General features: G+C 37.2%; 1 protein-coding gene and 1 long non-coding RNA gene across 2 annotated transcripts; one reads left to right on the top strand and one right to left on the bottom strand.

Moving 5' to 3' along the window:
- Positions 1–20203: 20203 nt before the first annotated feature.
- On the top strand, positions 20204–69533 carry NRIP1 (nuclear receptor interacting protein 1). Its single transcript, XM_020907497.2, has 2 exons — positions 20204–20324; positions 61941–69533. Exon 2 carries the CDS (start codon positions 62296–62298, stop codon positions 65764–65766), a length of 3471 nt encoding a protein of 1156 aa, XP_020763156.2. The 5' UTR covers positions 20204–20324; positions 61941–62295; the 3' UTR covers positions 65767–69533.
- On the bottom strand, positions 33391–38724 carry LOC139031110 (uncharacterized). The gene is made up of 3 exons (XR_011483535.1): positions 38638–38724; positions 35127–35309; positions 33391–33722 (listed from the first exon to the last, which is right to left on the bottom strand). It is a non-coding gene; the product is annotated as an uncharacterized lncRNA (long non-coding RNA).
- Positions 69534–72089: the final 2556 nt, after the last annotated feature.

Here is a 72089-nt window from a genome sequence, read left to right as displayed (position 1 = left end):
TGTCGGTTCCAGAGTTTGACACAAGTGTCTGTGATAGTACCCAAACTGAATTTTGTTGAGCATGTAAATTTCTTTGTCTTAATGTGAACCATATAGAATGTTGTTCAATATTCCTTACCTGAATGACGGCAAGGTTGATTTAATGTTAGCTGATTGTGTATTCTAAGTTTCTTTACTGTTCATCTGAAACCAGAATGAAACTACAGATGCCTTTGGTGCAAGTAATGAATTAGCTTTTTAGAATGAATAGTTACAAAGATGAATGAATTTAAAAATCTTGTTAACTTTACAAAATTGGTCCTTAATTCCTCATATTGAATTACATTAGGGTTAAATACATTTTTTTGAAGGGCATCTTTTCACAGATTTCCATAAATTTCTTAAAGGTGACCCCATCTGTGTCAATTCTATTTCCTAGAAGTATTTAAAAAGCTTACCTGGCTAGTGCAGGTTTTTAACAGGACTGAATTTGGGAAAAGTTTTTTCTTTGATTGTGATATAGTTCTAGTGCTAAGAGAAGTATTTTGGAATAGCACATTTCTGTCCTTCAGAGATCTTTCACCCCTCAAAAGCAAAATCTGAGTGTTACGTGTACATGGATGATAGCTATAAATCAGTTTAAAGAAAGAGATAGGTTGACATTCAGGGGGAAATGAATTTTCACAAGACCAGCATCCTAAACCACGAAAACTGTCATCACAGGGTTTTCCAGGTGGTGCTCATGGCAAAGAACCCACCTGCCAACACAGGAGAGGTAAGAGATGCAGGTTCAATTCCTGAGTCAGGAAGATCCCCTGGAAAAGGGAATGGCTACCCACTCCAGTATTTTTGCCTGAAGAATCCCATGAACAGAGGAGCCTGGTGGGCTGCAGTCCCTCAGATTGCAAAGAGTCAGACATGACTGAGGCGACTTAGCAGGCACACGTGCACCGTCATCACACATAGACTAGGCCCTGAAAATGTGGGCCCACCATAGTCTTCCCTATGGAAGTGCTCAGATGTTGGGGACACTAGTAGTGACGGAGACTCTGTTGGGAAGGAAGAGGGGAGGATTGTGGTTTCTGAGTCTTCCTTGTTGTTGTTTAGCTGCTCAGTCATGTCCAGCTCTTTTGCGACCCCATGGCCTGTAGCCCACCGGGTTCCTCTGTCCATGGGATTTCCCAGGCAAGAGTACTGGAGTGGATTGCCATTTCCTCCTCCAGGGGATCTTCTGACCCAGATATCGAACCTGTGTCTCTGGCATTGGCAGATGGATTCTTTACCACTGAGCCACCTAGGAAGCCCAAGTCTTCTTACCCATAACAAAATATGTGCAGCTGAATAACATTCTTTGGGCAACTAAATAGGCTTGGAAGGCTAACTTTATAGGCCGCCCAGGTGTATTTAGGCAGTCAGTATAGAGGGCCCTTACTTTATTACCTAGGATATAAAGTTTAGAAAATATTAAGCACTTTCTACTTATATTATAGACAAAACTTCTTAAAGGCAATCTGTATTTATTCTAATAGAAATGGATATAACCTAAGAGTGAAAATTACTAAAGTTACATTGACAAGTATATTCAAAATATGTGCATGGAGTTATTGTATTAATGCTGAGTTCTTGCTAACTTGCCATTTTCATGGTAATTTCAGGAAGTAAGAAATGGATAACATTTTTAGTTTGTTTAAGTACTCCCATGAGTTTCTGTTAAGGGTGAAAATGTCATTACAGTATTTGTTAGAAAGTCACATACCCTTTAATGCTAGTCTGATAAGCACAGAATATTATTGTTATATTTTTGCTTAAGTCTTCTTTAATAGTATAGCTTCTCTTCCTCTTGGTTATTATATTAATGAAAGATGCAGATTATCATGCTTTTTTTCCACCAGAAAAAGTCTGAAATGAATATATGTGAACTATTTAAAACATTCAACTTTCAGCATTTAGACCTTTTTTTTTTTCTGATAGCCTGATCACACAATCACCAGTCACTAGCTTAGAAACTTGTATTTTAAAAGAAAACATTTATAAGGGATAGGATTCCCATTTTCTTGTTGGAGGAGGCAGAAGTAGTTTGTTTTCTTTCTTGCTTTTACAAACAAAATAATTAACCCAAGGGGTATATTTCTCTGTTACCTCTAATACAGACAGTTATAATAGCCACCATCATGGCCGCAGTTCAATACGTGATGAGGAAAGTGCTGGTCTTAGAACCATAAGATTTATATTTGAGCCGTAGCTCTCCACGCAGATTGTTAGCACATTGCTTAACCTGAGTCTCAGTTTTCTGACCTGGAGGAAACAGCTACCCATTCCAGCACTCTGACCTGGAGAATTCCATGGACTGTATAATCTATGGGGTTGCAAAGAGTCAGACACAACTGAGCCACTTCCACTTCACTTCAAAATGAGGATACAGTCTACATCACAGGAATATCCCAAAAGTATTGATAAATGAGGCAATAAAGTTTCATGTCACAAGTGTAACATTCTAGAAAGATAATGTGACAGTGTTGTTAATTCTGTATTTTCCAAGAGATATAAGTTTACAGAGGACCACTGTTTACTCAGTAGAACACTCTTCTAAATTAGAACTTTTTCTTCCACACATGATACATTTTTCTTTTTTTGTTGTTGTTTCTCCCCCACTTTAAGAATGTTCATAAACTCTGGTCATACTTTTGAATGCCTTTCAAGTTTGAACCAGTTAACATCTGCCACCTACTGACCCAATTCTCTCCACTTCCTCTAATCTGGCCCTCTGCAATATGCAGTTGCTTGTTTTTGCTGGGTGATTAAACTGGCCTTAATTTGATTTTTCCAAAGATCTGGATTAATATAGGGTTAGAAACAGCAGCTTCTAAATGCGTCTAACTTATAAAACAAGGTGCATAGCAGTCAGTAATAATTTTTCCCTCTAGAGAACAATTAGTAAAACCCCACATGGACTTGCTTTTTCTTTCATTGTCTAGCATTTATAGTTTTAAAAGTGATTTCTGCTCACACATTCAGGTTAAAAAACATTTTTTTTTAGTAAGTGTGAATTTGTGAAGTGACTCACCACACATGTAGGTACTTCAAAATGCATGCCTTTGACTACTATTTGAATTTTTATAGATTTGTACTTTTGCTGACTGCAAGAAAATAAAAGGCCTAGTGCCAGTTCTTACTGGGTCAAGATTTTATTTTAAAGTATCATTTCCTCAGCTTTTTTGATACTTAAAAAGTCATACAGATTTTCCTGCAAAAAGTTTTAACAAGCTTTATTCCAGTGAGGAAAATTCAGGATGCTTATGCTATGGTAATAACAAAAATGATGTACAGTGACTCTTCAAAAAGACAGGAGTTGTGGTGCTCACCGCCTACCTCCATTCATTTGAAAATTTGAATATGACTTTTGATTCCCCCCCAAACTTAACTACTAATAGCCCACAGTTGACCTTACTGCCAAAAAAGCTAATTAACATATATTTTGTACATTGTATGTATTATATACTGTATTCTTACAATAAAGTAAGCTAGGGAAAGAACACGTTATTAAAAAAAAAATCATGAGGAAGAGAAAGTGCATAAATCTGTGCTATATTCATCCATATGGTATGTTTACATCATTTCTTAAATTGAATTGTCTGTCTACATCAGTATTGTCTTGTATAACGTAAAACGCTATGGATGTTATGTGCATTAACACTAGACACCAGATTGAAAAGATAATGAGAAAAATTCATATTTATTTACAGGTATAACAATTCAGGTGTTGATAACTAAGATCAGTATGATTACTTTATGGTATCCTTGTGTAATCAATAAAGTTATTTCACAGTAGCCCAACCTATACACTAATGAATGAATCACTATAAAATTTTTATGGCATTCTCTATTAGATTTATGTTTGTGGGCATACTATATAGTAATATTCTCTGAAAGCAAAGTTGTAAGAAGTGAGAAAACTTAACACATCATTAATTTTATTTTAAATGTCACTCACCTTATGCCTATCCTGATACCAGGATAGACTGGTATCATTTTATGCATTCTTGACATACTTTTTTCTTATTTTTTTTGACATTTCTAGTTTATGTGGTTTGTCTGAAGCTTTTTCAAATTATAAAATCTCCAAACATTTTCCAATATATTTACTGAAAAAAAAAATCCATATATAAGTGGACCCATCTAGGATCAACTGTGTTTGGTGAATTTGTTAATAGAAATTGCTAAAAGCTAGACTACTTTAGAAATATATTTTTGTTTAAAGAGGCTAGTGGAGGTGGTAAGAACTAGTGTATATGTGTGTGTGTATTCAGCATAGTTCTGGGTGCAGAAAATTTGGTGATTTAAAAAATTTTCAAGAAATGATCAGACAAGTTGACCAAGGAAATTGCTTTGACCCTATGGAGACTTAATGGGTAGTGGTTTGTGGAACGCCTTATCGCAGCACACTGACCTGAATCTGAATCATGGTGCACCCTTACCTGTTGTATGACTTTGGGCAACTCCCTCCACTGCTCTGAGTCCCAGTTCCTCCATCTGTAAAAGTTGTTGTTGTTCAGTTGTGTATTTGACTCTTTGCGACCCCATAGACTGGAGCATGCCAGGTTTCTCTGTCCTTCACTGTTTCCCGGAGTTTGTTCCAACTCATGTCCATTGAATCGGTGATGCCATCCAATCATCTCATCCTCTGTCACCCTCTTCTCCTCCTGCCCTCAGTCTTTCCCAGCATCAGGGTCTTTTCCAATGAGTCAGCTCTTCGCATCAGGTGGCCAAGGTATTGGAGCTTCAGCTTTAGCATCAGTCCTTCCAGTGAATATTCAGGACTGAATTCCTTTACAATTGATCGGTTTGATCTTCTTACAGTCCAAGGAACTCTGAAAAGTCTTCTGTAGCACCACAGTGCAAAAGCATCAGTCCTTCGGTGCTCAGCCTTCTTTATGGTCCAACTCTCACATCCACACATGACTACTGGAAAAACCATAGCTTTGACTAAACGGACCTTTGTTGGCAAAGTAGTGTCTCTACTTTTTAATATGCTGTCTAGGTTGGTCATAGCTTTTCTTCCAAGGATCAAGTATATTTTAATTTCATGGTTGCAGTCACTGTCCCCAGTGATTTTGGAATCCAAGGAAAGAAAGTCTGTCACTGTTTCCATTGTTTCCCCGTCTGTTTGCCATGAAGTGATGGGACCAGATGCCATGATCTTCATTTTTTGAATGTTGAGTTTTAAGCTGGCTTTTTCACTCTCCTTTCACTTTGATCAAGAGGCTCTTTAGTTCCTCTTCATTTTCTGCCATAAGGGAGGTGTCATCTGCATATCTGAGGTTATTGATATTTTTCCTGAAAATCTTGATTCTCACTTGTGATTCATCTTGCCTGGCATTTCTCATGATTACTCTGCATTTAAGTTAAATATGCAGTTGACAACATGGTCTGTATGTTTATTTTCAATTCTTAGTTAAGATCAAAAACACTATTTATACAATTATTCTGATGAGAAAATATGACTCTCATTAGAGATCTTATTTATTGTCATATGACATATTCTCTAGGCATGCAGCATAAAAAAGAAGGAAGACACCTGACTTCCATTTTCACTTTAGTTTGACTTAACACATTTCAGGAAACTGAATATTTGAAAAACATTTCTGTATTGATTAAGATATAAGTAATACAATACTTTATTAAAATAGCTTAAATAACTAGTAGATCATCTCACCCAGCAGGAAGTTTGGAGTACTGGTGTTTAATTGTCATGATGATGTTATCAAGGACCCACAAGGTATTTTCCATATTTCTTCTCTACCATCGTGAGTGTTTTGACATTGTCACTCTTCATGGTTGCAAGAGAGCTATTTTTCTTTTTTTTTTTTCCATTTATTTTTATTAGTTGGAGGCTAATTACTTTACATCATTACAGTAGTTTTTGTCATACATTGAAATGAATTAGCCATGGATTTACATGTATTCCCCATCCCGGTCCCCCCTCCCGCCTCCCTCCCCATCCCATCCCTCTGGGTCTTCCCAGTGCACCAGCCCTGAGCACTTGTCTTATGCACCCAACCTGGGCTGGTGATCTGTTTCACCCTAGATAATATACATGTTTCAATGCTGTTCTCTTGAAACATCCCACCCTCGCCTTCTCCCAGAGTCCACAAGTCTGTTCTATACATCTGTGTCTCTTTTTCTGTTTTGCATATAGGGTTATCGTTACCATCTTTCTAAATTCCATATATATGTGTTAGTATACTGTAATGGTCTATTTTTCTATGCTAGTCTTTTTTTTTTTTTAAGTGGTGGAAAAACCTTTTTTGGTAAACTTCATTGGCCATAATTGCATCATATACCTGTGCCTACACCCCTTTTTGGCAGAATAAACATTACTTGTCTTAAGCAGCTTGACCTAATCAGTATTTACCTTCTAAGGATAAGAGAGTGAGCATTTGCCAGCAAGTAAGAAACGAGGAGGTATGTCTTTGAGAAGGCTGCCTCAGATCTGTCACAGCTAGGGAATGTCACAATTTTAATAATTGCTCCAAATTTTCGTAGGCGATTGTAAAATATAGGACACTCATGACGTGATTCATTCAATATATTTATTTTTAAGTGCTTTCTGTATTCCATTTCTTGGCCCTGAGTATAGAGAAGTGAACAAAAGGGGGAAAAAATCGCTGCCCCCTGGGAGCTTATGATGAAATAGACAAAAATATAAAGCAATTTAATTCATGATATCTTATGAACAAATGGTAAATAAAAATTATAGTAGAGAAGGGAGCATGGAAAGTCTGGGATGGGGTGTGTGTGAAGTTGCAGATTTTGTGGAAGGAAGGTCTCTCATCCAGAAAGAAGATCCCTTGAGTACAGGCTGTGTTGGTTGCAGCTCTCTGGAGAGATGAGTGTTCTTGTCAAATGCCCTGTGGCTGGAATGGGGTGACTAAGGAGGATCACAGGAAGTGAGGTCAGAGGGGGAAGCCAGGAGACAGTTGAGACTAGAGGAGTGACGCAATGTAACGTTTGTGCAGAATCACTGGCGGTTGTGTGAAGTAGACCAAAGTGGGCATTAAAAACAGAAGCAAGCAAACAACTTAGGAAGCTATTGTAATAATCGAGGCGATGTGAGCATGACTTGGGTGGGAGCAGTATGAAGTAGTTAGACTCTAGATATTTCTAAGGCAAAGCCCACAGAATGTGCTGACGAATTGGATGTGAGGTATGAGAGGAGGAGAGCAAGGATGGCAGCCAGCGTTTGGGGCCTCAACAATTCAAAGAATGGAGTTAATATTAACTGAGATTAGGAAGAACAGGGGTTCAGTTACTGACACTTTAAATTTGACCTGTCAAATAATTGTATAAATATTTCTTGAAGACAGATCAATATATATTTTTTAAAAGGATGACTTTGGCCATTAATAACAGGAAATGGCTTTTTAAAATGTATATATTTTAAAAAAAAACAACAGTAAGGAAGAAGACAGTACAAAATGTGGAACGAAAGTTTTATGGCGGGGGGGCAGAGGGATATTTTATATTCCATTGAACAAATACAGGGAAACATTGGAACTGATTTTTAAAATAGAATACTCAAAGAAGCATTTATACACTGAGCATTTATCTAGTGCCTACTATATTTTAGTTTCAAAAATTGCATGTTAAATATATTTATTTGAGTCAGTGCCTCAATTTTGAAACCCCAAATCTTGTTAAAAGCTCACATCAGAAAAAGAAATGCACCACAAAAACTAGTGATAAAACTTTAGGGTACGTCTGTTTCCTCTGAACATGGTGCAGTCAATGCTCCTTCTAAATACATGCATTGTTAACTGTCAGGTTATCTTGCCCCGACCCCAACTTCCTTGGTATCTTACAGCCTCTAGTTAATGCGCAGGCATATCATTCAGTAGTGAGAAAGTCAGAAGAGAGATCAATACATTACATCTTAAGGTGAGTTTATCAGGATGAATGGCTTTTCTTTTGAAGAGGAATTAGTCCAAGATGTCTTTTAACCATATTATTGCACCTATTTGCATTTAACAAGGATGCCACACACAGATGCCAGTTTCAAACTGCATGCATCACATAAAATGCTGAGAAGCAACTTATCAGGTACCTTTTGTATTATAGGTACTCAAGAAGTATTTAGGTGGAAACTCTTAGAACATTATCTTTTCTAATTTATTTAAAAACTTAAAATTATGGAGCATGAAGTAGACATTGCCTGATAAAATGTGCTCTATTCATATCAGGTTGTTGAGAAAACTGAATTCTAATTGTTTTTTCAGGTAAAAGTTCTGTGGAATAAATACATGAAATTATTTACTAGGCAAAGAAATGCTGCTCTTTAACTTGGATTAGGCTTTTCTTATTACGCTTTTGGCCAAGCTTGGTGAATATATGACCTTTGGCCTATATGACCAGTGAGGGGAAATGTGCATATTTAGAGGGGAAATCTGTTTGTTCAGAACATGAAGTGTACTGAATTGCTTCAGTTTACCTATTTCCCATGTTAAGTAATTTTTGCAAAATGACCAGAGAGAGTTCTGTAAATTTGCAGTGATTAATCTAGCATTTATGTTCATCTTATTTGAGACCAAATTGATGGTAGATATGAATTAGCCTCGTTCTTTGATTGACCAGGCTGTAAGTTTTTAATCTGCAAATTTACTTTCAAGTTCTTTGGATTATATTTCTTTATATACTCCTTTGTTTTTGTTTTGTTTTTTTGTTTTTGTTTTTTAAAAAGGAGAATTAGCAAAATCTGTTGTCTGGCAGTTAGCATTTGTTCATGTGTACAAGTTATTAAAATTGCTTACCTAGACAAGAATCTTGTCAAAGTAAAACTCTAATTTGCCAACCATAGCAGCTTACCTTTTATTATGTAAACATGAATGATGTAAACCCAGTATAAATTTAAATCATGGAACACAAAATCAAAGTAATGGACTGAGAATCGACCAACCAGCGTGGAATCAGGACTTCACCAACACAGTTGCTCCTATCAGCGTGTGCATCTCCTTGCCTGTGTCTTTACCCTAACTGCCCTGACCCCCAGCCACTCTTCACTTTTGTGTTCATCATTTACTTTCTTTTTAATACTACTGGTTTTTATCATGTGGTTCCGTAAATAATATGCTTGGTTTTTTTTGTTGTTGTTGTTAAGTTTTGTAAAATTGGTAACATTCTATGTGAGTGTTCTGGGACTTGGCTCTTTTTCCCCATTCACAGTGTTTCTTTGACATTTATTTATATTGTTGAATGTAATTGTAGTTCATTTATTTCACTGCTGACCAATATTCCATTGCATGGATTTATTTACTATCCTGTTGATGGGCATCTGGGTTACTGTTGGAGGGTTTTGGTTTGCTTGTTTTACTCATTTTTGATATATTTGTTTTGATGTATCTATGCATTGATACAGATGTGTGTGTTAATGTGAGATTCAGCCATCATTTGTATGTGTAGTAGTGTACATGTGCAAACTTGAGGATACGTATCTAACGGTAGAAGCATAGAGAATGTTCTACTTTATGAAGTAATGCCAAATTGTTTTCCAAAACCTTTGGGCTAACTTACATACTAAGTTACACTAAGCATACATCAGATGGCAACCCACTCCAGTACTCTTGCCTGGAAAAATCCCATGGACGGAGGAGCCTGGTGGGCTGCAGTCCATGGGGTCACTAAGAGTCGGACACAACTGAGCGACTTCACTTTCACTTTTCACTTTCATGCATTGGAGAAGGAAATGGCAACCCACTCCAGTGTTCTTGCCTGGAGGATCTCAGGGATGGGGGGAGCCTGGTGGGCTGCCGTCTATGGGGTCGCACAGAGTTGGACATGACTGAAGTGACTTAGCAGCAGCAGTCATACATCAGAACCTCCTATTGAGCCAAATCATTGCCAAAGCTCAGAATTCTCAGAATTTTTAACTTTCCCTAATGTAGTGGCATCTTACTATGGTCTTAATTTGCTTTACCGTGATTGCTAATGAGGTTGAACATCTTTTCACTTGGTATTCAACACTGGTGTTTTTCTTGCAGAAAATGCTTGTTCATGTGTTTGTCCACTATGTACTTAAAACTATGCATTAAGTGCATTTATTTTTTACATTTTAAAAGAATAAGATATAGAAAAGTTGCAAGTGCAAGAAAGATAAATTTTTCCCCTAAAGATTTGATCTGATGCTCTATCATCTGTAAATAAATTAGTGTAGATCTCTCGCAAACAAGAATATTTCATATAAACAACAATAAAACCATGAAAATCAGGAAATTAATATTGGTGCATTACTATCATCTAATCCTCAGATCTCATTCAATTTTCACAAGTGGTCCCAATAATGTCCCTTATAGTAAAATGTTCTTTATAATAAAAGGATCCAGTTTAGAATCACACCTTGCTTTTTTTTTTTCCATTTATTTTTATTAGTTGGAGGCTAATTACTTTACAATATTGTAGTGGTTTTTGCCATACACTGACATGAATCAGCCATGGATTTACACTTGCTTTTTACTTGTCACGTCTCTTTAGTCTCTTTCAATCTGAAACCATTCTTCAGCCTTTGACTTTCAGGATCTTGGCACTTGCAGGATCTTGGCACTTTGAGGACTATTTAGGCTGGTTATTTCGTAGAATGTAGGTTATGAATATTTGGCAGGAATATCATGAATGTTATACTGTGTCTTCTCTTTTTATCTTATAAGGTGGCACAAGATTTCATTTTGACCTATTACTGTTGAAGTTCACTTGGATTACTTGATTCAGAGGATCATTTTTTGTCAGGTTTCTCTACTGTGAAATTACTCATTTTTCCTCTGTAATTAATAATTATTTTGTGTGAAGGTGCTTTGAACCTGTAAATATCCCCCTCCTGATCAAACTTTTATTTAATTAATGAATTAATTTGTATCACTGTGAGTTCATGACTGTATTTTATTCAGTGATCTATAATACGTTACTGTTGTTAACTTATTTTGATGCTTATCTTACCCTGAGTGAGCCAGTGGGATCTGCTTCAAGATGGCTTCTGAGTTTTTTTGACATGTCATTCCTCGACCATATTGCTACCTCCAATTTCATTCCCACATTACAGAGATTAATTTTCTGTAGAGACACATTTTCTCCCTTTTTGGCACCTCTAACAGTGAAAAACTTGCCTATGATTATCCTAAATGTACTTACTTTTTTGGTCAGTCTCCCCGTATGTGGTCGATCTGCCATTTTCATTGACCCTCCACCATCTCACAATTCTGTTTTTAACTTCAAAACCATGTATGTGGAAGCCCTCGTCAGCCCACTTGGATTCCTACATTGCACAGCGTGGTGCATCTTTTTATAGGCCCCCTGCTCAGGAGTTGACTCCTGTTGTTGGAGCACTGCCGCAGAGAGTTCTGCTCACCTAAACCACCGTTCCAGAGCTTGGGCTCGGCCTCCACGCCACAGTGCTTCCTCCTCCTACTGTGGACACCTGCCTCATCCTGCTTGGCCTCTGATACCCCTTATTAGGAATGCCTCCTTTCTATTTTGCCCACTTTTAGTTAAAATGTTGCAAGATACACACATATTCTATACTCCAAATTTTTGGCAATGTAGTTAGTGATATTGTAGTTTATCATTTTTGTTTGTTTGTTTTTGGTTTTTTTTTGTATTTGTCAATGAATGGACATTTTTAAGTATAATACAGTTGAATTTAGTTGTCATATGCTTTATAGGTAACCATTTCTATATCTTAAGAAAACCTTCTCTACCCGGAGTTCATAAAGATATCTCTTATATTTTATTTTAAAAATATTAGAGACTTGTTTTCTCTACTTAAAACTTGACTTCCTCTGGAATTTATTTTTTATGTATTATGCAGTAGGGATCAAATTTCTTTTTCTCCCCCAAATGAATAACCAGTTGTTTCAGCACTGTTGAGTAAATTCCTCCTTACTTTAATGATCTGCAATGCAACTTTTATTAAATATCATTTTCCATATAATTAATCTCTGTATAGATAGAGCAAGTTCCCATAGTGTATGCTTTATCTGGTTAGATGGGTTGTTTCCTATGGGCTTTTGCTGTCCATTGTAAATTTTAGAATGAACTTATAAAACCTTTGGAGTTCTATTGCATTTCGTTCAGTATATTGGTTCACTTTGAGGAGAATTAGCATGTTATAGTAGTGAGTCTTTCTTCTATTAGGAACATCCCATTTATTCAGGTTATCTTCCATTATTGTTTCCATATAGAATTTGCAGTGTTTACAAGTTAATTCTTCAGGTACATTTTCATGTTGGATATTTTTTAAATGTTATTTTCTGTTTGTTACTGGTGTATAAAAACAGTTGATTTTTTTAATGTGATTTATATTTAGTTACAATGAGTTAAATACTAAAATCTGTTCGGATTAAATGTCAGACATGCTCAAAAGCAGATAAGTAAGATTAGAAGTCCAAGTTTTTCCCTAAAATTAGTTTTGATGTTTTAATAAGTACTAAGTAGATAGTCATCTTTTTTCTTTTTTTATCAGCTTTATTGAAATAATTTGCTTACCATAAAATTCACCCATTTCAAGAATCCTTTATAGCCACATAGGTGCTCAGTCAACACCACCATAGAATTTTTGAACATATTCATGACTCTAAAAAGCATCGCATGCCCATTAGCCATCACGCCGCATCCTTATCCTGCTCCATCCTCAGCCCGAGGCAATTGCTCATCTTCTTGCTGTCTCTGAATTTGCTTATTCTGGACATTTCTCATAGATGCAATCTTGTAATACGTGTTTTTTTTTGTGACTGGTTTCTTTCAGTAAGCACATAATAGCAAGATTTGTCTGTATTATAGAATATATGAGTAGTTCATTCCTTTTTATGGCTGAATAATATTTCATTGTATTGAATGTATTACATTTTGATATTCATTCATTGGTTGATAGACACATAGGTTGTTTCTGATTTCTGGCTGTTATGAATAATGTTATTGTAAGCATGTATATAGAGGTTTTTATGTGGATATAAGTTTTCGTTTCCCTTGTGTTTATAGCCTCAGAGTAAGAATTTCTGGGTTATATAGTAGTAACTCTTAACTTTTTAAGGAGTTGCCAAACTGTTTTCCAAAGAGGCTATGCTATTTTATGTCTCATCAGCAATGTATAAAGGTTTCAGTTTCTCTCTATCCTCCCTAACCTTAGAATTATTCAGTCTTTTAAATATATATATATATCTAGTGGGTATATAGTGAAATATCATAGTTTAATTTGCAGTTCTCTCATAAGCCATGATATGTGCATCTTTTGTGTGTTTACCAAACTTTCATGTATCTTTGGTGAAAAGTTCTCAAGTCTTTAGCCAATTTTTAAAAATTGATATATCATCTTCTTCCAGAGGCCTAAAAGCTTTTAATATGTTGGATACCATTTCTTTATCATGTATACTCTTTGCAAATATTTTCTCCCATCATGAGGCTCATTTTCTATCTAAGTTGTATCTTTTGAAGAATTTGATGTAGTCCAGATGCTGTTGCTGGTAAAGGTTGAAGGCAGGAGGAGAAGGGGACGACAGAGGAGGAGATGGTTGGATGGCATCACTGACTCGATGGGCATGAGTTTGAGCAGGCTCCAGGAGTTGCTGATGGACAGGGAAGCCTGGCATGCTACAATCCATGGGTTGGCAAAGAGGCGAACACAACTGAATGACTGAACTGATTTTTTTTTTTTTAATGGAACTTTATTTTTAATGAACTTTTATTGTTAATTTAGTAAATCTTTCCCCAACCTAAGGTCATGAGATTTTTTTTCCCCTTATGTTCTTTTCTAGAAGTTTTGTAGTTTCTTACAATTTGGACTATGATCTATTTTGAGTTACTAATTTTGTATGTTGTGAGGTAAATGTTTATACTTACCAGTTTATTTTTACATGTGAATATCCAGCTGTTCCTGACCATTTATTAGAAAGACTTTTTTCTCATTGAATTGCCATGGCATATTTGTTGAAAATTAAATGACCATGAATGTGACAGTTTATTTTGGGCTATCTATTCTGTTTTATTATTCAGTTGTCTATCTCTGTGCCCATGTCACACTGTATTGGTTATTATAGTTTTATTTAAGTTTTGAAACCAGGTAAAGTCCTGGCAACATTAATCTCATTTTTTATTATTGTTTGGGTATTTGAGGTTCTTTAGACTATCATATATATACTTTATGATCGATTTCTACAGAAAAAAAAAGCAGTATGAGATTTTGATAGATCACTTTGGGGAGAATTGCCATCTTAACAATACTGAGTCTTCTAATTCATGAACAAGAAAGGCATCTTCGTTTATTTAGATGTTTAATTTCTCTCAACAGTATTTTATATTTTGAGTATACAGGTTTTGCGTTTTCTTTAATAATTTCTGTTAATTTTGTATCACACCTCACGGCATTTGGGATCTTCATTCCCCAATCAGAGACTGAACTTGAGCCCCCTTGCCGTGGAAGCTCAGAGTCTCAACCACTGGACCACCAAGGAAATCCCTGCATTTTTTAAATTAGATTTATTCTTAAGTCTCTTATTCTTTTTTGCTACTATTGTGAGTGAGTGGAAATTTTTTAAATTTCATTTTTGACTTGTTTATTGCTAGTATATAAAATGCATTTAATTTTTATACATGGCTTGTATCCTACAATCTCTCAAAACGTTCTTAATTTTATTAGCTTTTTTTTTTTTTTGCTTGCTTAAGATAAGCTGCATCCAGGATCATATTGCCTACAAATAAAGAGTTTTTATCTTCTTTTCCAATCTGCATGTCTTTATGTTTCTTGTCTGATTGCTTTTAATAGAGTTACTGGTACAGTGTTGATTAGTAGTGGCTGGAGCCATCATCCTTGCCTCTTCCCCGATGTCAGAGGGGAGAAAGTATTCAGTCTTTCTCCAGTAAATATGGTATCACTTTTAGACTTTTGTCCCAGAAAGGAAGGGTTATTTGACATTGAAGCAACCAACTAATGTGATGTATTGTATTAAAATAATGTAGGACAAAACTTGATTTTCTCAATAGACACAGACAAAAAAGATAAAGGAAACAGAAAACCAAGAGTTTAAACAATGAGAGAGAGGAAGCTACTTTAGATATAGTAAAGAGGAAAATCTCTGAGATGACAAAAAGCTGATCTCTATAAACAACCTGGAGGCCTCGTCACACAAATAAAGTGAAGAGGAACCTGTTCAGCACTTGGTACTGCGATTGATTTGTTTACTTTGTAATTCCAATATCTCCCACAGCACTTGCCCCTGCAATTTGTTCAGATAGAAAATAGATAGTTTAGTACCTTGCTTTCTCGACAGTCACATTCCGATCAAGTTATGGTGACATATTCTTTTTGTTGTTCAGTCGCTCAGTCTTGTCCAACTCTTTGAGACCCTATGAACCGCACCACATCAGGCTTCCCTATCCTTCACCATCTCCTGGAGCTTGCTCAAACTCATATCCATTGAATCGGTGATGCCGTTCAACCACCTCATCATCTGTCATCCCTTTCTCCTCCTGCCTTCAGTCTTTCCCAGCATCAGGGTCTTTTCCAGTGAGTCAGTTCTTTGCATCAAGTGGCTAAAATATTGGAGCTTAAGCTTCAGCATCAGTCCTTCCAGTGAATATTCAGGACTGATTTCCTTTATAATTGATTCATTTCATCTCCTTGCGGTCTAAGGGACTCCGAGAAGTCTTCTCTAACACCACAGTGCAAAAGCATCAGTCCTTCGGTGCTCAGCCTTCTTTATGGTCCAACTCTCACATCCACACATGACTACTGGAAAAACCATAGCTTTGACTAAACAGACCTTTGTTGGCAAAGTAATGTCTCTGCTTTTTAATAAGCTGTCTAGGTTGGTCATAGCTTTTCTTCCAAGGATCAAGTATATTTTAATTTCATGGTTGCAGTCACTGTCCCGTGATTTTGGAATCCAAGGAAAGAAAGTCTGTCACTGTTTCCATTGTTTCCCCATCTGTTTGCCATGAAGTGATGGGACCAGATGCCATGATCTTCATTTTTTGAATGTTGAGTTTTAAGCTGGCTTTTTCACTCTCCTTTAACTTTGATCAAGAGGCTCTTTAGTTCCTCTTCATTTTCTGCCATAAGGGAGGTGTCATCTGCGTATCTGAGGTTATTTAATTTCTCCCACCGGTCTTGTTTCCAGCATGTGTTTTATCCAGCCCTGCCGGCACTTCTCATGATGTACTCTGCATTTAAGTTAAATAAGCAGGGTGATACTATACAGGTGATACTATACTTGACCTACTCCTTTCCCAATTTTGAACCATTCTGTTGTTTCATGTCCAGTTCTAACTGTTGCTTCTTAACCTGTATGCATGTTTCTCAGGAGGCTGGTAAGGTGGTCTGGTATTCCCATCTCTTTAAGACTTTTCCACAGTTTGCTGTGATCCACACAGTCAAAGGCTTTAGCATAGTCAATAAAGCAGAAGTAGATATTTTTCTGGAACCCTCTTGCTTTGTCTATGATCCAACGAATGTTGGCAATTTGATCTCCAGTTCCTCTGCCTTTTCTAAATCTAGCTTGAACATCTGGAAGTTCTCAGATCATGTACTATTGAAGCCTAGCTTGGAGAATTTTGAGCATTGCTTTGCTAGCATGTGAGATGAGTGCAATTGTGTGGGAATTTGAACATTCTTTGGCATTGCCTTTCTTTGGCATTGGAATGAAAACTGACCTTTCCCAGTCCTGTAGCCGCTGCTGAGTTTTCCAGATGTGCTGACATATTGCGTGCAGCGCTTTCACAGCCTCATCCTTTAGAATTTGAAATAGCTCAACTGGAATTCCATCACCTCCACTAGCTTTGTTCGTAGTGGTGCTTCCTAAGGCCCACTTGACTTTGCATTGCAGGATGTCTGGCTCTTCGTGAGTGATCATACCATCATGGTTATCTTGGTCATGAAGATCTTTTTTGTATAGTTCTTCTGTGTATTCTTGCCACCTCTTCTTAATATCTCTTCTTATCCTTTGGAAACATATTTTAACAATTACATAATACTTTACAATATAATTATAAGAAAGTCATTTGAATGTTTTATTTATTTGTTTTTTATTCATAGGCATGCTTCCTTCCTTCATGATTTATAACACATCTGGCATATTGTTTCATTGATTTGGATTTAAGGCTAATTTTTCCATTTATTAATATTCTATGATAGTTGTTGGTTTTATATTATCTTTTGCTAATTTTTAAGTATTCTTTTAACTTATTCTTCATGTGGTCATAAGTTTAGCTCAGAAAGGTTATAATAGTGCTTTAATAGATAAAACAATTCTAGTATGTGGCAAAATATCAAACGTGAATTGTGGATACTGAATATTGTTCCCTCTCTACATGGAAGAATGTAGACTCATGAACTTTATGTACCATTACCAAGTATTTTGCACTATCTGAATTGAGATTATGGGAAGTGAATAGTATTAGGAAAAAGTCCGGAATTATGTTCCAGAGAACTATCAAGGCCTTGTTTTGTTTGCAAGTAAAATATAACAAGGTTAGAATTCCGCTTTTAAGTTCTTACTAGTTTTGTAATTTGGGGTAACTTAAACTCAGTTTCCTCATCTATAAAATGAGGATTATAATCATCATCTCATAGGGTTGTATATAAAGAGTTTAGTGCAGTACTTGATGCATAGTAACTGCCGAGTAATGAGAGCTATCTTACCTTCTGTTGAGTCTCTCATAGTCCTGGGAGCGCTGGTGAGAGTGGTAGCAAAGCCTCTGAAGATGTTTACTTTTACTCTTGTCAAGAATTGGTCATATTCCTCAGTGAATATGGCTGTTTCGAGACTATTTCTTGTCTGCCCATGCGCCAAAAAAGATGTGGCCCAAAAGGTGGTATTCTAAAGTAAATTTAAGTTAGACCTTTGTCATTAACTTATAGTTACTATACTCAGAAATATAGTTGTAATTACTTTCTTTTCCAACCTGAAAGATAATACAGTTTTTTTTTCTTTTTCAAGGGAAAAAAAAGAAATGCAACTAAAAATTGAAGAGTTATAACATTGACAAGGGGCAGGATAGAGTTGTCTTGGGTGTAGCTTCTGAGTTGGTGGACTGGGAATTCAGGGAATTTGGAAGGCCTCTAGCATATTCTAGTAGGAGTACTAAATTGATTGTAAATATGGTTAAAGTTCAAGTATAAAGCACTGCCTTATAAATTATCAGAAGTGATTATTTCTGACTCTCTCAGAATTCCTATCAGAATTTATACTCAAGGCCTAATTTGAGTCCAGGATCTATCATTTGGGGCATGGCACTTAACCAGCCCTGCCCTGCACACTGTTTCTCCTCCGTAAAATGGGATAAGGCCTCCCCTACTTGTTTCACTGAGTTAGGAATATTCAATGAGGTCATATCCATGAAAGTGCTTTGTAACTGGCGTGACACCCGTTCATCCTGTCAGACCTGCCCTTTTCTCACTCTTGTTTGGTAGGTCACTGGTGAGGGTGACATGATAACCCAGAAATCTGTACTGTACACTGCCTCCTACGAGTGTTTGCTTTATACACATACAAGGGATTAGACAGTGGTAGACTGCTGATACTTCATCCTTTAACTTGTTTTATCTATTATAAAAGTAATACACTTTCACTGTGAAGAAACTAAAAAATACAGATAAGGAAAAAGAAAAAATAGAAGTAACCTGTACCTGGAAGAAGAATTACTATATTTATTTTTGTGTAATTTTAAAACAAAAATTCAGTTACACAGAACATAATGTTTCCTGTTTTATCACTTAATATATAATATTGTATATTATTCCCTGAAACTTAATTCCCTTATATAATATTTTAGTGGCTATGTAGTGTGTAATGACATGCTTATGGCTAAGTATGTGTACATATCCTCTTTTTTTTTTTTTTCTCATTAGGAAAAATTCTATACTTGGAATTGCTCCATCAAGGGGCATACAGCATTTTAAGATGTACAAGTTTTTAGCTTCATTGAAATGTAATTGACAGAAAATAAACTGCATGTTTCAGTTCAGTTAGGTCAGTCGCTCAGTCAGGTCCGACTCTTTGCGACCCCATGAATTGCAGCATGCCAGGCCTCCCTGTCCATCACCAGCTCCTGGAGTTTACTCAAACTCATGCCCATCGAGTCGATGATGCCATCCAGACATCTCATCCTCTGTTGTCGCCTTCTCCTCCTGCCCCCAATCCCTCCCAGCATCAGGGGCTTTTCCAATGAGTCAGCTCTTCTTATGAGGTGGCCAAAGTATTGGAGTTTCAGCTTCAGTATCAGTTCTTCCAATGAACACTCAGGACTGATCTCCTTTAGGATGGACTGGTTGAATCTCCTTGCAGTCCAAGGGACTCTCAAGAGTCCTCTCCAACACCACAGTTCACATATGTGTACCCCCATTAAATCAGCACCACAGTTAAGATCATGCTGTTTTGTAATCCCATCTTCTTATAACTTTTCACAGCTATTCCCAGGCAACCACTGATCTGTTTATTCTCCCTTTTGATTAATTTGCATTTACTACATTTTTATGCTTATAGAATCACACACTATGTATTCCTTTTTGTCTGGGTTCTTATACTCAGCAGTTATTTTGAAATTCATTAGTGTTGTTTATATCAACAGTATATCATTTTTTGTTGTTGAGTGCTGAGTAGTAGATGTTCCATTGTATGGATATACCATAATTCATTCACTATTGATGGGAATTTTTTGTTTCCAGTTTTTGGCTATTAAAAATAAAATTGCTTTGGACATTGGTGTAGAAGTCTTTCTATATATGTAAAATATTTGATATTTATTACCAAATTTTTTTCTGGGAAGGTTACATAGGTAATATATTGAAACGACAAAGCTTAATATGAAACTAGCAATTTTTTTTTTCTTTTTAAGAAACTTTGGAAATATATCTTTGGGAGGATTTAGAATTTTTAGATGAAACTTTATTGGATTAATTTGATAGAAATTTGAAATTAACAGGTTACTAAGTGCTTCTTCTCAACTATGAACCTTTTTCACAGTGTGTTTTCTTGAATCATCTACTTGTATCAAGTAAAGTGTAGTCTAAGAAGCAAAAATCTGTTGCTTGCCTTTAGTGGTAAATTAGTTTCATAAACAACTCATATTTCTATGTGAAACGACTCTATTGAACAAGAAAAGATAGTAAGAAAGTTTACAGAACTTCACAAAAGATACTGCAGAATCTGGTTTGGAATAGATGCCAAACTCTTTTTTTCCTCTTCCTAAGATACTCACTAGATAGAAGGAGGAGCGGGAATCTGAAGACTCCAAATGACATCAGAGTTACTTTTCAGCAGCCTTCTCAATTTCCTTTCTCAGAAAGCAGAGACTCCCAGCCTTGCAGATGGACGGTGAGAATGTTTTTCCTGAGATCTTAAGCTTAATCATTGTGACTTCAGTATATTTCAGACAGTCTTTTCTTGGTTATAAATGAGCTTATAATTACCAGATTTGTACTTTGTGCTTTATCTGTGCAAATAACTTTATTATGCAGTGTGTGTGTATGTGTGTTTTTAATTGAGTAGGATATGATCTTATAACTAAGGAACTTACAGGGAAAGAATAAATATAGGTAAATAAGTATCATCAAACAATAGGAAGAGGTTAAATGCCATAAGAAAGACACAGACAACATTCTTGAGAATTCAGAGGTGTAGATTACTTCTGGAGAGAGTGATTGAGATGCTTAACAGAAGAACAGCATTTATGTTAATGATGCTTTTGTTTTCTTACCAGAAAAAAACAAAAATTATTTGCTTTTTTAAACCCCAAACCAGGGAGAATGGACAGTTAATATAAATAGCAATCTGATTTCAGATAAAACGTTAATTATCATTTGGAGGAAAAATAGAAGTTTGGTTTTTGTGGGTTTATTATAGTATAAGTCAGTGATTACTTTTTGAATTATATAAAATGGTTACCTCTTCCAAGGCAGATAGTAGTATTTTAGCATTTCTGAGAAGTGATTTAAATATCTGATTAAATTATCATGAGTAGATGGGCAGTGCTGCAGAAAGATAAGTGAGTGGTTAATTCTACTTGGACTTACCTTCTTGTTTTCTAGTATAGCTACAACCTAAATGAATTTGTCATGTCTTAAGTTCTCGGACCTTATGCTGCTTATACATGGACAGAAGAACTAGAAGTAAGCAGGGAAAAGGCACAGTGACTGATTATTGTGGTCATAATTAGTTGTGAAGAGTTCAGCTAACTGAAAACTCTGTTTTGGAAGAGAAATAGATTATCCTAAATTCATGGCGTTTTATGGACCCTGATGTTTCAGTAGGGGGATGGCAACTTTGAGCCAGATTTGTTCTCTACCTGTAGGCATCATATGGTTGGCACAGTGATAATACTAACTCCCTTTTCTTCACTCTTCTAATTATGTTCAGAAAATCTAGTGATGAGGTTTTTCTTTCAATTATTCTACTTCTTTTTTATTTTAATTACAGTGTGTGTTCTTTCTTGTAATTTAGGCAAGGAAATCTTTAAAACATTATACTTATTAAACAAAAACACTATAAAATTATTAGTGGTTATTGGTTGCTAGTCATTTATTCACATATTCACTTATCTTTTTCCTCAACCTAACTTTTATTTATAAATATTAAAAGTTCTTTTACTCAAGTATAATTATGTGTTGATATCTGTTTGATAGTCTGAAATCTGCTCTTATATTTGTTGAAACATTGTTGATATTAAATCCTAATTCTTGACTTTTAATTTTGTTAAAATGAAAATTCTAACAATTAATATTCTTGTGACCATCAAGATATAATTATGTCTTGTTTGTTGCTCTTAATTTATCACCACCTTTGTTTTGTGGTAAGCTCCAACCACTTTTGGCAGTTGGTAAATAAATAGTTATAGCCAGATGGTAAACATACATAGCCAATAAATTGGCCTTGAAAAATGACCAAATTTAGGTCTTTATTCCAGATAGGAGATAGATTATTTAGAATACACGGTGAACAACTTTCAAAGCAATTAAATTTGAATTATTAGTGACTATCTCTGTCATTTATATATGTTTTTAAATATTTAAGATTTTAAAAGTGAATACGTTAAGTGTATTGTTTCTGTAGTATGTCTTGTTGAACAGTTTTTCCTTTTGAATGAGGAACTCATGGCCAAATAAGTTTGGGAGAAGTTGAATCATATTATAAAATACCTATTCACCAGGCCATCCATTAGCCAGTGGACTATCAGTCTCCAATAGGAAAATCTTGAATATTATCTAGTATATGACAGAATGGATTGAAGACCCTGAGCTAATGTATTAATGTTTCATAAGGTTTTACTATGGTTTGTAATACAGCTCCACTTTGAAACCAGTTATATTTTTAAGTATAGTAATATCCTGAGTAAGAAGTCAAAGAGGATGATTAGGAAAAAAGGAAAAGTATTTAATTAATAATATTGTAAAACATATGAAACATGAGTGTTTATATAGCTTCTTAATGTCTTAGACGAAGATTTCACCCTTTATTGTATTTTAAAGGGCTCCATGTATTTTCTGTGCTCTGTTCATCTTAGTGTGTAACATATATAAGCTAATTTTGATAAATATTGATAATATAAAAGTTAATATCTTGGGTAGAAGTGGATTATTGGCCATAACTCAGTTTAGCTTAAAACACTTGAATATACTCATTTTCTAAGTGGAGTTTTATTGTTATATCTCATGATTTCTCATTGGGAAGCATGCTTTTTTGTACATTATTTTTTTCCTAGTTTTATTAAATTGTTGATGACTGTTTCAACAAATGTCTAAAGTGTTAAAAACTTTTTTGTCATATATAAAGTATCTATATGAAGAAACAAAAATGTGGGCCAGTAATTTAGCTGATTCTAACAGTTTGGGTTACCAGATTGGAAGTGAGGCTAATTGTCAACATGGGAAATCTTCCCTGAGCTTTATAAAGCTTTATATAACTTTATATAACTCCTTAAAGTAAGATTTTTAAGAAATAATGCTTTTAAAAAATATTTCAACTTCTACACAAAGGTTTCTGTGAGAAACGTTTTTGCTTGCTATCGGTGAAATCAAGATCAGCCCAGAATCTGGGTGAGTGATTGGGACTGATTGAATTCATTGCCATAAACTAACCTGGCTATCTCACTTACACTTCCCTGGCTTCATGGATGACCTGGGCAAGAAAATTTGGACATTCCGCTCAAATAAGCCACTGTTAGTTCCCAACGTAGCTTCCACCCAATCGTTAGTCTCCTTTCCCATGGAAACATGGTTCAGAGTTCTTTTCTCATCTGGAGCTCCTGTGCTGCTAAGCCTCCATACTGATGTCTTTGCTCCGGTCTCTCACAGGTGCTAGATCTTGCCAAGACTCCACTCTGCTGTGTTACTTCTTGGATCAAAATAATTCAGTTATGCCAGTAGCAAAATGACCATAAAAAAAAATATCAAGACTTTCTTCAATCAATCCTGATTTACCATTACAGTGGGAAACAGTCATATAATTAACGTTTTTCTGAATTTGATGTCTATAAAAATTGATTTTCCGTAAGTTTTTTTTTTACTTAATACTTTAGTGGATATCACTAACATTATTTTAGGAGGAAAATTCCCACTATACTGAGCCTCTGTGTCAACTAAGGTTTTTTCCCCTCTACCATGAAATGTTTCAAATGAATTAATTAAAATAATTTTAAAATGTATTGATTTAAGTGTCAGTTCACTTTCTCTTCTTACACAGATCCTGGTTTTTTTTTAAATTAGCTATGTTGAATCTAATATTTTCCTTGATTCTCTGGTACATTTTGCCCTTCAACCATGTGGCCTGTGGTTTGCATATCTGAAATTGGTGTGATTCTGACAGTAGAGCTTATTATGTACTTTATCTAGATAATTAGAATTTCTCCATTCTAGATTAGAGCTATGCTAGTAATTTTCAAACCCTTTTTATTTTCTTTTTTGCATTTACTTTTAGAGAAATTGTTGATAATTCAATCTGTGCAAGCTTCTGCATGCTAAGTCACTCAGTCGTTGTCTGACTCTGTGTGACCCCATAGACTGTAGCCCGCCAGGCTCCTCTGTGCATGGGATTCTCCAGGCCAGAATACTAGAATGGATTGCCATGCCCTTCTCCAAGGGGTCTTCCCGACCCAGGGATTGAACCCATGTCTCTTATGGTTCCTGCATTGGCAGGTGGTTTCTTTACCACTAGCGCCATCTGGGAAGTCATGCAAGCTTCTAGCTTGAAGCTTTTATTTCCTGCTATTGCTACCCTTCATCCCCACCATCCTGCAGCCTGTGTGCTAAGCTTCTCAAAATATTTGTGGTGGAGTACTAGTTTTTGTTTGGTTGTTTTCACTTCATTATGTTAGTAGCTTACTTTTACTGTGCTTTTCAAAAGCTTCTGTCTAAGGCATCCAAATCTTTGATCATTAAATTCAAAAGACAGCAAATTACTTTGTCAAATTGTATGAAAATTTAGATCCCCTGGAGGAGGAAATGGCAACCCACTCCAGTATTCTTGCCTCAAAAATTCCAAGGCCAGCGAAGCCTGGCATGCAGTAGTCCATGGGGCCGCAAAGAGCTGGGCATGACTGAGCAACTGAGCACAGAATTACTTGTAATTTTTGTTCTTTAAGTGAATTGCCTAGTTTCTGGAACACACTGTACTGTTCTGCCACCCTGCTCAGATGATGCTCCTCCCACTTTTAGGATGCTTTTAGCTTCTTTTCTAATTGGCAAAGCATTGCTTGTGTTAGAGTCAATTTGCATACCACCTCTGTGGAGTGTCTTCACTAAGAAAAGTGTTGCCTGCCTTTTCATCCCATCTCCTTCCCAAGAATTTGCCCTTCCATGCTTTTTACACTTTGTTCATGCCTTCTCTTATAGTAGTATTTCATTATGTCACTGATTATATTTTTTTCAGTATGTCCAATATTGTAGATCTACTAAAGGCTGGTCTATCACTTAGTTACTCTTCTATCTTCAGCTCTCAACATAGCAGCTTCTTTATAAATATATGTGGAGTCATTGCTTCTTGTAAATTCAGAATAGCAGTGACTATCCCAAGATGGGAGATATTTCATATCCCCTGTAATCTTTTTAAAAGGTCATCCTTTTATTTTTCCCTTAGTGTTTTGGAAGCATTTCTGCACAGAGAACAGTGTTTATCAGTCACAGTTATAACGTAAATTCTTGAAAATTAGAAAGTAGAGATTTCATCTGAAGATTAAAACCCAAGATTGTGCTTCTCAAGAAGTTTCTTTGCTTTAGTAAAGCAGCAGCAGTTTTCAAACTTCTTGCCTCAGGACCCTTTTGTGCTCTTAAAATATTGAGGGACCCCAGAGAGTTTCTGTTTAGAGGGTCATATCAACCAGTATTTACCATATTAGAAATTTTAAACTGAGAAAAATTTTAAAACACAGGATTACACAAGTATGCATTTCAGGAGTCGTCAACAGAGTGCTATACATCCCGTAGCCCTAGGCAACTCTATTGTAGACTTAGAAAGAGACAAGAAGGCAGATAGCAGTTTGGTGTTAGAAAGTAGTGTTGACTTCATGTGCCTCCTGAATGGATCATGCATGGGTTGCCTCGGAGTCCCTGGACCACACTCTGGGAACTGCCACTTTATAAGAATTCACTTTAGTTGCCAACAGAATATTCTGTATTTTTTATTTTGATCATATTGTAACCTAGCTTTTGTGTTTATAGATTAATAAATTGTTGGGTTTTTTTTTTTTTTTTAAGTATCTGCAAGGTCTATCATGTTACCCACTCTTCTATTAATGTCTAGACATAGAATGTGCTGGAGCTTATTACCAGTGTTGGCTTGGCAGCTGTAAGAAGGAGCTGCTTACTCAAGGAGAAGTCATTTTATTTGTGGATACTCAGTAAGGTCATTCCTAGTTATGCCCTGTCAGTACCCTGGCTTTTACGTGCTAGCCCTTTTTATGACTAATGAACTACCAAATACTTCTGATGTGATGATTCTCCTTACTCCAGAGGGCTTGGAGGTTTGGTCATTTTCCTATTTCACAAAGTAAAGTTTATCTCATTTTCAGTGGAGTGGGAAGTCTTCCCTTCGAGACCTTTCCTTCTTCTCTCCTTTGTGTGACCTTCCCCTCCACTTGCCTCAACATGATCCCCGATGCTGGCTCTCCTTTCCTGGGCGTACAGGAGCTCTCTGGCAGATAGTGACTTGGCCCTAGAGACTCCTGTTCTTTGTCACTCTCTACCCTCTTACCTTGGCTGATACTCTGTTAAATTCTTTCTGAGGTCTTAGCGGGACAGCCAGTCTCCTGGAGTATTTGACGACTCCCTTCAAATTAAAAGGGGACTGGGTCTTCCGGGAGAGTCCTGGGCATGCATTGTATATACCTGTCAGCCGCGCGGGAGCACCAAGATGGCGGCTCGTTCAGACTCCCGTTCGTTCACTGACAGCTCCTTCCTGTTTACTCATCACTCTTTTTATTGTGCGTTGGTATCATCCTGTGAGCTGTAATTTGGGGCTTTATCTTTATGAGTGACAAACTGGAAGCACAAAGCTGATAGAATGTTGGGGACTTTTTATTTTTTAATTCTGTGTCCTAAACATAGTAAGCAGTCAGTAAACGTCTGCTAAGTTAATTTTATTTTCATTAGTGTTGATGAAACTCTGAGCTCCAGCAATGACTTTATGGTTTAAGCCAGGCCTCTCTCCCTTATTTGGAGAAGGAAACGGCAACCCCCTCCAGGATTCTTGCCTGGGAAATCCATGGACAGGGGAGGGAGCCTGGCAGGCTACAGTCCATAGGGTCACAAAGAGTCAGACATGACTGAGTGACTGACCATGCACATCTCTCCCTTGTAGGCAAGGGAACTCTGCCATCACACTCTTCTGAAAAAGTACATGTTGCTGCCTTATAAGCAAAATCCTTACCTGATACTTAGTGAGGATTGCTATTTGAAATATACAAACTTCAAATCTCCAAGAGAATCTGATTCTGACTCTTTGTTAAATACCTTTAGTTTCCTTGTAAATTCATACATCATATTGCCACGTATTCTACAAACCTCATGATTTGTAGATTATTTTCCTTTTTTACTTAATGAACTTGTATTAAAAATACCCTATTTTGTAACACTGTTTATGTTAGATAAATTGCCATCCAAATATTTAAACCAGGTTTCATTGTTTTTCAGAGTTGTCTTTTTCTTTAACTCTCCTGCTCCTGCCTTATTTTGACTTTCTTCTCTGGACTAATCTGTCTCAATTTCTTTCCCCTCCAAGCCATCAGCAGCTCTACAACTCTTTGTTTTTGTTTTTGTGTTCTAACATTCGTTTAGTCACACCATTGCCTGTAAACCTCCTACTGCTCACCAGATAAATGCCAACTCCTTGACATGACCTTGATTCAGAGTCCTTGGTCCCAATTGTGTTTTCAGCCTAATCTCTAGTCACATTGGACCACTGCTTCCTGTATCCCACTAAACAGTTCCCTGCCTTGGAGTGCTGTTTTTGAACCTAGAGTGACTGCCGTTCTCTTTGCCTCCTCATATTTTTAACCATCATTGATCACCACCTTGGGCATAGCACCACCCACTTTGTTCTACTGGACTTCTTACAAACCTCAGCCTTAGCATTTAGCACATATAGGCTGTCTCCTTTGGCATAGTGACTAAAGAAAACTTCACATGTACTGTTCACTCTCATGTTATATACTTACTAAGTATACTTTACCCTTTTCCTGCCCCATTTGGGAAACTGTATCTCAGTGGTCCCCAACCTTTCTGGCATCAAGGACGGGTTTCATGGAAGACAGTTTTTCCACAGACTGGCAGAAGCGGCGGGGGATGGTTTCAGAAGATTCAAACACATAACATTTATCATGCACTTTATTTCTATTATTATTACATTGTGATATATATTGAAATAATTATACAACTCACCATAATGCAGAATTAATGGAAGCCCTGAGTTTGTTCTCCTGCAACTAGGTGGTCCCATCTTAGGGAAATGGGAGAGCGATGGGGAGCAGCTGTAAAAACAGATGAAGGTTCACTCACTTGTCTGTTGCTGACCTCCTGCAATTAGGCCTGGTTCCTAACAGGCCACTGAGTGATATTGGTCCATCCCCTGGGTGTTGGGGACCCCTGGTACATCCACATTCAAGTGAGTTAGTTTGGTTGCCACTCAGCATAAACTTGAACTCAAGCCTATTTTTTCAGACAGGTATAATTTGCAATAACGCAGGAGGAGAAGGGGACAACAGAGGATGAGATGGTTGGATGGCATCACTTACTCGATGGACATGGGTTTGGGTGGACTCCGGGAGTTGGTGATGGGCAGGGAGTCCTGGCGTGCTGCGGTTCATGGGGTCACAAAGAGTCGGACACGACTGAGCAACTGAACTGAACTGAACTGATTGGACCTTAATACATTTTATACCTTATACTAAATACTCTTTACAACTAATTATGGCATATCTTACATATGATGAGAAACTGACATGTCACAGGTTATGCTGATTTTGGATTATTGCATTTTAAGTATTATAGCTCTTTTTTCACGTAGATTATTTCCTGAGAGCTGTAGCTACTAAATTAAATTTTAAGGGTACTGCGGAGAAGACGCACACCCTCTGCTGGCATTAATACCTTCTTTTTTGGCCTACTTTGGGAATACTTTAACATTACAATAAAAAAGATGTCTTGCTGATTTATAACAAGGCTGAGACTGCCTTATCTTATGTAAAACACTATTCTGATATTTTCCCCCTCTTACCAGTGTATTCATCATGTTAGGAATAAGAACTTTAATAAACATATCATGCAATTTTTTAACTTATTTTAATTTTAGTAAGCTGTATGCAACATGCATGAAGTTTATGACTTAACCAGCTAAAAGCTCATTCTTTAAAAATAAATTGAAATTGAGAGATTAATGTCAATGAAAATACTTCTTTAGTCTTAATGTATCACTTGCAGCAACTCTAAAATATAAACAAATAGAATTTAAGTTTTATATGCTCTACACTACAATATGATCTAGAAAAAAAAAAATCCCACCCAAAATCTTTGATCGCAATGGGAGGGTTTCGTTTTAAGGACTAATAGCTGCCTCATCCTTTGTGATTGCTTGCTTCCATAATTTGTTATGAAGAAAGGCTTCTAGGTAAACTGTCTCCCGAATGCTTGTGATTTGTTCTGTTCTGCTTGGGAAGGGTTAAGAGGAGACAACATCCTGTCAAAGACCTTGTTTTTAATTTTGCTTTGCACACTGGCACAGATCCTGCTAAGAGCAGCCCAGATTAGTTCGGAAAACCTTTGAAGAGATTTAAGATGTCCTTCAGCCAGTTTGAAGGTTTTTGTCTTGCAAATCCAGTACAAGGGCGCCTGCAGGCATCTCGACCCTTGCTGTGCTGCTGATGCGGCTCAAGGTCACACTAACCCGCCCTGTGACATTCAACAACAACAAAAAATTATGCGGTGAAACTGCTTCAGCATTCAACCAACCAACAACTTCCTTTAGTGAGGAACTGAGGAAGAAGTCTATTTTTTCCCCCTCTTTTTCTTGTTTTTGGGGGGGGCTCTGTGAATTTTTGCTGTAGGAAATAATCCTGGATTTCTGGTGTGTGTGATGACAAGGTCATTTCTTAATTAGAACACATGTAAAGAACAAAGCTAAATGGCTTCAAAACAGCTTTGTAGTTGATGGAGAGGATTTAAATTATTTAAAGAGATAGTCACCCATGTATGATGGAAGCTGAATTCTAAAGGCATTAACTCCTTCATTCCTGTCTCTTTGCCATTACTTTGAATTCCTTTAGAAGATTGCAATGTAAACTTTAAGAAAACATACAAATGCCTTTTTTTTTTTTTAAGGAGGAAACATAATTTATAAATAAAATTCTTGGATAAACTTTATAGGAGAAGTTTTCTCCCCGTGCATTCACCTCTTGGAAATTTTATCAGGTGGCTTGACTGAGGAAGTAGGAATTAGAAACTTTTTCTGCTGTTAACTGATTTATTTTTAATTGGTTGGAGAGGGTTGAAAAGAATACTTCTTTATTACCTCACCTTCTCTTCTTCACTTTTACACATGTGACTCGGAATTTTAGTAAATCAATTTACCTTGAAAGTAAAAGTTGCTCAGTTGTGTCCGACTCTTCGCAACCGCATGGATTGTCGCCCGCCAGGCCCCTCTGTCCATGGGATTCTCCTGGCAAGAATACCGGAGTAGGTAGCCATTCCTGAGTCTTTAGAGAATATAGCACCTATCATTCGGTTTCTCAGCTTTCAGAGAATTGGTATAAAAAGACACATGTGTTTTTCCTCAGGAAGGAGAAAAGCAATTTTAGTTTCAAATAGCCTCTAAAAAAGTTGTTTGTCAACATACGGACTTGTTTGTCAACATACGGACTTTTTTAAGGCACAGTGAAACCGTGTGCATAAACACTTACCAGCCACACTGGCTTCCCTCTCTTCTGTGGGACTGTTCCGCCTCTGTTGCCTGTGAGTGCTAACTACAGGACATCAGTTGGAAAGAGTCCAAATAAACTGGCTTTCTAAGCTTGAGACTTAATACATATCACCTCTGTAGGATTAGAGCCAAATAATCTAAGAACTTTTTACAGTTGATACTTTCTTGGGTAGATCAGGTACAGAAGCACTTGAGTTATTTCTTTATACACAAAATCATGTCTCTAGAGAAACTTCAATTCAGCATTATAATATTAACATAAAGCTTTCTTGGTATTTGGTTGTTTCTTTCTTAAAGAAGATGCTTCTTGTAAGTGTAACTAAAGTAGAACCAGGGCACATACTTCTGGAAGGTGGACATAACATACTGGGCCCACAGATAACGAAGCTTCCCGGGATGACGTGGTGAATGGTATTAGAAGAACAGTTTAGAACTGTCTAGACTTCTTATTCTGGACCATTTTCCTCCTGTCAAGAAGCTGTATCTTTGGGTCCTCCCAGGAAAGTAAAAAGGTGTATACACTTCTAGGTTATGGCTGTTTGAGAGGATTTTAGGTTTGCCAAAAGCAAAGCCTGGAGGGGAATCTGTCTGCAAGGAAATGGCAGTGTGATTCTGTGCGTCCCTGCCCTTGCCTGGAGTCTGGTGTGCCCTTCTGGCATGTATGACCCACGCTCACCTGCTAGTCATTTCTAATTTACTGTCTTAATTCATCGATTTGTTATCACTAATTGTTCTTCATTTACTTCTGTGTAGTTTCCAGTACCTAAAGGGTTGAAAGGTTGCTGTAATTGGCACCCGCAGCTGCTCTTTCTTTTGACAGGGGATAATTTCGCAGCCTATGCTTTGTGTGACAGCTGCCTAATTGGGCATTCTCCCCTTGTAGCAAGCCTGCCTCCTCCAGTCTCTGCTGACAAATGGTGGTGGATTATAGATGAGGACACGCTGACCCATTCGACCTTGCTGAGACAGCGGGGAGGGGCCTCCTGCTACTTGAGGGAAGCTTTAGGTCATTTAGAGGACAAGGTCATCAGCCAGGTGGGGAAATGACATGATATCACATGTCAGTAGCTGATGACATGGTCACTGTGTCAAGGACGAAGGCATCAGTATCGGTTAAACATTACTGCAGGACTTCATTGAAGGCCTGGTATTTCTTAATTGTTCTGCTGTTTTGTTTTGTTTTTGTTTTTAAGAAAAAAGAAGAGTGCAAAATAAGACATGTATTTTAGCAGTGTTAAGACAAGTGTGTACATGAAAACAGAGCTGGTTTAGAAAGCTTCCTCATAAGTTTCTCCAGTCATCTAGAATGTTTTGTTCTTAATTCTTAGTTTGTAATCCCTTGACTATCAGTACTTTTCAAGACTTATTTGAAAATTAAGGCAGACAAATGAAAATGAGATATTGTACATTGGTAAACATTTAACAACTTCCTTTATCATGCTAACTCAGTGATTGGCACACCTTTTCATATTTTGAATAAAAGGAGAATAAGCCAAGTGAAAATGCCTAATTGAAAGGAACCTCAGAACTCTAGACTTAGGAGATCAAAAATAGCACCACAGCATAAGTATAAAATTTTAAAGATTTTTTTAAAATAATTTTTGAGACCCGAAAATATTTTTTAATAATTTGGGATTATATTTAATGTAAGAGCAAAAAGCTAAATGAAGATCTTTTAGATATCTTTTCATTGTTGGTAATACACAAGCTTTTCTTGGATAAGTAGATTTGAACTATATGATACCCTTTTTAAAGTGTAAAATCTTAAGGATCCCTGCTGTTAACCCTATGTTAATACTTGAGAGAGTAAGTCCATATAAACTGTATTGGATAGTGCAAATATTGTTTCAAAAAAAAAAGGACAGTTTAATGCAAAAAGTACTGATCATGATGCTCATTTTCTGGGAAAAACAAAAAACTAATTATTGTTAGGTACTGTTTAATCGAAACCCTAAACCCTCATTTCAACAGGAGCTAATTTCATACCCCTGAGGTAAAAACTATCAGTGGTAAAAGTGTGATGAATTAGTTCAGTGAAGTAGACACATCTGTATTTTTGTGGCTCGTGCGTGGTGCATGAGTGTGTGTGTGTTTAATTTTGACCGTGCTGTGCATGTGTTTCGCTGCTCTCAAACCCTGACTCAAGCTTGGTGGAGGCTTAATCCTGTGCCCTTGTACACGTAGACTTGATTAGTAGTTGTGGTTATCTCAGCAGAAGACATACCGCCCTCCTCCTTGTATTGGTCGGGACCTGGGCATTGGGGAGTCAAGGCAAAGGAGAAAGAAAAGAGATTTTACATTAGTATTCTATGAAAGCCTTACTGTCTGCAGAACAAATTGATTGCTCCGTGTACCTGTGCTTGGCACCACTGCTGTGAAAGAAAGGTAGGGTTGTAATCTGTTTTATTGTATTACATATTGTGACACTCCAGGAATATTTAACATGCTCTCTTTCTGTGGCACGTGCTGAAAGTCTAAGTTTAAAAAAAAAGGAAATAAATGAGTGGGAAGTACGGAAGAGGAGGGGGCTATAGCTTTGTTTACTTCAGTCCATGAGAGTTCATTCGAATAAGATAATTCTGCTGAAAGCATCACTGGGAACATAACCTGATTGCTAACGAAACCCTATAAAGTGTTCTGAGGCACTAATCTGTTTCACTGCTTGAAATGTGTCAGGCAGAGATGAAATTCGAGCTAATATTATAAGATTATAAGCACAAGATGAATGGGAGAGACCAGGGAGGTGGTTCTGAACCTAATTAGTTTAGGAAATGATTTTTAATTATTTTCCAGTACATTGTATTGTTAAAGGTCCTACATTACACGATGAAGAGAATAGGAAAGAGATTTTCATTAAAAGAAAAAGTAGCCACCCTACCACCTTAAACTATATTAAGAAAATTAAGAAATGTAATTTTTACTTTACTCTTTTACTAGTTTCATTGTATAAACATTATACTGTTTGATTCTTCTGTGGGAAAGGAAATTGAAATGTTTCTCCTAGTTTTTTTTTATTATTATTAATTCAGTGGAATGTTTTTCAGATAGAGACTTATGGTGTAAAATTTGGGATTTCTAAACATGAATTGAACAAATGTTTTAATATTTCACAAAATGATTGAAATCCCTGTGATTGGGACCCAGGCATTCATGAGCTGTTGCCGGAGCCACACGCTTCAGGTTATGTGAAAATCTGTACCATGAGGGGGGAGAGGTGAAATTCCTCTTGTCCAGGTCTCTTGCCACATGTGAACTGCAGGTGCTCTTTGCCTCCTCTGTCCCTGTCGTGATCCTTTGATTATAATCAGAGCCCTTGATTTAGGAGAGAGAGGAAGCAAAAACAGTTCACTGGTGGATTAAAGTTGTTTTCTATTGTGTACTTTTATGTTCTTAAGATCAATGTATAGCTTAATATTTTTTGATTACACTTTCCCCCCATTTAAATGTGTGAATAATTGTTCTTTGTGTACTACTTATAGATTGTACAAACATTCTGATACTGAAGATTGATGAAATCAGAGACCACAGACATTGGTCTCAACTTATTCCCAAATACTTTTAGAGAAAAATGTGTGAATGGAGAAACATTTTTAAGCATTTGCTTTTTTTGTTTTTATTCAACAAGTTCTTTAATTTTACCAATAATTTTGAGAAATAAGGAGTGAATGTAACTATTTTCATAGTAAAGATGAAAACCATGAAATTAATTAAATTTCCAAGTGATTATCTAGACAACTTGCAAGATTATAAGCATTTGTTAAACAACAAATACTGAACTCTGATATAAATCATTGATTAACATTAATTGTTTGAGGTCATTTTATCTATTAAGGAAAGAAGATATTTTCAAAGAACTTCTTTAATTCAGTGGCAAAATTGACTACTAAATTTTTTTTTTCAGTGAAATATCAGCCATCAAAATTATTGGTACTGCATTCATTCTTACACTTTGAGTTTTGTAGGAGGTTTTTTGTTTTTGTTTTTGAAAAAATGTGAATTGAGAAAATGTAGAGAACCATAGAACTAAGACTCAAACATTTTATTTTCCAGAATAAAACATGTTCTAAACTCTTTCTCATTCAAATTTTAGTTTTTAATTAAAAAAATTTTTAGTTTTCAATTTGTAATTACCTTAAAAATTTTGAAACATTTGTTATCTTTTACCCTTAAAAAAAAAGAGCATGGAATGTGTATATTTAATGTATAACCAACTCAGAATGGAAAGATAATGAAGGAAGTAGCAAGTAGAAGAAATTTATATTTAAACTCTCTTTTCTTGTGGTGGTTGTAGTTCTTTTGATGGAGTAGGAGATTGTTTTTTTACAGACAAAAGCTGTGTTCCATGTTTACTAAAATAGACAGGATGCTTAGCACTCTCCTTGGGATCTAGTATCCACTCAATAAATACTTGTTAGTCAAATGAATAAAGAACACTTAACTGGTCTATCCAACTACCCTACACACTTGGTTTTTATACTTTTTCTGTTTACACTTTCAGCTGTTCTCATCATGGTAGTTTTCAGCATCTGCTTCTGTTCCGAAAGCATTCTAGGTATTGAAGGAACTAGAATTTGGTGTTTCAGAACCAGAGTAGAAACTGTTTTTGCAGAATTGTTTTTTACTCAGAGTAGTTCAGGTACTGAACTGTGTCTTAAATTGTTTCCTCTCAACACAGACAAGCACGGATAGACAGTCATACTGAGGATTTTTCTTCACCTCACATTGCCTCCAGCCTTTTCCCTGCTATGCTGGTCTGCTGTGATGTTAAATTTTTCAAGCACTGAAGCCTGTGTCTTCTTAGATGCATTCTGTGAGTCTAGGTCTGTTATGCTTACATTAACAAATTATTTTGAACATCCAAGAAAACTGCATTATAACTTTAGTCAGAGAGATTTAAATCTATGGAGAAAACAAACATTTGACTTATCATTATGACTATGACTTGAAGGCATGAGATGAAAGTCATTCATGAGGACAACTTTAAATATGTGGGTGATACTTCCCTCAACTCAGTTAATGAGCGTATTTTTTATTGTTAAGTTTTCAACATTAGCTAGACCAGAGTTTTTGAGTGGTAGAACCTTACAGATCAGTTAATATAAAGGTACATTTAACAGATGAGAAAACTAAGCTTTAGACAGGTTGATATATGGTCACTGTTATAAAACTATGTAGTAGCTGAGTCAAAGCAAAAATACAAATTGCTAGCTTTATAAAAAGTGATCACTTTTTCACATGATGTTAACTCTTTACCTGATATTATTCTCCTAAAATAATAATTATGTTGATACTAGCCAACAGTAGTTATACCTGTAGCCACAGTAATTTTAATTTGTAACTAAATGGGCTATAAATTTAAGCAAATGGATGTTAAGTCATTATATATATTTATACATATCATTATACATATTTATAATGATACAGTTTCAGTTTGCTTTAGTTTACAATCTGGTAATGAGTTATACACACACACAGAATTACTGGTTCAGTTCAGTCTCTCAGTCATGTCCGACTCTTTGTGATCCCATGGACTGCAGCATACCAGGCTTCCCTGTCCATCACCAACTCTCAGAGCTTGCTAAAAGTCTTATCCATCGAGTTGGTGATGCCATCCAATAATCTCATCTCTGTCATCCCCTTCTCCTCCTGCCTTCAACCTTTCCCAGAATCAGGATCTTTTCCAATGAGTCAGTTCTTCACATCTGGTGGCCAACATTGGAGCTTCAGCTTCAGCATCAGTCCTTCCAGTGAATATTCAGGGTTGATTTCCTTTAGGATTGACTGGCTTGATCTCCTTGAAGTCCAAGTGACTCTCAAGAGTTTTCAGCATCACAGTTTGAAAACATCAATTCTTTGGCACTCAGCCTTCTTTATGGTCCAACTCTCACATCCATACCTGCCTACTGAAAAAACCATAGCTTTGACTAGGCAGACCTTTGTTGGCAAAGTGATGTCTCTGCTTCAGTTAATATTTAATATTTTATAGCACTATTTTCTTTAATTGTATAATCAAGCTGAGCAGAGAAAGCGGGCAGCGAACTGGGCCTTTGCTAGGTAAAGACCTCCAAGGAGGTATACTGACCAGGCATGGCCCCCTTCAAACATGATTAAATGTTGAATTGACAAATTCAAGAAACACTCTCATTCAGATTGTTCATGGAAAGATTGATCATGGAGTCATCCGGGGGCTAAGAGTCTGGGTTTGCAAACAAGTCCCAACAGTACATGTCAGATGGGCATCCAAGTTAGGGACTGAGAGGGTCACTCCAAACATCAGTTCCTGTCAAGACTGGACTTGCCCTCATCCCACTGCACTGGTTTTATTTCCAACAGAGAAATGAACAAATAACTGGAGATGTCAGAAAATCAAGTTGACCAAATATAGGGGCAGTGGGGAAACTAGTGGGCAGTGGAGATGTGGTTTAAGAACTAGACTCATGCTCAATAGGAAGTTTATATAAAGTATGTAAGGTATGGGGATGGGGAGATGGCAATACACTGTTCTTAAACCCTTCCCTCCCATTAGTAGATTTAAAAAATATGAATACATGAAACAAAACTTCACACCCAGCTTTTTGCTTCAGCCACTGGGCAGACCAAGGTTTGCAGGCAGACTATTTCACCTCCCTAAACTTCACTCTGTCCATCTTCAAAGTAGGGATTATTATAACATCAAACTCTATAGGTTATCATGATGGTTAAATGCAAAGACAATGTATAGTACCTGAACCATTATATATATATCTGGTAATTGTTTGTAAGTGTGTGTGTCTGAGTGTCAGATAGTCATGCCCTCTGCAGATGTATACTTTATACCACTGTTAACAATAGAATTTGGCTAGGTAACCATAATATGATGTAGTAGAGCTGTTTGGGTATCTCAGAATGAATGATGCAGTCTTTTCATCATGTATATTCAATGTGGTAAAGCTAAGTCTAAACTCTTATTTCTATTTTTTAACCTGTTAATTTCATCACATATTTCAAACCAAAAAAAAAGTCTGTAACTTTAATGATTCACATTCACAAACTACATATCTTTGTCTTGATCAGTTATATGACTTTTATTTGTATGGATGGTATTAAAATATGTATCAAAAACTGTGTGTAATTTTAAATAACCACCTTTCCATTTAATGGTATAAACAATTGATAAGTGAATCAGGTACCTCACTTTAGAATGATAGGAAATAATTTGGAAAGTGAGAACCCAGAGCTGATAAGGTGAAGTTTAATTTGCTTGAATCTTAGCTTAAAAGTTTCATTGTCTTCAAATGCCTCTCATAGTTTCTAGACTTTTCTTCCTTTAATTATAGAAATTATTTAGCAATGATAGACTTTTGCAGATCCTTAGGACACTGGGGTGATCTGACTTAACAAATGTAAATGCCAAATAAATAGCAATTAACACAACACTTTTCTCTGAACTGCACACAATAGAGGAATATTAGAGATTTCTTTGGAGAAGGCAATGGCAACCCACTCCTGTATTCTTGCCTGGAGAATCCCAGGGACGGCGGAGCCTGGAGGACTATGGCCCATAGTTTGGGCCATAGTTTATTTGGTCTCACAGAGTCAGACACGACTGAAGCTACTTAGCAGCAGCAGCAGAGATTTCTTATGATTTGGCCTGTTTAAATAAAATTTTACCTTTCCATTATACAATACAATACTTGTAATTTTAAATGAAGTGGTTATTTATTTTGATCTTTATAAAAAGAATTTCTTAAAGTTATACCTTGTAATCATCTTTATTTGGCTTACATGTTAAATTTAAGGGAAACCCCAAGTAATTCTGTGTGTGTGTGTGTATATATTTCCTATGCTGCCAGTTGCTTTTTAGTATTATGTATAGAATTAAGCAGTCAGAAAGAAACTACGAATATGTATAGACATCCACTTATTCAGCAAAAATTCATTGTCGCAGATATGCCTATGGCAAACAGAATAAAACTAACTCTTGTTATCACAAAACAATAAGTACCGTGTAGTGGTAGAAGACAAGCAATAAATTAAGTATTAAAAATATAACAACAAGGAAAAGCAAGAAAAAAGAGAATGAGAAAAGTCCTAAGACAATTGGTCTCCTGATTTCTCTGCTAGAGGAAAATGGGAAGACCCATTTAGAGAAGGCCATTGGAAAAACCTTGCCTTGGGAAGTAACATTTAAGCTGAGTTGTAGAAGGAGGCAAGGCGTCCCAGGTGTCTCTAATTATAAGGAACCCACCAGCCAAACAGGAGACTAAGAGACACAAGTTGGATCACTGGGTTGCGAAGATCCCCTGGAGGTGGGCATGGCAACCCAGTCCAGAATTCTTGCCACAAGTTGGATCACCGGGTTGCGAAGATCCCCTGGAGGTGGGCATGGCAACCCACTCCAGAATTCTTGCCGGAGAATCCCGTGGACGGACGAGCCTGGAGGACTATGGCCCATAGGGCGACAGAGTAGGACAAGACTGAAGTGACGTAGCACACACACGTCGGCAGGTGGAAGAAGGCAAAGGTGCAGCTATAGGAAGAGCCCTCCTGGCAGAGACACCTACAACACGCAGAGGCTGGGGGCCAGAGAGAACTGTCTCTTCTGGTATCGAAGGAGATCTCTGTGTTTAGAGTTATGCTCTCCAGATGCTCTCCAGTATAGTAGCCATGAGCCACATGGGGCTTGTCCAAGTGAGATGCACTGTAAGTGTAAAATACACACCAATTAAGAATTCAGTTCAGTAGCTCAGTTGTATCCGACTCTTTGCGACCTCCTGAACCTCAGCACGCTAGGCCTCCCTGTCCATCACCAACTCCCAGAGTCCACCCAAACCCATGTCCATTGAGTCAGTGATGCCATCTAACCATCTCATCCTCTGTCATCCGCTTCTCCTCCTGCCCTCAGTCTTTCCCAGCATCAGGGTCTTTTCCAATGAGTCAGCTCTTCGCATCAGGTGGCCAAAGTATTGGAGTTTCAGCTTCAGCATCAGTCCTTCCAATGAACACCCAGGACTGATCACCTTTAGGATGAACTGGTTGGATCTCCTTGCAGTCCAAGGAACTCTCAAGAGTCTCTCCAACACCACAGTTCAAAAGCATCAATTCTTCTGTGCTTAGCTTTCTTCACAGTCCAACTCTCACATCCATACATGACTACTGGAGAAACCACAGCCTTGACTAGATGGACCTTTGTTGGCAAAGTAATGTCTCTGCTTTTTAATATGCTGTCTAGGTTGGTCATAACTTCCCTTGCAAGGAGTAAGCATCTTTTAATTTCATGGCTGCAATCACCATCTGCAGTGATTTTGGAGCCCAAAATAAATAAAGTCTGACACTGTTTCCACTGTTTCCCCATCTATTTGCCATGAAGTGATGGGACCGGATGCCATGATCTTAGTTTTCTGAATATTGAGCTTTAAGCCAACTTTTTCACTCTCCTCTTTCACTTTTATCAAGAGGCTTTTTAGTTCTTCTTCACTTTCTGTCATAAGGGTGGTGTCATCTGCATATCTGAGTTTATTGGTATTTCTCTCAGCAATCTTGATTCCAACTTGTGCTTCCTCCAGCCCAGCGTTTCTCATGATGTACTCTGCATATAAGTTAAATGAGCAGGGTGATAATATACAGCCTTGCTGTATTCCTTTTCCTATTTGGAACCAGTCTGTTGTTCCATGTCCAGTTCTAACTGTTGCTTCCTGACCTGCATACAGGTTTCTCAAGAGGCAGGTCAGGTGGTCATAGTATACAAAAAAGATGTGAAACATCTTAAGGATTTTATATTGATTTCATATTGACGCCATAATATTTAAAATATATCGAGTTAAAATATATTCAAATTAATTGTAACTTTCTTTTAAACTTAAAGTATGACTACTAGATAATTTAAAATACCACATGTGATTCTCATTACATTTTGTTGGACAGCACCTGACTAGAGTATAATGAACAAGGTACTAAATGACGTAAGGTTGGTTAGATTCTCTGGAGCCAGATTATGCAGGACCTGGTAGACTTTAGAGAGGAATTCAAACTATCTGAAGTGAGAAGGAAACCATAATGCATTTTTAGTCAAAGGGATTTATTTACCTTTTACAAAGAGCATTGGCTACAGTGTAAAGATTGTATTGGAAGGGGCCAGTTAGGAAGCTAATATAGTAGTATACAACATCCACAGCACTGAACCATTTATCACAGCAGTTGTCGGATAATGTTACATAAAATAGCGTATCTAATCAATGAGTTTTTTTCAGTCGTATTTTCTGGAGTTTCTTAAGCTATGGGTGCAGGCATTGGTTTAGGGTTTACTTACATGTGTAGGAGTTCTCTTTCCTCCCTGTTCATGGAAGATTAAAAATCTTACAAAATTAAATTTCTACTGGCCTCCCAAAATATTATAATTCACGAAAATAGTGATACTTTAAAGTCATTTATAGTTTTAAAGATTTTTGAAATTTTTGACAAACCTGCGATATTTTGTGATGGTTTGCTGTTCAGTCACTCAGTTGTGTCCCACCCTTTGCGACCCTACGGTCTGCAGCACACCAATCTTCCCTGTCCTTCAGTATCTCCTAGAGTTCGCTCAGACTCATGTCCATCGAGTTGATGATGCCATCCAGCCATCTCATCCTCTGTCACCCACTTCTCCTCCTGTCCTCAGTCTTTCCCAGCATCAAGATCTTTTTCAGTGAGTCAGCTCTTTGCATCAGGTGGCCAAAGTATTGCAGCTTCAGCCTCAGTCCTTCCGATGAATATTCAGGGTTGATTTCTTTAGGATTGACTGGTTTGATCTCCTTGCTGTCCAAGGGACTCTCAAGAGTCTTCTTCAGCACCATAGTTCAAAAGCATTGATTCTTCAGCACTCAGCCTTCTTTATGATCCAACTCTCACATCTGTACATGACTACTGGAAAAACCATGGCTTTGACTATATGGACCTTTGTCGGCAAAGTGATGTCTCTGTTTTTTAATATGCTGTCTAGGTTTGTATAGCTTTTCTTCCAAGGAGTAAGCATCTTTTAATTTCATAGCTGCAGTCATCGTCCACAGTGATTTTGGAACTTAAAAAAATAAAATCTGTCACTTTCCCCCATCTATTTGCCAGGAAGTGATGGGACCAGATCCCATGATCTTAGTTTTTTGAATGTTGAGTTTTAAGCCAACATTTTCCACTCTCCTCTTTCACCTTCATCAAGGGGCTGTTTAGTTTCTCTTTGCTTTCTGCCAATAGGGCAGTGTTATCTGCATATCTGAGGTTATTGGTATTGTGATGATTTGATAGAAGCAGGGAGGCCTGGCGTGTTGCAATTCATGGGGTCGCAAAGAGTCAGACATGACTGAGCGACTGAACTGAACTGAACTGAACTGACTGGCAGCACAGATTCTGCAGGCCTGTGTAGCCTTTAACCCTCCCAGCTATTTTTTGTAGTACAGTTTGTTCTCTCTTTTTTGAAGTGAAGAAACTTAGACACTTAAGAGTAATTAAAAAGTTGCCAAGGTTATAGGGTAGTAAGTGACAGGCCCTAGGCTGAAACTTAGTTCTTTCAGGTACCTGTTGTGATACCCTTTTATGGATATGCTTCTTTTATTGATATATAGATTGCATATGTATGTATTTTTGTGCAAGAGTGTGAGTTAGATTTGCCATGTTTTATTGCACTAAGAAGCTATAATTGTAGTACCCCCTTTTAATTTGTATAAAACTGGAATAATTCTTAATCTTTGGCTTTTTGCTCTTATTTTTACTGCTCTGATAGTACAAGTTTTGGATTGTCTTTCATAGTACTGAAAAAATGCAAGACACAGTATAATTCAGATGTCTTTTTTTTTTTCTGAATTCCTTTTAGTCTTTTGTTTTAGAGGGAAATTTATTTGCTTATAGAATCTGCTTCCACTTATGAGTACTTAGGGATGTTATGTGCTTTGCAGGTCTTAGTTCATGAAATCTTTTTTTATGGTCTTATTAATTAAGTAACATTATCTCCAAAGTCTTAGAAAAGTTAAGTTAGTTGGTGAACCAAGATTCAAAACCTGAACTCTTAGCTTTAGTAGGTTACCCATTTTTAGGTATCTTTGAAGTTAAGTATCTTCACAGTATCCCTGTTATGACCAATTACACTGTGAACAGTATTTTTCATTATAAAAATCAAAGGACTTTTGAAATTCAAGTGAAAATGTTTAAGATTTTTAAAAATGATATTTCTTTCAGTTCAGTTCAATTCAGTCACTCAGTTGTGTCCAACTCTTTGCAACCCCATGAACCGCAGCACGCCAGGCCTCCTTGTCCATCACCAACTCCCGGAGTTCACCCAAACCCATGTCCATTGAGTCGGTGATGCCATCCAACCATCTCATTCTTCTTTAGCAGAATTGAAACTGATTTGTCTCTTATCACTGACAGGACTGATGCTTTTTGGCAAACTGTTAGTTTTAGTTCCTCTAGTTAATGAAAATAAAACACAGATCAGGTAGCACTCAAGGAAACTCTCTGTGCAGCATAAAAATCTGGCAGTTTGCTTTGAACGGGCGATCTTGTAAACAGTCGGATGGTGGGATCAATAGGCATGTGGTCACTAAGTAGCATCATATTTTTTAAAGTATCAAGTCATAGTAAAATACCTGTGTATGAGTCCACTTTAAATTGCAGAGTCAGCTAGTTAGGAATTAGAAATGCCAGGTTCTGGGTTTGCAGTGTTATCTTATAAAAAGATCATTTAAAATACCTGAGTATCCAAAGCATTTGCAATGTGGTACTACTTTGGTTCCTATTATACTACTTGATTTTGGAAAGGATAGATTTTTGCCTAATTAGCATAAAATTATATTACAACAGTTATATAAGTTATTATCCATAGCAATAAGGAGCATAAAGAGGGGAAAAGTAACGTTTCTGGAGGACTTGCTGTGTTGGATTTTTATATGTATTATTTAATATTCACAACTCTCCTTCTAGATAAGTTGGTATTGTCCACAGTAAACGGAGGCATAAAAAGTTTTACCTAGAGTTACTGAACTGGTGGATGAGCCCTAGTGTTTTTATTTTTAAAGCGTGTGGTATCTTTTAGAAATTAAAACTGGAGGGAATTTTTTATCTTACAGGTTGTTGAAAGGTATAAAAGAACGCCTTTCAGAAATGAGCTGTGGAAAATGGAACTCTTAGATTTCCTTCAGCATAAATTGTTGAGATTGACAGGAGGTAGATTGGAGTGGTGTCTTGTCCTATGAGTAGCCAATACCGGACTGTAAAATAGTTTATGAAGTCGAGCTTCTCAGTCCTGATATTTTATTGTTACCATTCTTAATTTTAGTTGGTTACTTTCAGTCTTTTGTTACCAGGCCCAACCCTGATAACAAAAAAGGTCTAAATACTTAACACTGCAAAATATATAGTTCACCTTCTGTAATCGTATAAGTGCTTTTTTTAAACTGGCATCCTTTTTAAAGAAGTAAAAACTGATTATTAAACAGAGATTTTTAAGAAGGTTTAACCATTTTTGTCTCTTCTCAGACACAATTTTACAAATAAGATTTGAGTCATGTCAACTATGTGATGACCATTTTCTTGATTATATATAGTAGCGATTCAAAGCATGTTCTTGCTTGGTTTTGTTCCAGTATGCAATTTTTAATGTGTAATTTTGTTCTTCCGTTTTGCTAGTTATACAGAAGTCCACGTAGCCCTTTTATTCTGAACATGGGTTCCAACCACTTCTACTTCAGTGTTTATGCTACTGAATAATATATTTAGAACAAAAATATTGCCAAATTTGGCAATGCTTTTAACAGATGAAAGAATTTTTCTTCCCCCTGTATGTCACTCTTTTGAGTATTCCTTACAGTGTGTATACTTTTAAGGGGGTAGGTGGAGGAGATGCCTTACTTGGTAAGTCAACTTAAGTAGTAATTTTGTGACAAACCTGTGTTTACAAGTTAGATATTTTGGGGAGAAATACTAAGTTTTTGATTTGGAAATTTAAATAATATTCTCTTATGTAAATTAATACAGAAACTTATAAACCATTTCTGCTCCTGTATCAAAATGCACAAAACTTATAAAAGTCTTCTTTCTCTGGGTCAAAAGGGGAGGATAGGCTGAAAGAAGGCATTTAATTCTATCTAGAATGGGAATACATACTTACCCCTGAAAGGAGCATCAGTCCTAAATGACAAGAGAAGAAATAGAAAGGCAGAGTGATTGTGCTTAGCCATACCAAGAACATTCTCAAGAAGGGCTTTAAAATAAGGATCTAAAGTAACTAGCTCCAGGGAAATGCAGTAGAATCCTAAAGAGGATCTTGTTGAGCCTAATGCTTCTCAACAAGTAAAGTGAGGCACAAAAAAATCATAACACGTGGTTACTTTTTGTCTTTCCTCTGTATCTCTCATAGCCCTGGAGTTTGGGGAGTTAGTCCAGTGTCTTCTCCCTGTTGATCCATCCCAGCTCTTCTTGAAAAGAAGTGTTACTCATATGCAGGAAGGATTTGAATGAGATGTAGTTGGAGAACTGTAGCAGTGGAACCTTCTGCCTCTTTTTCTCATTTATGCTACCATGGGATATTTGTTTATCTGACTCCTTCTTTCGGGCAATTGTTGAAACTTTTGGAGCCAAGGCTGTTATCTAGGGCCAGGAGCCACCAAAGTTTATTTAAGAATTGGAGACCAGTTGAAACCCAGCAAATGACATTAAAGAAGCACCTGGAACCTTAGGCATAACCTGGCCGTACCTGACCCAGAGTAACATGGCTTCTCACCACCCAGCTTCACTAATGAACTTCGATTGCAGGCATCGTAAGAGTGTGATGCTGCCTGCAGCTAGATATCTTGCCTATTTAGGGGCATAATTTGCTGGAGATGGTAGAGGTAGCCAAATCAAGATCCCCCTTATGTGATATTTTACTATTTAGCCCTCTGAGCAAGAACCATCTGGTCTTTATTTCCTTGCCAACTTCACTACAACCCATCTACCGGCCTTTGTCCTGGGTTCCACTTTAAGAATTTATTTTCCAGTCTGTTCATACATAGAGTTGGAATACCAGCATCTCCCTTAAGATTTTATTACTGCTTATCTAGTTCCCACCTTAGCTTCCTAACATGGACACATACCCTCTTCTAACTAATAGCCGTAGTACCTAGTTTGTATGTTAGGCAAAGGCAGTCTCTCTATCATCCATTCATTCTCAAGGCCTTGAACCTTGCCCAAGGCTCATCATTCAGGGTTTGGTTAATTCTAGTCTGACCCAGAATTGGGCATTGATACTTGCATGATTCAGTATTAATAACCCACCCCACCGCATCCCATCCACATTTCCCAACATAGAGAATATGAATATGGTCTTGAAGTCAGTCTCAGGAGCCTTTGTAGTTTTGAATGTCCTTAGCAGCATGAATAAATCATATCGAATTAAAGACAGGAGTTAAAAGAGGGAAAGAAGAAAGTAAATCATTTGAGAGGTTGGGAGGGGTAGAGAAAGACAAGAAGAAAGAAGGGATGGAGGAAAAAAATACATATTTAAGAACTGGAACAGCTCTTGATTATGCCCTTGGCTAGTGGCACTACAGTCATGAGTTGAACCCAGTTGATAGATTCTGACTCTGAGGTTTTAGGAAACAATCTTGAATCTAATAGTCCAAATGTGTTGCCTTAGCAAAATTACAAAATGGAAGAAGTCAGAAAGATGGACGAGGAAATTGGCTCATCAGTGTCTTTCATGATTCCTTTTTTCCTTGATTGAAGGAAGATCAATATTTTGTTTTACTTTTCATGCAAAAAAAAATGAGTCTTCATTTCTTTTCTAATGGTCTAATTGTTCTCTTTTTGAATATGAGAAATTGTCTTTAATGTCAGAACACTTCAGTCTCCTCTGCCTGCGCACCGTATAGAATATATACGTTCATGTAGATTCAAGAACTTTAGAGTCAGTTAAACTGCTTGGCTAATATGAGAATAAAGATTTATCTACTTGTAAATTCAATAGAGTAGCAAAATGATAAACTGTAAAGTTCTTCAACATCAGTAAGTTTCACACCGCTGCTCGGATAACTTGACGAAAGGACATGTTCAGCCAGATGGCCTGTGCTGGCCTCTTTCCCATCCCCGCAAAAGATATGTTCTTCCCTCCCAGGGTAACTCAGGGAAAGAGCTGCTTGTGGAATTAAAGCAACCAATGTCCAATTAACCCCTGTTTTGGTCAGTGTTTCCTACACAGTTTGGATAATTGGCATACTTTAGTTTCATCAAGGGAGGCAGCTGGTTTATTGGTTAGTTCAGGCCCTAGGGAATAAGAAATCTGAAATTCTGTTATTAGTTCTGCCCCTGCAAACTCTCAGTGTGACCTTGAACATCTTCTTTACCTCCTTGTATCGCTCTCCGCATTTGAAAATCAGAGATATGCATTGGACTTAGACCTAGTACATGAGGTGGAGGTTCTGTAGGAAAAGTGAGGGAAAAGAGTGTTGATATTTACAGAAGTCTTTAAACCATGGATTTGAGGGCATGGTTTGCCTCACATAGTATTACTGCAGTAGCTTAGGGATGCTGCCTTTGCATGGAACAGAAAGAAGCCTATTTAACAAGGCTCAAGTAGAGGGAGATGTATTAGAGGCATGTAGTAGGCTCTTCAGGAATCCAGTGATAGGAGAGTATTGCACTTCCTTGAAACTGGAAAACCATTCATCAGCTCCTTGCCGCCTGTTCTCTCTCTCTTCCTTTTTGCCCTCCTCATTCTGCTTCTGTCTCTGCACCTCCTTCATTCTTTTCTCTCAGCATACTGACTCCTCTGTATGAGCTGTGAAATGTGGCCTCATTAAAGCAACCTAAAAATGAAGGTTTTCAGTCTCTGAATTACATATCCCAAGAGACGAAAGGAATCGGTCCTGTTTAGTCACATTCTCAATGTGGTCCATTCCCGGGGGCTAGGGATCAGGGAATAGGTTCTTTATGGAAAAAGTCCAGGAAAGGAAAAAATGATAGGCATCTTTTGTACATGAAATGAATGACCCTTTGGCTTAAGTAAACATGTCTTACAAAATCACAAAGTTAAAGAATTTATTAGCTAGATTATTAAAATGCATGTCTAAACTATTTTTTTAGTTTTTCAGGATATATATAGAATATGTTCAAGCATATAACAGACAATATCAGGCATGGAGATACAAATGCCAAAGACGATGTCTCGGCTCTCAAGGAGCTTTATGTGGGGTGACTGGAAAGTGAAGAAAATTTGATAAAGTCCCCTAGCCTCGGCTCTGTCGGTAGAATTTTAATGTTAATCTCATGCTTAGAAAATGCCAGGCGTATTCCATTCCATGTCATAGAACAGCTTGAGGAGGTAGATACTATTATGATTTTAATTTCACAGTTAAAGAAACCAAGCCCCAGAATGCACTGGTCACTTGATCAGAGTTCAGTTCTGTTCAGTTGCTCAGTCATGTCCGACTGTTTGTGACCTCATGGACTGCAGCATGCCAGGCTTCCCTGTCCATCACCAACTCCTGGAGTTTGCTCCAACTCATGTCCATCGAGTCAATAATGCCTCCAACCATCTAATCCTCTGTTGTCTCCTTCTTCTCCTGTCTTCAATCTTTCCCAGCATCAGGGTCTTGACCAGAGCTCCCCACTGACAAATGTCAGAGTCAGGAATCCAAAGACTGTTCTCTTAACCCCTGTGCTATGTGGTCTTTCTGATAAAAGCAAGAGCAGCAGCAAACACAGATTTTAGAGTCGGAAAAGTAATCCAGAGTTCTACAGGTGCTGTAAAGTCATTTGCTTTGCCAAATGTTTTCAAACTCATTGTTATAGTCCATGGCAATGTAAACTCACAGGGAAGGCTGGAACTCAGAAGAACCTCAATTGGTTTTGGAGGAACCACTTACTGGCTAGTCACGCAATTGCTTGTATGTTAAAATGGGAATGAATGTAATACCAGTATAATATTAACCAGCCTCAGGAGAAGAATCAAAGAAAGCATAACTTGGTATTTCATTGCAGAAGGAAATAAGGCCTAAAGCACTTGGGAGAGAGCAGGTGTTTTTTTTTTTTTTTTTTTTTTTTAATGTACAGTAAACTCAGTAAGGGGCTTCCCTAGTAGCTCAGTGGTAAAGAATCCACATGTAATACAGAAGACGCAGGTTCGATCTCTGGTTGGGAAGATCCCCTGGAGAAGGAAATAGCAGCCCACTCCAGTGTTCCTGCCTGGGAAATCCCATGGACAGAGGATCCCAGCGGGCTACAGACCATGGGATTGCAAAGAGTCAGACACGACTTAGCAACTAAACAAGAACAGCCTCAGTAGGAGCCAGCAGTCTGTGGTGGAGAGCTCCCAGGAGTATTTATATGCTACTTTGGCCCGTCAGGAATTTATAAAGAATGTCATCCTTGCAGACGGGTGCCCAGGTGCATGTGTGTGTATTCCTTTGTTTGTCCTTTGCTAGACTCCTTCAAGAATGGAATTTAACTGTCTTATCTAGACCTTAACAAGGTGATGAATTTAGTCAGTGGAATAACGTTTCTAATGTTTGAAGGATAATTGAAGGATTAGCCTTGTTTTCTGTGGCCCCCAAAGGACTAATGATCAGTGTAAAGGAGACAGATTATAGTCCAGTGCAAGGACGAATATCATGCTATTGCAGTTGTGCAAATATGGAATGAGTTCTCTGACTAGTGGGTGATCCTTGCCGAGCACCCGCCCTGAGCTCGGGCACTGTGCTGAGCACTCCATGAGCATTGTCGGGTTTAGTCCCCACAGAGGCTCTATGAAGTTGGTATGGTTTTTATTTATTTATGAATAAAACTTTTGAGAGTAGTTAACTTGCCCAAGGTCATGCCGTTGGCTAAGTGAAAGAGCCAGAAATTGAACCCAGAGCCATCTGATTCTAAAAAATACCACCTTAAAATACAATCCATGGTCACTGGAGGTTTTCAGAAGTAACCTAGACAACCAGTGTTAGCATACAGGTCATTAAAGGGGTTTAAGCATTACATGGGATGATTGGTTAGGCAGGTGACCTTTCAACTCTTTCCTAATTGGTCCCATTATATTTGTAGAATCCATTTGCTGTTAGGAAAATGTTAGCTAGTGGTAGAATCATCACAGGAAGATAGGTTTCTCTATAACAATGAGCTGCTGTGCCATTTTTATATAAGTTCCATAAGTTTGTATTCCCAGTGTTATGGAGGCTAGAATCTTTGTCAGTTTAGCTTTGAAAAGAAGTCAGTAGTTCCAGTGAATAAAGTATCTGCCCAAAAATCCCCACAATATTTTATGATAGGCAAGGAAATTCGATTTGATAATATAATTACTTTAAAACAAACACTTTAGTAGCTTTTGGAGCGTAGTATGATACATTTTGTTTTAAATGATTAAGACTTGCTATACATTTTAGAAAATTGTGTTTTCAGACTTTCCATCTACATCAAAGTTAGCTATTTTCTGAACCCGCATGACTTCTTAGCCTCCTCAGACCTGAAAGACATCATTTAGATTTGATAACCCTGCATGAGGCAGGTGGGGGAAGTTTACTCCTTCAACACAGGTTAAAGGCGGGAATTCCCTTGATTTGGTATTACTGCTAATAGCAGCGTGCAGATATGGAAGAAGTAGAAAAGGCAGGGCAGTGACATGTTGACTCTTCTTGCATCAGTATTCCAGACCTGCTTGGATAATGTTTGTTTTGTTTAATTGGTTTTCATATTTTCAGTTATAAAGTCTTTTAAAAGTAATTTGATCACTTTTACATATTCTAATTGAATCATTTTCTGGCAGGATATTGTTTTTATTTAGCCAAACACAGTACAAGCTCATATTTGAAACACTTCAGTAAATATAGGTTCAGATGAAAAAGACCATCCTAAGGATAGCTTTGACCAGTTTGATTTAGTCTTTATCACAGCCTAGTAGCTCAGTTGGTAAACAATTCGCCTATAGTGTGGAAGACCCCGGTTGGACTCCTGGGTCAGGAAGATCCACTGGAGAAGGGCTAGGCTACCCACTCCAGTATTCTTGGGCTTCCCTTGTGACTCAGCTGGTAAAGAATCCACCTGCAATGCAGGATATCTGGGTTTGATCCCTGGGTTGGGAAGATCCCCTGGAGAAGGGAAAGGCTACCCACTCCAGTATTCTGGCCTGGAGAATTCCATGAACTGTATAGTCCATGGGGTCGCAAAGAATTGGACACAACTGATCATCTTTCACTGTCACACAATTTAAAGGGTTCGTTGTGTGGTATATAATTATTATCTACTTCAGTGGTTTATTTGTCAAATGACCAAAGAGAAATAATTTCTCAGTTGTGGTTAATATATGATGCAAATTTAATTCATAAACGCTTTCTTTCTCCATATCACTATGTCCTTTTTAGGATGAGTTTGGTTTTTCTGAGTTTTTAAGGATTGAATCTTTCAATATGATACTTATTTCTTAAATACAGTCTTCATTGTAAGAAAATTTAACAATGAAATGTTTAATATAAATAGATTTTATTCAACTTCCTATGCAATGAGTAGTTTGGGAGAGGATAATGATGAAAATCTTTATGATACCAGAATTTTGAAATGTTTGCTCATTCTTGTTTATAGTCTGTGAGTATAGTAGGTCTTATAAACCTTAGCCAGGAAGACCCTGATTAAAGTAAACTGAATGATCTTTTTTTTATAAACAGATGTTAAAGACTCACTTATAAATATCTAGATCTTGAGTTTTTCTAACAGAATGTGCACATGTTTTACAAAACCACAGAACTTCTTGTGCAGAATAAAATACTTTATTACTCTTTAATTTTGTAAAATTTTTTGTTACATTCAGGGGAGTGGGTGATGTCTTGAAAATGAAACCAAACATTATAATAGCATTATCATACTGCCTTCAATCTTAAAGTACCTTACAGTTATGACAGCCCACCCTTCATTTTATAGTATGAGGCTTTAGGAGTTTGACTTGGTGTTCTGTTGGGAGTGCTGTCTCTACCAGGTGCTAGGATGTAAGATGACAAAAGTGTAATCCTTGTTTAGAGGAAGTTTACATTCCAGCTGAGGGCCATTCATAAGAACATAAAATAGTTTTGTAATGAGATGATTGAAAGATCTATTGAGTTCTGTGAAGTCCCAGAGATGAGAAATGTGCTTCAGCCTGTGTAGTTTAGGGAAAGTTGCCCAAGGAGGAAGAGGGTGTGGCCTCAGCTGAGACTTAGAGAATAGAAAAGATACCCGATTCCTTTAGCTTGATTATGAGCCACTGGAACATCATTCTGTGGTGTATTTTTAATTATGATATATTTTATCAAATGTTGATGATGGTTGGAATTGTATGAGTGAAAAGAGGAAAGGATACAGAGCAAAAGGTTCGTTTCTTTCTTATTTTTCCCACTGTTGTGTCTTAGTCATCGTCTCATGTGTAATGACAGGTCTTCCCAGCTTGGTGCAGTGGTAAAGAATCAGCCTGCCAGTGCAGGGATGCAAGAGATGCGGGTTCGATCCCTGGGTCTGGAATATCTCCTGGAGTAGGAAATGGCAACCCACTCCATTATTCTTGCCTGGAAGATTCTATGGACAGAGGAGCCTGGCAGGCTATACAGTCCATGGGATCACAAAGAGTTGAACATGACTGAGAACGCACGCACACACACACACACACACACACACACATGTAATGACAAGAATTTAATTACAGTAAAACAAATCATTCATTTTACATAAGTTTTACAATTGAAAGCATGATAGATATCAGAACAATAAAACAAAATATAAATAGAGGAAATATTGATATAAGAATGTAAGTAATTGATATTGGCATTGAACAAACTACTAAACAGAGAAGTGTCAGTATGGTATCTATATGTGCCAGTCCACATGTCACCATTCTGTCTCCACCAAAATGAAAAGAAAGAAAATAAGAAAAATGAGGTATATAATAGAAATTCTCACAAAGCTAAAGTATTTCATTTTTCAATGTTAACATGTTTCAATTTTATTAAATGATGCTCATAGTACATAGTATTAAGTGATGCTCATAGTAGCAGCTGTGTCTAATGATCTTAATTACCTTAAAAAGTAATGATCTGAAATATTTGTAGTCCAAGAAATGAAGCCAGGAAGGCACAGACCTAGACTATTCTCCCTGTTTCTTCTCCAACTCGTAGTAGCCTCTTGTGAAGCCTCCTCACTACCTGCACCCCAGTCTCTAGCTGAGTGTCAGGTGCCATGGCTGAGGCTATACCAACTGCCCGGCTCAGGGACTGAGCTTGCCTGAGACCTTGGCATCAGCAAAGCTGGGTCTCAGACTGGCAGTAACTGGCAGTCTGACTCCAGTAGTGCCTGACTTCAGACATTTGCTTGTGTGTTGTTTAGTGGCTAAGCTAAGTTGTGTCCTTATGTGAACCGATGAGCAAAAGAGACATTGTGGAAAGGCATGGGTGGTAGTTTCACATTCACAATGAAACCATTGAAAGTACGTAGCGTACTAACGGCATGCCAGTAGTTTCATCTACTTAGATGAAAAACCATATTTTAATGTTACCTGTTAATATTTAAAGACATGGAGATTCTCCAGGTACATTGTGCATATTCTTGTTGTTTTGCTTATAATTCCCTGGGTCAGGAACCTGTTAGGTTCATTGACTTTTTCCCTTCCCACACACATCATCGCTGTGTCTCTCTGTCTGTGGATTGTGTCTGTAGTGATGGCTCTCTGCCACAGACCAAAACCCTTAATCTAGAAAACGGTGTTCTGGGCCATTATGGGCAAGTGGGATATCGTGATGTTTATACTGTTTCTGGAAAAGCAAAGTTCACCCAGCAGGGCAGCACTTTAACCCAGGACATATTTATTAATTGATGAGTGATTCCTCTAAATAGACTTTAGTATATTTTGCAAGTAATTCTGTTTGTTTTAAAATAGAAAATATGTCAACAGATTTTGTTATCAAAGTTTGTTGTACAAATCGGTGCCCATTACTGGTAATTTTGATAAACTCATGGTCTGCTTCAGCCTGGTAAAGAAAGTTCCATTTGCAGTGGTATTTAATTTTATAAATATTTTTGTCCTTTTTTCTTTGTTATCAAGAAACTAGCAGATCTTCTAGGATGGTGCAATTCTGGTATTTTCATTCAAACCTATTTAATTCTTCAGAAACAATTTTGCAAAATGAAAAACTGATAACTGAGAACATTTATATGTTCATGTATAATAATTTGCAAATTATATAAAGCTACAGCAGATGATACTTAATTTAACAAGGAAAGCATTTCTATTATAAATTTACCCCAACATTAAGTATGCATTTTATGCATTCTTAAAAATAATTTCTTGATCAGAATGGTTCAGTAAGAACATTCATCACATACTCTTGGTTTCATAAATGTAATTTAAGATAAATTAAGTTTTTTGCTTGAACAGCTGAAACAAAAGGCATGTTTTTATTAGATAATCATACTATTAATTAATATACTCCATTAAGAATCATTTTTGTTGCTACTGTTGTTAACCAAAGTTTCTTCCTATATGGATAATTTGGAAATTATCATGGAAGACTATGGATACATTGTAAAGTTTTTCTGGTTGAACCAACTTTTATTAGTTAAATCGGTATTTGAGAAGAAGTGACCCAAGATGTTGAGCAATAGACAGTTTCCATTTTAGTGGGTACAAAGGCTTGGAGGTCTGGGGGAGCATGATGGATTCAGGAACCTGTAAGTTAAATTAATTTCAAATTTGTCATGTAGCAGGGATCAGTTATAACATGAATACCTAAATATTTAAGCATGAATATACATACACCTAAAAACTCATGATTCTGAAACACACATACACTAGTTTGTTTTTTTTATTCCCTGATCCAGTACAGGAGTTTTTAACAGAACGTACTGATCCAGTACAGGAGTTTTTAACAGAACGTACTTTGTAACAAAAAGTGCATGAAGATCTTGTCTTCAAAGATGGGAACATCTTTAAAACAGGGTGTACCCTGTGAGTAAAGGCAGAGTGTCTCCTCAGTGTACCAAAACCCCAGGAGCTTTGATCAAAGGCCAGCTGTTACATCAGTTCTGTTGGTAATCTTTCTTACTGAGCTATGACCTTGACCTTGTGCTTGTCTGGATGTCAAATCTATTTTAGGAATGGGGAAAGTATAGTTGAGTTTAATAGGATTCATGCTCCAGTCTCAAACGATGTGTGTGTGTGTGTGTGTGTGTGTGTGTGTATACACACTATAAACAATTTCAGGAGAAGAAAGCACCATTTTCCATTATATTTCATATTTGGATAGAGATTAGAAATTATTAGGATTTTCTAATCTGATAGAAAGCACCAGTTACTTTGAAGAGCAATTGGAAAAGATTAGCAGCAGCAGCAGCAACCCTGTTAGTTTTACATTTAAACCCTTTTTTTCTACCACTTATGTGCCACCAAATAATTTCTTAATAATTATTTTATGTTTCTTCAGAGAAACTGTTGTTTAACTGAAGACAGTGAACAGACATTATTAATATTAATTCTAAATAAATATCACAGGTACTCTTTATCATAGAATAATTATCCTCCTGGATTTTTTAAAACCTAGAGTTAAAATTAATTTTCTTTAAAAATATTCTAGTTTCCCTGTTTGCAAGATAATGCAGCACAGCATCCATGAGGGTGTTTCATTTTGGAACAGAAATTGTCTAATTCTCTAGCTCCTTTCTTTGATTCTATGAACTTTTTTAACTTAAAATCTCTAACTTGATACTCTAAATTTTTATTGTAAATTTCATTTTTCTGTAAACTAGGGAGGCAAATAAAATGAATAGTGGATTTATTGAATCCAACTCGTAGCATAAGCCTTCTGAGAATAATTCAGAACAGAGAAGCTCTTCTTTATTTTGCTGTATAGTTTACAGGAAATACTTGTTTCTGTTGCCAGGACAATTATTTTACCTCTCTCATGCACTTATCTATGTCACCAAGGGTCTTAAATCTTCACTATTGAATTTTATTTAGTATATAGTCTTTAGGAGATAAGCACAGCTCCAGTTTGAATCTAAGCTCATGTTTAGCTTTTAAATAAACATGTTTGAAATTCTGTTCCCCAGTAAAGAAAGTAGTGAAGATAAATAACTAGGGGATTGAATGGGTATAGTGTATGGCTATTTCAAAATCATTTCTTTCCCCTGAAATTCACTAAAAAGACTATAAAACATATTGGTCAGAGCTGTTTCCACAACTTTTATGACAGCATATCATCCTTCTGGTTAAAATGCTTGTCATTTTTATCAACTGTAATTTGATAAATTACTTTGAGTCATAGAAATAGAATTTTAGAGTTGAAGAGGTCCTCAGCTTCGTATGTCCTTCTGTTGAACACTTGGGTCAGTCAACCACTAGTGTCTCCTAGTGAGCCTCTTAATAGCGAATGGGAGTGACACTATTTCCCTCCTATGGAAGCAGCTGGCAGCAGGTTAAAAGCTGATGGACCTGGAAGGTATGAGCAGATTTGGCCTTGGGCAAAAATATGTAAGTCCCTCAGGTTGCAGTGGAGAGCAGTCTGGGCAGCTGTTTTACTCATGAGTGTCCGTCGCTTCTGTTATGGATCTCTGAAGAGTATTTACATCTGAAACGAGAACCCCTGGGAAAGGGCAAGAAGTTCTTGTGGTCTAATTTTAAATGTTGAGGGCCTCAGTTGAGCAAAATGTGTTTAGGTAAGTTGATTTTCTAGGCACCCATCAAATTGAACAATCACACAGTCATCTTTCAATAGATACTACTACGAGGAAAATTATTATCTTGCAATTTAAATTTTATACACTAGTTTTGATTTATTTTTCAAGAAATTATATTCTGATAAGTAAAACTCCAGGCTCCACCCTTACTGTGCTCATTATGATACCCAGCTATAAAATGACAACAGTTTAGCATTTCTTTTATTTTTAAAATTTTTTTCCCCAAACTTTTCATTTATGATGGAAGATACACTGTAGTTTTCACCTTTCAGTGACATCCCAAGACCGTTATTTGAAATTGTACTTTTTTTTTCTTGTTCTGTGACACTAAGTGTTGGATTTTATATATTCCATTTTTTTTTTTGATTTATTTTATTAGTTGGAGGCTAATTACTTTACCATATTGTAGTGGTTTTTGCCATGCATTGACATGAATCAGCCATGGATTTACATGTGTTCCCCATCCCGATCCCCGCTCCCGCCTCCCTCCCCATCCCATCCCTCTGAGTCTTCCCAGTGCACCAGCCCTGAGCACCCGTCTCAGGCATCCAACCTGGGCTGGTGATCTGTTTCACCCTTGATAGTATATACTTGTTTCAATGCTGTTCTTTCTGAACATCCCACCCTTGCCTTCTCCCACAGAGTCCAAAAGTCTATTCTGTACATTTGTGTCTCTTTTTCTGTTTTGCATATAGGGTTATCATTACCATCTTTTTAAATTCCATATATATGTGTTAGTATACTGTATTGGTCTTTATCTTTCTGGCTTACTTCACTCTGTATGATGGGCTCCAGTTTCATCCATCTCATTAGAACTGATTGAAATGAATTCTTTTTAATGGCTCAGTAATATTCCATATATATATTCTAACTTTTCATTGACCCTTGGTTTAGAAAGCTAATCTCATCTATTTGCATAAAATGTTTGGTGTTACTTCTTGATAAGCTTTTCTTGTTGTTTTTTTTTTTCCCTTGTTTAACTGTTAAAACTTTCTTTCAAAGTCTCACCTTGGAGAACACCAAGGGTTCTCTGAATCATTTACCTGGATTTTGTATTGCTTAAGTAAAATGTTTCAATAATTAGGACTTTGCAATTGTCTTGGTACTTACATATTTTTCTTCTAATGCTTGCTGAAACATCTTACTCTTTGTCTTTCCTTTTGCATATTGCATCGCCAAAATCATCTACAGTGAAATTTAGGTAATATTGCCCAATAGGAATAGCCTTTCAATTCCTTCTACATTTCCAGGAACCAGAGCCAAGAATCCAAGTGCTCATTAAAGTGGCATTGCAGAAATACCTTTAAATTCAATACTCAAACAGGTGTCACTTGATAATGCAGAAGAAATTGGAGGAGATTTCATGAAAACAGTTGGAAGTCATGAGGTATTCATTAGATATCATTTAAATAAATATGAAGTGACTTCATAGGTGTTAATCATTGAAATGTGTTTTTAATGGGGAATTTGATTGCAAGTAAGTTACTGAATCCCTTCCTTAAAAACAGCTAGAGAAAAACCATTCTTCATTTATTAAAATAAAATCTTTTTACTTGGATTTTACCATTTTTAAAAGGGTTTAAAAATTCAGTGAACTTTCCCTTTGCTTAATTTTCAAATGGAAAATGTAAACCCTTGCTTCAGTGGAAATATTTTCAGAGAATCAGTAGTACACCTAGTTGGGAATTGTTATTATGCATATTAATTACAACTGTCTTTTATCTGTTAAAACTCTAAACCAAAATCTATCTATGCATAGGGCCAAGATTCCATGGAATTCTTTTATGGTTTAGTTTGATTTTATTATTATTTTCTAATAATGTCCTGCCACAGCAACAATTGTTTTTACTGCATGCTAGTGAACCAGTACAATCTCAATTTTTAAGAGATTTTTTTTATGCTTATAAACGATTTTAGATTAATAAGAGAAAGATTTCATTTGTGATTTTAATATTGTAAATGGTTATACATGAATTTTATTAAATTATCTTGAAATGCACCAACCTTTGGTATACTATCAGGGTTCTTTGGACTCAGTTTTGGTTTGAAGTTGTTTGGTAGGAAGGATTGTATTATATGACTTTTATTCTTTTTTAAAGTTTCAATGAATGTGTTTTTTAATAGGGAAAAACATTGTATCTTGCTATTAACATGTGTCCATTGGAACTTTTTATAAATCGAACATATACTATGGAATCTTAGTGATTGTATTTTTCCTATATATCTTTCATCATTTTGACCTTTTATGATTTTGGAAATTAATTCATCATTTGTTTCCAACTGTGGGATATAAAGACTAAAATAATAAGCCAAAGGAACTTAATGAAAGTGCCTAAAAGAATAATGTAGTAGTAAAATGTCATCATTATTGTATTATCTTCAACTTTTTAATAGCATAGCCCATTAATACTGTATTATCTTTCAAGAGTGTAAAAAGAAAATGTCTGGAGACTATCTTTGCTGTCTTTTGCTTTTGAATTTTTAGCAAGTATAGTAGAGAATTCAGTATTTTCTATCTTCTGTCCCTAATGTTAAAGAGAAGAAAGTTGGCATACGAAGATGCTTCTATTAGATGAATTAGTGGATGAATGCAGAGACTGATAGTAGCATTCCAGACACAATTGATGATGGTGACGTTGAGTGTATAAGCAACATCTCCAGCTATGTCTTCAGATGACAGTATCCTAGATGAATTTTCTCAAACTTAAGGGTCAGTGAGTGAAGAGTATAGTTCTTTCCCTGCCCCCAGCTTAATAGATATGTAATTTATGTATCACACTTTATAAGGTGTATAATGTGGTGATGTGCTATGTACATGATTACCAAAGTAAGGTTAGTTAACATATCCATCACTTCACCTAGTTGCCGTAACAATATAGTTCTAAAGCAAAAAGGAAACACAGTATTTTCTCCTGCGGTATTAAGTTAGTTGCTTAATAGGCAGGACTTCATCACTCAGCATTTTGTGACAGGAACCTCACCTGCTCTGGCTTGCTTTTATGATGCTGACACACCCACATTTTTTGAAACAGTTCAGAAGTTGATAAGTACACAAGGCCGGTGTGTAATTAAAAGAAACTGGAAGAAAATAAATGACCTGGAAATGATATAAGTGGTATTAATAAATCTAAAAACAAAAAATATTTTGTAATTCTGTAACAAGGAAGATTTCTATCCTTCTGTCCTCAGTATAATTTTGAGTTGTCAAAGTTTCCAAAGTTAGCACATTTTGAATTATATTAATACAAATACAAAAAGAAGTCTAGAACCTTTTAGACATGTTTTTGAAATCTAGAATCGATATTTACAAAGTACTTACATGTTCATGCGTGACAGTAGTTAAGCTATCAGTTCCAAAATGCCTTTTCCCATTTCAGATATGTTGTCCTTCAAAACCAGGAAAATATAGAATTAAGAATTGGGTTTGCTATGTGTAAATTCTCATGAAAAATTCTAGTGAAGTTGTTTTCCATTGTCTCTTTACTATTCCGTAAATTATTCACAAACTGACTTAAATAGTAATGAAATGTTCACTGGACGCAGATAGTAAACGGTGATGACTACTATTCTTGGTATACTGCAGGTTAAATGAATTTGTTAAAATTATAAAGAGTTGATTTTGATTTAGAATTACAGTTCCAAAATCAAAATTAAGTCATTTCTTGGTATAGCGTTACACTAATTTTTTTGTTAAAACCAGAAAATATTTTTCTAAGAATTTAATGGAATCACCCTATACAAATGGCAACTAAGTTGAAACAGATGTTCTTTATCCAGCCTGTAATTTATCACTGGGTAGGTTTTATATTTTCCCCCATTCACATATATAAATATGTATGTATTTTCAGTGTCCCTTAAAGAAATCTTTCTTCATTTTGCCTGTCATTCCTACCAACCTAATGCTTCAAGAAGGTATTAATATGTTAGTTTCTAAACTACATTTTTCTTTCTAAAGCTTTCGAGAGTTGCAAAATTTGTGAGTCCTTCATTTGTTTTTGTTTTTTCCTATTTTCTTCTGCCCCTCAGTACTTTTACTCCCCCTTTATTTGGTCCTTCTTACCTTCCATAAACCAAATGTTTTGGCTAATTCTGTTCCCTTCCCACACAAATCACTGAAGTATTTGTCCTACAAGTCAAGTTTCTTCCTTATTTTGTTTATGAAGAGAGTGTTGAATATTTTGAAAACGATGTGTATACAAGTTCTAATAAAATCGCTATGGAAGTTAAAAATAAACCATTAGATTCACTGACAAAGCAGTGAATCACAGCATTTTATGAAATATTCTAGTTGCTAAATATATTGCTTGTAAATCTCCAAAGAAACCTAATTTTTAAATGTGTGTTGACACTGAGTTATTTGTAATTGACTGTGCTCAGGTAGAGTACATCACGTGGCAGCGTTAAGTAACATGTATATAAAAATCAAGCAGGCCAGCCATATGTTGGAGATTCAGAAATAATGATTGCCTTTCCACAAAAAGAAAATGCTGGGTTAATACTAGCTTTAAATCAAATTATTTTAACCTTAGAAAGTTGAAAATACAGGTTTCTATGAAAAGCTCTTTATCTTGCTTGCTTCATGTAATCGGTGCTGTTTACAGAATTTTCTTTTCAAAGAAATTAATGAAAAATAACCACTTTAACTTAGAGTTTTCTGGAAGCCATTATTCCTCTTCAATTCTATCCTAAATTTGTTTCCTGTCCAATTTTCTATGGGGTAAAGTGATAGCTTAGTGTATATACATAGTCTTTTATGTGTTACAAGGCTTTCAAGGTGGCTCAGTGGTAAAGAATCCACTTACCAATGCAGGAGATGTGGATTTGATCCCTGGGTCAGGAAGATCTCCTGGAGTAGCAAATGACAACCCACTCCCGTATTCTGGCCAGGAACGTTACATGGACAGAAGAGCCAGGCAGGCTTATACAGTCCATGGGGTTGCAAGGAGTAAGACAGGACTGAGCACACAATCATATTTTCTAAGCTAAAAATGGTGCAAGTCCCCTAATTCAGTTCAGTTCAGTTGCTCAGTCGTGTCCGACTCCTTGTGACCCCATGAACCGCAGCACGCCAGGCCTCCCTGTCCATCACCAACTCCCAGAGTCCACCCAAACCTATGTCCACCGAGTCGGTGATGCCATCCAGCCATCTCATCCTCTGTCATCCCCTTCTCCTCCCCCATTCAGTCTTTCCCAGCATCAGGGTGTTTTCAGATGAGTCAGCTCTTTGCATCAGGTGTCCAAAGGATTGGAGTTTCAGCTTCAACATCAGTCCTTCCAACGAACACCCAGGACTGATCTCCTTTAGGATGGACTGGTTGGATCTCCTTGCAGTCCAAGGGACTCTCAAGCGTCTTCTCCAACACTACAGTTCAAAAGCATCAATTCTTTTGATGCTCAACACCACATCTAACTCATTTGATGAGTTCATGTCACAAGGATCTCTTTTCCTTTTTTCGTACTTCTCTTGTTCCTTACAAAGCACCTAGTAATGTAAGGAAGCTCATTCCAGCCCCTCATAGAGCTGTGGTGCTGTAGAAAAGATTTACCATTCATACAACTTTGCAGAAAGGTGTTTATGAAAATTCAAAACCTTGGTGGGCTTGTAAGACAGTTACAGAACATTAAAGTATTTTCTCTAACTGATTAGATCTTTTTAACAATATGGATTAATACATAGGATTTCCAGTAGAGATTTCCAATTTGATAGGAATGACAATAAACTAATAAGGCAGCTCTGCAATGCATACATTATGTATATTGTATATATGTATATATACACACATAGACACAAGTGCTGTATTTTTTGCCTACAAGTATCAGAGCATAATTCTAATTCTTCATCTTCTTAACTGTTTTCTCTTTATTTTTTAGAACACTGATATATGCGTTTACTGGGGAACAGAAGATGAAGGAAAAGCAGTGTATTCACTGAGGATTCGGTCTGCTTGCCACGGCAGCTCTGTATCTAGAGGATTTCTGCTGTTTCTTGTTTGGGAGTTCCCAGCTCTGAGGTCAGACTCCACCACAGTCTGCCTGCCTTTTGTCTCATCATTGCCAGCCAGCAGTAATCCTGGTCAGAATGGAACCGCATACCTCTGTCTAATTACTATGGAAGGTGATAAACCAACACTCACTTATTGAAGTTACATCTCTCCCCCCCACCCCTGCAGAAAACCATTCCTCAAAGTGAATAGAAACCAAGCCCTCGTGAGCACTTCTATTGAACATGACTCATGGAGAAGAGCTTGGCTCTGATGTGCACCAGGATTCTGTTGTTCTAACTTACCTAGAAGGATTACTAATGCATCAGGCAGCAGAGGGGTCAGGTACCGCCGTCGACAAAGCGTCTGCCGGGCGTAATGAAGACGATCCGAACTTTAACATTTCTGGTAGCGCGTTTCCCACCTGTCAGCGTAATGGTCCAGTTCTCAGCACACACACGTATCAGGGATCTGGCATGCTGCACCTCAAAAAAGCCAGACTCTTGCAGTCTTCTGAGGACTGGAATGCAGCAAAGCGGAAGAGGCTGTCTGATTCCATCGTAAATTTAAACGTAAAGAAGGAGGCTCTGCTGGCTGGCATGGCTGACAGTGCGCCTAAAGGCAAACAGGACAGCAAGGTACTGGCCTCTCTGCTCCAGTCGTTCAGCTCTAGGCTGCAGACTGTTGCCCTGTCACAACAAATTAGGCAGAGCCTTAAGGAGCAAGGATACGCCCTGAGTCATAATTCTTTAAAAGTGGAGAAAGATTTAAGGTGCTATGGGGTTGCATCGAGTCACTTAAAAACTCTGTTGAAGAAAAGCAAAGCTAAAGATCAAAAGCCCGATACCAGTGTTCCTGATGTCACAAAAACCCTCATCAGAGATCGGTTCATAGAGTCACCTCATCACGTTGGGCAGAGCGGAACAAAGGTCATGAGCGAACCCTTGTCTTGCGCTGCAAGATTACAGGCTGTTGCAAGCATGGTGGAGAAAAGGGCTAGTCCTGCCACTTCACCCAAACCCAGTGTTGCTTGTAGCCAACTAGCACTTCTTCTCTCCAGCGAAGCCCATTTACAGCAGTATTCTCGAGAACATGCTTTAAAAACACAAAATGCAAATCAGGCAGCAAGCGAAAGGCTTGCTGCCATGGCCAGATTACAAGAAAATGGCCAGAAGGACATGGGCAGTTTCCAGCTCTCCAAAGGCATGTCAGGCCATCTTAATGGTCAGGCAAGAACATCAGCAAACAAAGTAATGGCTAGCAAAAGTACAGCATTTCAGAATCCAATGGGCATTGTCCCTTCTTCCCCCAAAAATGCAGGCTATAAGAACTCCCTGGAAAGAAACAATATAAAACAGGCTGCTAATAACAGTTTGCTTTTACATCTTCTTAAAAGTCAGACCATACCCAAGCCGATGAATGGACACAGTCACAGTGAGAGAGGAAGCATTTTTGAGGAGGGCAGCACCCCTACAACTATTGATGACTACTCAGATCACAATCCCAGCTTTACCGATGAGAGCAGTGGTGATGAAAGTTCTTACTCCAACTGTGTCCCCATAGACTTGTCTTGCAAACACCGGATAGAAAAACCCGAACCCGACCAGCCTGTTTCTCTGGATAACTTAACTCAGTCCTTGCTCAACACGTGGGATCCAAAAGTCCCCGAAGTTGACGTCAAAGAAGATCAAGATACCTCAAAGAATTCTAAGCTAAATCCGCACCAGAAGGTCACCCTTCTTCAGTTGCTGCTTGGCCATAAGAATGAAGAAAACGTGGAAAGAAACAGCAGCCCTCAGGAAGCACACAGCGATGAGGCAAAGTTCAGCACACAGAATTACACCCGCACGTCTGTGATAGAAAGCCCCAGCGCCAACAGGACTACTCCCGTGAGCACTCCACCATTACTTGCATCCACCAAAGCCGACTCTCCCATCAACCTTTCCCAACACTCTGTGGTCATCAAATGGAATTCCCCACCATATACCTGTGGCCCCCAGCCTGAAAAGCCAGCGAATACCGCCTCAAACCACCTGATGGACCTTACAAAAAGCAAAGAATCACAGGGGGAGAAAGCCATCCAACATGAAGGTGCACAAAACTCGGCCACTTTCAGTGCCAGTAAACTGTTACAAAATTTAGCGCAATGTGGAATGCAGTCTTCCATGTCAGGGGAAGAGCAGAGACCCAGTAAGCAGCTGCTGAGTGTAAACACAGATAAACCTCCAGGTATGATTGACAGACTGAACAGCCCTCTGCTAGCCAATAAAACAAGTGCAGCTGAAGAGAAGAAAGCATTCGGCAGTCACACAATAGGTCCTGAACCGGGACTCTCTGGGTCTGAAATAGAAAATCTGCTTGAAAGGCGCACCGTCCTCCAGTTACTGCTGGGAAATCCCAACAAAGGGAAGACCGAAAAGAAAGAGAAGATGCCCTTAAGAGATGAGAGCACTCAGGAACATACAGATAGAGCTTTAAGTGAACAAATACTGATGGTGAAAATAAAATCTGAGCCTTGCGATGACTTACATCCGCATGCCATGGGCATGCACTTGAGCCACGAGGCTCCGGGCACCCCCTTCTTAGGGATGGCCCCTCCCATGCAGAGAAGTGCCCCTGCCTTACCAGCATCCGAGGACTTGAAACCAGAGCCCGGCTCACCTCAGGATTTTTCTTTCTCAAAGAATGGTCTGCTGAGTCGATTGCTGAGACAAAATCAAGACGGTCACCTGGCTGATGAGCTGGACAGCAGTCACAGAAACAGTGAACTGACACTTGTAGAATCGAAGAACCTTTGTATGGTCCCTAAGAAAAGGAAGCTTTACACCGAGCCGTTAGAAAACCCCTTTAAAAAGATGAAAAATAACATAGTCGATGCTGCAAACAGTCACAGTGCTCCGGAGGTGCTGTATGGGTCCTTGCTTAACCAGCAAGAGCTGAAACTTAGCAGAAGTGATCTTGAGTTTAAGCATCCTGCCAGTCATGGTTCGGCCAGCGAAAGTGAACCCAGGAATTGGACCAGAGAGAGCAAAAGCTTCAACGTCCTGAAACAGCTGCTCCTCTCAGAAAACTGCGTGAGAGATTTGTCTCAGCACAGGAGTAACTCTGTGGTTGACAGTAAGAAGAAAGGCCACAGAAACAATGCGACCAACAGCAAGCCTGAATTCAGCATTGCTTCTCTAAATGGACTGATGTACGGTGCCGCTCAGCCCGGCGGTTGCATGGACAACAGGACATTTCCATACCCAGGTGTCGGAAAGGCCCCCCTGAGTCCTCCTTTCCCGGAGCACTTGGGCTGCACAGGGTCTAGACCAGAAGCTGGGCTTGTGAATGGGTGTCCCATGCCCAGTGAGAAGGGACCCATTAAGTGGGTTATCACAGATGTGGACAAGAATGAGCATGAGAAAGACTCTCCGAGACTGACCAAAACCAACCCAATACTCTATTACATGCTCCAGAAAGGAGGCAACTCTGTTACCAGTCGAGAAACACAGGACAGGGACATTTGGAGGGAGCCTTCATCTGCTGAAAGTATCTCACAGGTTACAATCAAAGAAGAGTTACTTCCTGCTGTAGAAACTAAAGCTTCTTTCTTTAACTTAAGGAGCACTTATAATAGCCATATGGGAAATAATGCTTCTCACCCGCACAGCGCAAACGGAGAAGTTTATGGACTTCTGGGAAACATGCTAACAATAAAAAAGGAATCAGAATAAAATGGACCTGCCATCCACCTTTGGATCTTTTTAAAACTAACGAATATGAACTTGAGATCTGTATAAATAAGCGCATGATTTGAGAAAAGCATGGTATAATTGAAACTTTTTCGTTTTGAAAAGTATTGGTTGATGGTGATGTTTAAATATGCAGACTACTTTTTGCTTCATGTTAAATGTCATGAGGAAGCTGCCGAACTAGCCATTGGTTTGACACCTTCTGTATGCATCAGACAACAACTGTGAGTAGCCCATGAGCGATAATTCTGTTTTTAATCACAGGTAATAGGCATAAATTAAAATACAAATCTCCATCCAGCAGATTAATGCATTGCTGCCTTTATTAGGGTACTTGATTTTGCTTTTCAGAAGCAACCTACATAACACATTTTTTAAAGTCCACATTATTAAATAATAACTCTTTAAAGGGTAATTATTGAATTTAAAAAACCTAGTGCTGTTTCATTTCTCATTCAGTTCCAAAACAAATTAGAAAAATATATGCTTACATTTTTCACTTTTGCTAAAAAAAAATTATTTTTGACTCTTGAAAGGGGTTTTGTGATTCCTCGATGTGTCTGCCCTTCCCCATTCCTTTTCAATATTCTGTATCTCTTTAAACCTTGTACTACTTGGTAAAAATTGATTACAATTGGTGGAAGTTTGATAGATCTTTAAAAAAGGCAGATTTCCATTTTTGTATTTTAACTACTTTACTAAATTAATATTCCTCCTTTTACAGAATTAAGAAAGTTAACATTTATCTTCAGGTGGTTTCCTAAATAACTGAAATAAGTTGTTTTTAACAAGCAAAATGGCTTTTCTTTGGACAGTTTCACCATATCTTGTAAAAGCCACTTCTCACCATCTCTGTGAGTCTGATGACCAGGGTTTCTTAAAGCTGGACTCAGACCACCTGCATTAGCATCATCCAGAGCACTTGCTTTAAAATGCAGATTCCCAGGCAGCATCTCTGATCTACCAAACAAGAATTCTCTGCTGAGTGGACCTGGGAGTCTTCCTTCTGCATCTTAATACACTCCCTAGGGGTTTCTTCTGCACACTGACATTTGGATTTTGAAAATTGAAACCACTGCTTACGACTTTTCTCAAAAAACAGGATTGTAAACAAACTATTTGATGCCTATATTTTCCCCAATGTAGTCACACGTCAACTCAAAATTTGCAATATTGTACTTCATATTATTACTGTTATGTCTTTGGAAATCGGGTTCCGAATACTTTTTATGACAAAAAAAAAAAAAAATCGGGTGGAGGGGACAACTTTCATATCTGGCTCAACATCTCAGGAAAAATATGTGATTACTTGTGTGTTCCAATGAGTAACATCTACTTAATTAGCCTTAGGGATGGAATAACAGGGCCACTTACCAAACTCAGGTGATTCCAGGATGGTTTGGCAACTCCTCCTGAATACATCCTTAACTTCTGTGAAAACCATTGTCCTAAGAACAGTGCTGACAAAGATGAAAACACGTTTCACACCCAAGAAAGGCGCTAAACTCAGATTGCTTAAACAAAAACATAAAGGGCACATATCCATGGCAGAGTTGTACACAGTCACTCCATCTGATCTGTTATTTTAAAATAGTGATTAAAAGTAAACATTGATGTTTTCTTGGAAGAACTTAATATATTATTGAGCCACATGGGGTTTCTGTCTTGAAACACATCCATGTTTTTCAGTTCATTTTTTACCATCTACAATTCATTCACCAGATAGATTTGGTTTTAATTGTGAACCCAGGTAGCAACTGACCTACCAAAAAACTGTTACATAATCAACTATTAATTAGAAGAAAATCTATTTGAAATTGTTCTACTTGAAGCTATTTCTAAGATTTTTATATTAAAAATGGGTGTTATTTCCTAATATGATCTAAAACCCTAAATGATTATTTTTTTTCTCAGAATGATTTGTAAATAGTTACTGAATATATTAAAAAATAATAGGAGTGAATATTATGCCATGTCATGAAAATTTCACTGGCCAGTGAAGATATTCAACTGCATCCCATCTTTATTCTCTGACAGTCTTACTGTCTACACTGTATAAGCTTTTAAAACAAGTCATTTTTTTCTGAAAGTTCTGGAGCCTTAGAAGTATGCTAGAAAAACTGCTGTTGTTCCCCCTTGGTTAGGGGAAAATGGGCTTTTACAAGGAAGTGAAATTTAGGTCAGGAAAAAGAAGATCAAGGGCCAACATTGTATTTTTTGTTTGTTTGTTTCCTTCCTTTGGTTGGTTGGCTGTTTTTTGGTGGTGGTTATTGTCAGCAGTCAAAGAAATGAAGATATGTCGTATATAGATAAACCCGACCAAGAAGAAGGCTGTTCTGATATACTAGAGAAGTGTCCCCAATTTGAGTTTAGTACGATCTTAAAGAAGAGTGGTGAGAAAGGGCATACATCCCTAAATGCACTTCGTTTATGCATATGTAGATACAAGGATGCACATATACACATTTTCAAGGACTATTTTAGATATCTAGACAATTTCTTCTTAACAAAGTCACTTGTGAAAGGGTACTACAGTTCTCATTGACATCAGTAAGGTAGCATTACCTGTTTGCTCTCTGCTGCATCTTACAGAAGAGTAAATTGGTGAGAGTATATATTTTATATATATATATATATATAATATGTATATATATATATATTGACTTGTTACATGAAGATGTTAAAATTGGTTTTTAAAGGTGATGTAAATAGTGATTTCCTTAATGAAAAAATACATATTTTGTATTGTTCTAATACAACAGAAAAGCCTTTTAATCTCTTTGGTTTCTGTATATTCCATGTACAAGTGTAAATATAATCGGACAGGTTTAAAAATTGTGCATGTATGTATACAGTTGCAAGCCTGGACAAATGTATAGAATAAGCCTTTTATTTAAGTTGTGATTACCTGCTGCATGAAAAGTGCATGGGGGACCCTGTGCATCTGTGCATTTGGTAAAATGTCTTAAGTCAGATCAGATGTTCACCCCAACATAACAGTATTTCCATTTCTGGACGCGACTTCTGTGGTTTCAGCTTTGTGGAAGAATGCTTTGAATCCAAGGGTCTTAAAACTTTTTAAATCAAGTCAACCACTTTTCAAACTAAAGAGTTCACACAACTACTTTCATGAATTTTTTAATCCCATTGGAAACATGTGCCAGGAGTTTTCCAGGGTTCTGGAATACAGGCACACTACCGTTCCTGGTATGAATTCTGGGGTTTACACAACCAATTTTGATGCAATCTGCTCAGTAATATAATTTGTCATTTTTATTAGAAATTTAATTTCTTCATGTGATGTCATGAAATTGTACATACTGCAGTGTGAATTTTTTTGTTTTATTTTTTAATCTTTTAGTGTTTACTTCCTGCAGTGACTTTGAATAAATGAAGGAAAAAATTCATTGTCTCTGGTTTGAAATGATTGTTATTTTTTGGGCTTTCTCTGATTTTCAGATTTTTCATAAACATAAAAGGTCTCTGGTCATGAGAATAGCAAGTCTTCAAGAATGCTTTGCCATCCTTGGAAAAATAAAGGGGAAAAAAAAAACAAGAAGAAGATGGCCCTGGAGTTAGTGTATCTAGAGACAGGGCAGTGGAAGCACAGCTCAGAAAGACCATCAGCTTACAGCCTGGCCTACCCACCCTTGGTTCTGCTGCTGGTGTGTAACTGGATGGTCCTCATGGATTTTTAAAGTGGAAAAATCTTTGTACAGTGTTCAAAAATAAAGTTGATTTGATACAAACTTTTTGTAAGATAAGATGTTATTAGGTTTTTATCCAAGTTTCATTGGGCATTAAATTTTTTTAAAGTAAAAGTCTTCAAACATTTTGCAAAAATGAATATGTGTATGTACAATGTATATATCAAATAACTATATGCTATTAATATATGTATATAGGTAACAAGTAGTTGAGAATGATAAGCAATGTATGTGCATAGTAAGTAAGAGAGATCAGTTTATTTAGAAAAAGGAAAAAAAATCTCTACACTTGTGAATGGATGACCTTAGGGGCGGGAAGTTATTTTTACAAATACATTAATAATAATTTAAGAGAAAGACATTTTCCCAAAGGTGAATCTGTATTTTCTGATACTAAAGTAGGCCTATTAAAATTTCAAATTAAAATCTGAAAATTTTGCAGCTCCTCCATAACAAGTTTATAAACATTGTCTAAAATAATATCCAAGTAATAGAAATACATGAAACTGGTCTACATAATTAAAATGTTGAAAAGTTATGCCCTGATGTCTGTACCGACACTGTCATCAGAACCAGAGATACATAACCATGTTTTGTTTTGTTTATTGATTTAAATGGTGAAAAGGCATAATAAGCACATCATGTAATAAAAACCACCCCAGTTAATAATTCTTCTTGAGTATAAATTAGTGCCAATGACTTTGAATAATCTAATTAGAGTATGATCACCCACACTATGCCAAGTTCTGTTTCAAGCTTCTTAATGTAGAAACCTCCTTTACAAAGAAATAATTTTGAAAAAGTTTTTTTTTTCCTACCACTGCTATCACCAAATGACCCATTTGGTTATAGAAAATAGATTTTAAATGTTAAGCATGCCATTTTTCATTTATTCCATCAAGCTTAAGAAGTATCTGACACTAGCACCTTTTAATGGTTGGTGGAGGAAATCTGTTGACCTCATTTAGCATTAATTCACTACTAGATTTCTCAAATTGGTTGGCATAATAATGTTTACAACATACTAAAAATTCCATCTTCATAGGTAAGTTCAAGACCCCTGCTCTGAAAAACCAGAGTTAATGTACTCTTTAGTTGGTAGCAGAATAATTAGAAATAAAATTCAAATCCCATCAACTGGTCCTGGAAAAGTGCTGATGCCCTTATTTGAGTGTCTGAAAGTAAATGCATAAGCTTTTTGAGCAATAGTCAAATTTTAAAATAGTATACTATAGTTTTAAAATAAAATAGTATACTATAGTCAGAAGAGGGTTTTTCAGCCATTCTAAACAGCTTTTTACGTTCTTCTTACTGACTAAGACCTAGAGAACCTTCTGTTTTCCAGTCTTTGCTTTTACTAAGCTTCATGAGGTAAGTGCTTTGAACTTTAAGAAAAATTTATGATCCTTTTGGGCTGTCCATTTTGCTCTTTTTGCTGATATGCATTCCCCTCTGAGGTCACATCTGGAAAAGGAAATGGCCTAACATTGCATGGGTTTCATAGCCTGTAGTTTCTGAACACCAGTAGGGCCCCAGAGTAGACCAGTGTCAGTATGTTGTCTGAGATTGTGTTTTTCCCTAGCTAACTGATAATGAAATGGTCATTTAAGGATAAAACAGTGAAATATTGTTGGGTCGCTAAGTCACGTCCAACTCTTTGTGACCCCATGGACTGAGGGACCCCATGGACTGTAGCCTGCCAGGCTCCTCTGTCCATGGGATTTTCCAGGCAAGAATACTGGAATGGGTTGCCATTTTCTACTTCAGGGGATCTTCCAGACCCAGGGATCAAACCCACATCTCTTATGTCTCCTGCATTGCATGCAGATTCTTTACCACTGTGTCATCTGAGGAAGCCTCAGAAGAATGAGATGACTTTTCTTGTAATTAGAAAACTGCAGATTTCTCCAGGGACTAGAAGGGTTGTCTCTGGCTGTCACTGGAGCCAATCTTCCCACAACCTGCAAAACCTTCCAACACTCACAGCACCCAGTTGGATGTGCCCTCAAGCCTTGCTGCATCTTATTGGGTGCCCCTTGACTTCTGACCCTGCCAGCATGTTCACAGTTTCAACTCATTCTCTCACAGTTAAGCACCTCTCTGCCCATCACCACCAATCATAGTCTTCAAACCTTCTCAATAAGAATTCAGTTTCCTGAGCACATCTGCCTACTTGGCATCAACACTTTAAACCATGTGACATTCTCTGCCTAATACCTCCTCTCTTTACCCTCTTCTCCCCATCCTTAGCCTTGTAAGCTTGTATGTATCTTTAAAACCTACCTTTTCAAAGAACCCTCCATGATTCCACCAGGCAATGTGTTCCTCAGACTACAGTCCCATAATACTTTGTGTAGACCTCTCATTTCACTCGGAGTGGTTAACAACATACCTATATTCCTTCTAAAGGCAAGAAGTGTGAAGTGTGTCCACATCCTAACATACAGCAGTCACTCGGTAAATTTATGCTCAGTCAATGAATCAATGAAAAGTGATTTCTCCTCACACAAAAAATGTAAAGCTGCCTGCCCTGCCCTGGACTGGGGAAAAGAGTGATTTACAAAGTAGTTTGTTGTTCACTTGCTAAGGCGTGGTGTG

Source organism: Odocoileus virginianus, chromosome 25 (genome assembly GCF_023699985.2).
Source record: "Odocoileus virginianus isolate 20LAN1187 ecotype Illinois chromosome 25, Ovbor_1.2, whole genome shotgun sequence".
Lineage (NCBI taxonomy): Eukaryota > Metazoa > Chordata > Mammalia > Artiodactyla > Cervidae > Odocoileus > Odocoileus virginianus.
This window is presented reverse-complemented; position numbering and strand designations above follow the sequence as displayed.

Bases quoted from the DNA above. Each gene is read 5' to 3' on its own strand.
- NRIP1 (XM_020907497.2), top strand. From the start codon at position 62,296: ATGACTCATGGAGAAGAGCTTGGCTCTGATGTGCACCAGGATTCTGTT.